Genomic DNA, 72,089 nt, shown 5'->3' with positions numbered 1-72,089 from the left:
GTGTATATTAAATATTCCACATAGGTATGTAAGTACATTAAAAAAATGTTTTGCTTAAAACTTCTGAAACAAAAAAAGTCAGTCTTCGCTAATAAAAATGCAAACAGCCACACTGTTAACGCTTGTACCATAATTCTGTAGTGAAATCATGTAAACGCCGGCAAGGTGAGGTGGTGTACTAGTCTGTACCTGCCACCCAAGGCACATGGAGAGCCCCACGAAGGGTGCAGGATAAAGAGATGCTTTCAGGGCTGGGCAAAGTGTGAGCTCCACCAGTGCCTAATTTGTGTAAACAAATAAATAAAATAAAAAGTTCCAGGGCCCTCGTCAGGAGTCCAGCGCAGCATGCCCCCTGTCCCCATTGCTAGCAATACAGCGGCACTAGCGCAGCACCACCTTATAACCAGCACAGCACCATTGAAGCACTAACTCAGCACCAGCACAGCATAACCACCTCATCAGTACAGTACCATTGCCTATGCATCCGCACAGATCCATCTCAGCAGGAGCACTGCATCACTCAGCACCCCCACAGCATCTCTCAGCACCAGTGAAGCACCACTTAAGCATTAACACAGCACCAACTCCACATCAGTGAACCACCAGTGCAGCACCACCTCAGCACCAGCGCATCAGTGCCGCACCAGCTTGACAACCCATGAACATCAGCTGAGCAGCCCCTCAGCACCAGCGTACAAAAAGCTCTCCGTTAGCACAGCACCACCTCGTGCATCACCAACTCACTACAAGTGCAGCACCACATACACATCAGTTCAGCACCAACTCAGCACCATCGAATTAGCACCACCCGAGCATCACCATAGCACCTTCTGAGCATCTACACAGCACTACTTCAGCATCATCACATCATCTTTAGCATCAGCACAGCATCACCTCTGCATTAATGCTCCACCACCAGTTCACTGCCAACTAAGCAGCAACTCAACACCAGCGCAGCACCACTTCAGCACCAGCGATGTACCACATCAGCATCACTCAGCACCCTCAGGACAAGTATAGCACCAAATAGGCATCAGCACAGCATCATCTCCACATCAGTGCACCACCAGCACAGCACCACCTCAGAAACAGAGCATCAGTGCACATATACCTACTCCACACCATGCCACATAATTCCAATCAGCATAATTTCACCCAGCGCCACACAATTCCATTCCACAAAAATCAACTTAACACTTTCCATTACACACCACATAATCGAACAAGAAACCACATGATAAAAAGCAACAACACAATTACCTAACTCATCACATACATACAATCTACACATCATACATCCACTTCACAGCACTAAAACTCAACAGCACACAACATAATTAAACTCCACTACATAACACTCCACAACACAAAATATCATACTTACCATAACACACAATCCCACTCCACATAAGTCCAATGCACTACATACCACATAATTACTATCTGCATCATTCCACTGCACACAATACCATATAATTCCTCTGCGTAACACATACCTCTATTCCACTCCATAACACAGAAGTAAAAATAAATGTACATCTACACTGTCAATAGCTCTAACACTTGCAAATGCGAAATCTATTGCATTTCCATTGCTAGTTTCAACCTGGCCAGATTCCTATCAGCTGGTGCCTTAAGTGAATCCATTCCGCATGGAGGCGGGAGTGGGACTGTTTATAATAAGAAACACACTGAATGGCTGAAGCTCTTGGGAACATTTATTTGTCAACACCAAGGACTGTCTGCTAAGGAAAGGTAATTAACCGACCGGACACGCACTAGAAATCTCTGGCTACTCCCCTGTGAAAGTGCGTGGATGTTATCTTTCGTCTTTCTTCAACCTTTTCACCCAGGCATTCAAGGCCCTTCACAACACCGGACCACATACCTGAACAGCCGCCTCTCCTTCCACGCACCCAAAAGACACCTCGGATCAGCCCAGCTCTCTCTGGCCACCGTCCGATCAGCTCAGCTCTCTCAGGCCACCATCCCACGTATCATCAAAGACCAGAACGGGAGGAAATTCCTTCTCCTACCTCGCCCCCAAATCCTGGAACACCCTCCCCCTCCACCTCTGGTAATCTCCCACACTACCCCAATAAGGAATGACCTCAAGACCTAGCTCTTTGGATGACTCCAGCCCTCCCTCCCCCTGCACCTTGAGACCCTCATGAGTGAGAAGTTGCGCTTTACCAACCCTGATTGATTGATCTCTGTGAATTCACTCTAGAAATATGAATTGTGACTTTTTTAGGAACACAACAAATTGTGTGTTAGGTTACCACGTATAAGAAAACACACACGACACATGATACTTGACTTAGATACTGCATTGTAAAAGCATGTAGAATGTTAGATGTAGGATTGTAATGAGATTTAAACGTAAACAAACTAACAAAAAGTTTAACAGTTGTATTGATGTGTTTTTCTTTTTGGATAATGAATGAAATAACCAAACGATAACATAGAAAACACTATGAAAAGAATAAAACTGTTATGTGTTATGAAAATGGATCTTAACACTGACTTTGAAGAGAAAATAGATGCTATGATAATGTGTGCTATGTAGAGGTTTATTCTAAATGTGCCTTTCAATCTTGATTGATGTATTAATCCATAATGTGTAAAGAGAATTGCAAATTAGTATGCAAAATGAGGTAGATGCCAGTTATAAATTTTCCTAATTGAAGAACTAATGCATGGTTTCCAATAACGTGAAATTCATATTTTACCATGTATTCATTATCCACAAGCTGTGTTTCATGAAGGCCTGAAAAGCTGATTTTCTTTCCTAATGTGAACTTGTGAACTGAATAGTGTGAAGCCTATGGAAATCTATACTACTATTATAAAGGAAGAACTTTGAGGCTTTGAGGCGGGTAAACTCAGGGCCAATCCACATACCCGATACATCTTTGTAATCCTCAGGGTGTGCAGATGGACATAGGCTATATAAATTAAAAATAAATACGTAATTTAAAAAATATAAGTAAAAAAAAAAGTAGTCCCTTCAAAGAAGCGCCGGCCGCGACGTGCGGCTTGACATCAGGAGCGGCGTACACGAGCGCAAGGAGCGGCGGAGATCAGCGGCGGCGGAGGAGCAGTGACAGCGGACATGAGCGGGGGACAGGCGGTGAGGATCGGCGGGCAGGCAGTGAGGAGCGGCGGCAGGGAGGAGCGGTGAGCGGCGGATGAGGTAGGGCGCCAAGTAAGCAGTGAGCAAAGCAAACGTGACGGAGGAGCGGTGACCGGCGCTAAAATGACAATCGTGAGAGGTGCGTTACAGAAGTGACAATCGTCAGCCAGAGGTAGTAGACGGGGCATTACAGGAGTAAAAAGTGACGTGTGCAGGTTACAAAAGCGTACAAAGTAACTCCAATATAGAGAAAAGCAAACGTCAGCGCCACAAGTGAGCAAAATACCAAAGCAAACGTGAGGAAGGAGCGGCGGCGGGGAGGAGCGGTGACATTACAGGAGTAAAAAGCGTACAAAGTAACTGCAATATAGAGAAAAGCAAACGTGAGCGCCACGGACGCTCCCCACGCTGCTCCCTGACCTGCCTTGCCTCTCAGCTGAGTATCGCTTCGCAGCTCTGCTGCTTGCTTTAGCCACTTGCTCACTGCTGCTTGATAGTGCCTGAATTATCTGCATAGCGCTATTGTTGGTATCTATGCGCATTTGTCATTACTGCATTGGAATCGCTTGATCTTTACAGCGCCGCTCTGCTGCTTGCCCCGGCCGCTGCTACCTGCCTGGCATCGCATTTCACTTGCCGCTTTGCTGCGCTGTGTGTCACAGAGGACGCGGTCGATTTCGGCAGGCTTAGTCCAGCTGATCGATCCCGTAAGGCCGCCGGCCATTTTGTTGTTGTATTGTTGTTTATCGCCCTGCCCTAGTCTCCACCCCGCTCCCGCCTTCCCAGCTGACCCGCCCTCCCACGAAGCCCTTCCTCTGCACTCTGACCCTATCGCGCTGTGACCGTTCTGCTCCCTGCGGACACGGACGCTCCCCACGCTGCTCCCTGACCTGCCTTGCCTCTCAGCTGAGTATCGCTTCGCAGCTCTGCTGCTTGCTTTAGCCACTTGCTCACTGCTGCTTGATAGTGCCTGAATTATCTGCATAGCGCTATTGTTGGTATCTATGCGCATTTGTCATTACTGCATTGGAATCGCTTGATCTTTACAGCGCCGCTCTGCTGCTTGCCCCGGCCGCTGCTACCTGCCTGGCATCGCATTTCACTTGCCGCTTTGCTGCGCTGTGTGTCACAGAGGACGCGGTCGATTTCGGCAGGCTTAGTCCAGCTGATCGATCCCGTAAGGCCGCCGGCCATTTTGTTGTTGTATTGTTGTTTATCGCCCTGCCCTAGTCTCCACCCCGCTCCCGCCTTCCCAGCTGACCCGCCCTCGCCCCTCGCCCCTCCCCCCTCACCACCTTTTATGACAGGAATATCCACGCGCAGCGTCCACGCGCAGCGACCGCGCCCAATCCGCGCCGAAGGTGCGCCAAAGGTAAGCCCGTCTACGCCCGTCCGCGCCTGGACCGCGCCCAGCGCCAGACCCCCTGGCCCCCGTCCCTCCCAGCCCTCCCGCATTACCTACGATGCCGCCACCCTCCTAGCCCTTAACCCCGGTCACGCCCCCAACTGCGTCCAAGCCGCTCCTGGACGCACCCATGGACCGTTCTCCTGCCTCTCCTGCAAATTTAGCGGCACCGACAACATCTCCGCTGCGACCACAACACAGATTACCGACCCCAACCACCTAGAATGCATCCTTCTCAACACCCGCTCGGTCCACAGGCACGCCATCGACCTTTGGAACCTACTAGACACCATCTCTCCGGACGTCGCTTTCCTAACGGAAACATGGATGAACGCTTCCTCCGCCCCTGACATCGCCATCGCTATCCCTGATGACTATAAGATCACACGCAAGGACCGCACCGACCATACAGGAGGAGGAATCGCCATCGTCCATAAGAAATCAATCCGCATCTCAACCAGCTCTGACGCCAACCTCGCTAACTCCGAACACCTTCACTTCCAGATCCACATCGACCCCAAATCCACACTCCGAGGCACTCTCCTCTACAGACCACCAGGACCCCGCGCAAAATTCAGTGAAGACATCACGGACTTTATCACCCCACACGCACTCCCCTCCAAAGACTACATCCTTCTGGGAGACCTCAACTTCCACCTTGAAAAGATCAACGACCGCAACACCGCCACCCTTTTGGACAACCTCGCCAACCTCGGACTTAAACAACTGGTCACTTCCCCCACCCACATCGCAGGTCACACTCTCGACCCCATCTTCACCTCCAGCAACCATGTCTCCTTCAGCCACACTACGGATCTCCTCTGGACTGACCACAGCTGCGTTCACTTCACCTACAACAAGCCGAAACCCACCATCCTCCTCCAACCAACTCTACAAAGAAACTGGAACAAAATCACCACAGAACAGATCTCCACATCGCTCCTTCAAACCTCCCCAGCCCTCTCTTCTAACGCCAACGAAGCCGCCTCCAACCTCACCCTTTGGTTATCCAACACCGCCGACAACTTAGCACCACTGAAAAAACGTCAACACAAACTTGGCATCAAGAAGGCCTCATGGTTCAACGACGACCTCAAGAAGTCCAAGAAACTGTGCCGCTCCCTTGAAAAGGCCTGGAAAAAAGACCCATCCACCAGCAACAAGGACGCCTTCAAAAGCGCCATCCGTACTCACCACCAACTGATCCGAAAAGCCAAGAAAACAGCATTCAAAGATCGACTTGACAACAACGCCCACAACAGCAAGGAACTTTTCAACATCGTCAAGGAATTCTCCAACCCCTCGGCCAACTCCAACGACATCACCCCCTCTCAAACCCTCTGCGATTCCCTAGCCTCTTTTTTCCACAACAAGATTGCTGACATCCACAACAGCTTTGACAACCAACCCGGAAGCCAACCCACCCCACCATCAGCTGACCTTCTTCCCCCCGTCAACACCCTTAACGCCTGGAACCCAATCTCCACTGAGGACACCATCCGCCTGATGAATTCCATCCACTCTGGATCCCCCACTGACCCATGCCCTCACCACATCTTCAACAAAGCAGACTCCGTCATAGCTCCGCACCTCCGAGACGTCATCAACTGCTCCCTCAACTCCGCTACCTTCCCAGAAGACTGGAAACACGCTGAACTCACCGCCCTTCTGAAAAAACCAACAGCAGACCCCACCGAACTCAAAAACTACCGCCCCATCTCGCTTCTTCCATTCCCGGCCAAAGTCATCGAGAAAGCTGTCAACAACCAGCTCGCCGCCTTCCTCGAAGCCAACAAATCTCTCGACCCCTCACAATCTGGCTTCCGAGCCAAACACAGCACTGAGACCGCCCTCATCGCAGCAACAGACGACATTCGAACTCTACTGGACAATGGAGACACAGTCGCCCTCATCCTCCTCGACCTCTCTGCAGCCTTCGACACAGTCTGCCACAGCACCCTTTTACAACGCCTCAGAAACATCGGAATCCAAGGAAAGGCACTGGAATGGATCACCTCGTTCCTCACCGGAAGAACCCAGAGAGTCCGCCTCCCACCATTCAAGTCCGAGGCCTCAGAAATCATCTGCGGCGTACCACAAGGATCCTCACTCAGTCCCACCCTCTTCAACGTATACATGAGCCCCCTCGCGGCCATCGCCCGCCAACACAACCTCAACATCATCTCTTACGCGGATGACACTCAACTGATCCTATCTCTCACCAAGGACCCCAGCACCGCCAAAACTAACCTACACGAGGGAATGAAAGAAGTCGCCGAATGGATGAAACAAAGCCGTCTGAAACTGAACTCAGACAAAACAGAAGTCCTCATCCTAGGTAAATCCCCCTCTGCATGGGACGACTCTTGGTGGCCGGAAGCCCTCGGGAAAGCACCCATCCCGACAGACCACGCACGGAACCTAGGCGTCATCCTGGATTCTTCACTCTCAATGAACAGACAAGTCAGCGCCGTATCCTCTTCCTGCTTTAACATTCTTCGCATGCTCAGAAAAACATTTCGCTGGATCCCCTCCGAAACAAGGAAAACAGTCACCCACGCTCTGGTCACGAGCCGACTGGACTACGGAAACACCCTCTACGCAGGTACTACCGCAAAACTCCAGAAGAAACTACAACGAATCCAAAACGCCTCAGCCAGGCTCATATTAGACATCCCACGCAACGAACACATCTCTGGTCACCTTAAAAACCTCCATTGGCTACCCGTCAATAAGAGGATTACTTTCCGACTGCTTACCCACGCACACAAATCACTCTACGACATCGGACCAGAGTGCCTCAACTCTCGACTGTCCTTTTACACCCCCTCCCGCCAACTTCGCTCTTCCAGCCAAGCCTTGGCCACTGTACCTCGCATCAACAAGACCACCATGGGAGGCAGATCCTTCTCTTACCTGGCTGCCAAAACATGGAACTCACTCCCCGCTTACCTTCGCCTCACCCAGAATCACCTAGCGTTCAGAAAGCAGCTTAAAACGTGGATATTTGACAAATAATCCTACTCCCCTTCCTAAGCGCCTTGAAACCCTCTGGGTATGTAGTGCGCTATATAAATGTTATGACTTGACTTGACTTGAGGGAGGAGGGGCGGCGGGGAGGAGCGGTGACCGGCACTAAAATGACAATCGTGAGAGGTGTGTTATAAAGCTAAAAAAACAATCGTGAGAGGTGCGTTATAAAGCTAAAATGACAATCGTGAGAGGTGCTTTACAAAAGTCACAATCGACAGCCAGAGGTAGCAGACGGGGCATTACAGGAGGAAAAAGTGACATGTGCAGGTTACAAAAGCGTACAAAGTAACTGCAATATATGGAGGAAGGCTCCGGGGGACCCACAGACAACGTCAGGGCGGGCGGGGGCCCTGAAGCATAATTGCTCCCGGACAACGTCGGGACGGACTGCTAGTCTTTTATAAAGTGTCTACTTGTGTTCTAACACTCAATGATTCCTTTCACGTTTGTAGCTCACTCGACTGGACAGAGTGGGCCAACAAATTGGTCTTGTCAAAGGGTGTAAGCCAGGAAGAGATGGAATATAATTGCCCAAGTTCCTATCTTGTCCACCTACTCAACCCACCTTGCGGTACAGAGACTGACGATTTGGACTTCCAAAAACAATGCAAACTGGGATGAAATACTGCATTTGCTGCTGCCTGGTATGCTTGCGTAGTGAAATCTTTCTGACTGGAAGGTTTCCGACAATAGCTGCGACATTGACGCTGCAGTATGGACAGAGGCAGATAATCCTGTCCATGAACTGTAACTGGTCTTTTGCCGATTACTGAACTTTCATCTATAGGGTTTGTATGAGATACATTTGCTTTCTAAAGACTACTTCTTATGATACTGGCTTCCACGGCTGAGGTAGATAACGCCTTTCAAATTAAATTTCACAGTTTGATAATGCCTATTAAATCCTCTCAAATTATAGATTAGATTGGTATGCACATTATTTAAAAAATCAAGAAAGATACAATCTGAGACAAATTAATCTGCTGATTGTTTCATTATTGTTGTGGCCAATTCATTTGTTCAAATTTTATTGACCTAAAGAGTAGGGTTGGTCCGAGAAATTCCACACAGTAATGAATGAATGTTAACAATGATCTTATTCTACCAAATGGGGTTAGGCAGAGGAGGAACTCTTACGAGAAGAGGAAGTGAAGGGAATACTCAAGAACCCAATATCACTAGAATGGGCACAACTGCTTATACGCTTTACACAAAAATCGGCTCCAGTAGCCACTCCGGGCCCGTCTCCCCCTTGCACCCAGCCCTCGCCGCAACACTCCAACCAACCACCAGCTATATAGATCTCCCGCACGCAGGATGGACCAGATTGTCGACTGGTCCATCGGGGACAGGGAACCTGCCGCCCTTGACGGGTCGCCCCCTCCTTCCTCCCCCCCCCTCCTTTTCTTTTTCGACACCCTCCCCTGACAAGGTCCCGTGGTCTAGGCCAACCCGCTACACACGTTTCAGCATGCCTTACCGCCGCTCGCAACACTAGCAAAACTTTCCCTTACAGTTTCAGCTAGCATTCAATATAGACCGGAAGTTCCAAAACCGGCGCATATTCCCCCCGTTTTTAGGTTTAGCCTGGCGTAGCACTGCGCAGCAGTGTGTGCGCAGGCTAAATCTTATGTTTTAACAGTACGGGGGCTTTGTACCGCCTGCTCTTCCATTGGCTACCTCCATAAATGGAGGCTAGCCATTGGAAGAGAGATCTGTACGTCATTCACGGAGCAGATTTGTGGGCGTTCCGGTGATTTTTTCGCTCTCCGCCCCTTTTAGAACGTCATTGCGGCGGTGGGCGCATCTTATTTTCTTTGGGGGGGACGGCATGTTTTGGTCTTTTCCACCGTGTCTCCAAGGAGTGTGCTTGCTGTCCGGCAAGCAGAGCTCGGCCGAGAGCGACGCTGCAGCTCATCTCCTGCCTGCAGTACCGCCGCTTTCCGCACTAATTCCTGCCCAACCTCGACCTCTTCCAGGGCCGGCCGCACTCGACAGTGCGGCCAAGCAGACCTGGCGGCGTTTTACGGGAACAAAGACCCTCCGGCTTATTAGCCAGCATGGTTTCAGTGTCTGCCTGTTGTGGGCGGGTTTCACGTCTCCTCGGGGATCCGGTGATGGAAGGTGACTCTGACGCCTCCTGTGTCTCACGCTGGGGGATCCCCCTCGGCAGCAGGCTGATGAGGTTATGACTGTAAAACAAAGAGTTCAACAACAAAAGTGAAAGGGCGGTGACAGTTTCCTTTCCTTGAAGCCAGTGAGGTCTCAATGTGAAACTGTCCCGAGAACGAGCCCCTCCCACTGACGTCATCTGAAGTTGGTGCTTGGAGTTGAAGTTGGCTCCGAGGAGGAGGAAGCGCGTGCCTGCTCAGGCGCTGCCTACCCGGAACTGAGCTATAGACTTTCTTTTCAATGCCTCCTGCATGCTGGGACCCTTCAGCTTCGCAGGCCAACCATCAAGGGCTTGACCATACTCGGCACCCTCCTCTGGAGAACTCTAACCATCAAAGACTCTTTTAGCCCTCTTAAATTTCTTCCATATCCCCCCGCCCCTACTTTTCCAATAGTTCCTATACCGACAGCCCGACATCACCTCCCGAATTACAGCAGGGCTACCCCGCCCGAATTCTTCATCTCAACGCCCCGGAGTTGCTCCTTGTAGCATCTTATTCGAGAGCTCTCGACCCTGCAACTGCCTTTCCAAGAACTTCTTCCGCGAAGCTGCCCTTCCAAGAACTGCTCCCACATAGCCACTGCTTTGTCAAACTGTCACATTTCCCGCAACCTGGACTATCCATCAGAGCCGCTCAGTGCCTATCTTGGGTACACCCTCCCAACCTTTGGGTAAGATGGCAATCTTGCCTTTCCAATAACTGGCCCCACAACTACTGTTTCAAACCAACTGTCCTCTCCCAATTCGACCATCGGAGGTCGAAGACACCATCGGATTTCCCCCATCCTTCTCACAGCTTGCAGACCCCTATTACATCTTACTTATTTTTTCTGGGGATAAGATGTCCATCATGCCCTTCACCCCCCCTATAGTGAAGAGGCTCCTTGGGTGGAAGAAGGATGGCGGAGGCGAGCAGGGAGTACCAGGTGGGCAGGAGGAGAAGTGCAGTGAGAAGACTGTAAAGAGCCTGGTGAAGAAACTGAAGAAATCCGGACAACTTGAAGAGCTGGAGAGGGCCATTACCAGCCAGAGTCCAAGCACCAAATGCATCACCATCCCCAGGTAAGGGGGAATTGTCAGTGGGACCCAGTGCATCACCATCTTCAGGTGCAGCAGGGCCTTAAAGGTGGCATCACCAACCTCTTAAAGATCCTGAATGGGGGCTGTGGGGTCTCAACAGAACAACCATTGGAGCTATGATATGATAGTCACCATACGTCATCAGCCAGATAGATCATCACATGCCCAGATTAGAGCGCTTAGTAGTACATCGATCAGGATGCACTAGGGCACTTAGGGACACCTGGGGATTCCCTGCTCGGATGAGAACTGGGGGCTCAGCCAAATGATGGAGACCGATGGGCCTTGGTCCTGGTGGTACACAAAGCCATGGTAGAGAGTACACGGGTGGGAGAGTGGATAGGGGCCTTATATAACTTACTATAACACACACTACTTAGAAGAGGGTCCAAGGGCTATTTTAACGACTCTGCACTGGATACATGCCCCTCACAAAGACTTCATTACCACAAGAAGTACCCAGGAGTCAGAAACACATTCTACTCACAGACAGCCGTTTACATGACAAGAAGAAAGATTGTGGACCAAGTATGGTTGAATTAAACATGTAATACCATATAGACAGATACACGTGCAACACATACCCAAGGCGAGAATTTTCCCATCAGTTGTCTATCTGTTCCACCACTATTACATCATTTGGGTTCTCCTTACCCAGGAGTTAGTGTGCACACAGTGCCACAAGTTGTGAAAAGGACTGTGCGAGTAAGAAGACTCCACAATTGTTATTTTGTTACGTGGTATCAATATAGTGTTACAACTGAAAAAGCAGTGCAAGTGAAATTAGTGAAGTGAATAAAATTAGGTGAGACTGAGTAGTAGAATAGATTTTAATGTTTTCTCTCAGCTCCCTAAAGTTTAAAAACAATAGTGAGAAGTGAAAGAAGCAGATTTAACATAATATCTGCTCAGCGAGTGGTCGACATGTTTCTGCATATGAGGACAAGATCCTCTGCATTCCTCAGGACCTAGATGTTGCTACTGCTGTGAAATATTGTGAGAAAGTAATAAAAAAGGGATCATATCACCTGTTTGTCAGGTGCAGATTCTCCACCACAACCCAATTTCTGTGGGGATAGCGCCTCACCTCACCTGGCTGCAGCTCAGGTATATGAGGAGCACCGCTCTCTCCATCGGTGTCTCCAGGCGTTCCTCTGCGCTAAACTGGGGAGGCCTCCCCAGTTTTATTACTTTCTCACAATATTTCACAGCAGTAGCAACATGTAGGTCCTGAGGAATGCAGAGGATCTTGTCCGTTGTAACACTATATTGACACCACGTAACAAAATAACAATTGTGGAGTCTTCTTACTCACACAGCCCTTTTCACAACTTTTGTGACTGTGTGCACACTAACTCCTGGGTAAGGAGAACCCAAATGATGTAATAGTGGTGGAACAGATAGACAACTGATGGGAAAATTCTCGCCTTGGGTATGTGTTGCACGTGTATCTGTCTATATGGTATTACGTGTTTAATTCAACCACACTTGGTCCACAATCTTTCTTCTTGTCATGTAAACGGCTGTCTGTGAGTAGAATATGTTTCTGACTCCTGGGTACGCCTTATATAACTTTCCTCTAGGTGTACATATTGCTCTTTCCCAAAGAAAGTTTGCACAATTGGTGCGAACGCTGCTTCGCATATATATTTTCCACATGAAGAAAACTATTGTTGATTATTTTAGTCTTTGTATAGGTTTGTCGTGTTTATGGTATATGAATTCGAAAAACACTTTTTGGTAAGATTTTGATATACGTTTTTAAATATTTCGGTTCCCGCAAACTAAAAACACATCGTTTGTCCATTGAAGCACTTTATTAATTCTCGCGCTTGTTACCTCGTCTTTATGCTGTGATCAGAAGTATAACACACTGACTTTCTGCACTGTATGGTTGTTTTTTAATCCGATTTGAGACCCGTTGTTTTCATTTGCAACACAACCTGCAGGCACAAAAGGCCACAATCATCCACAATGTAGCTGCGAGTAGAACCCTGTGCTTAATTGGACACATTCAAGGCACCACACATAAAATTCAGTCGATCTCTGCACTAGTAAGGCAATTTTCAGAAACAAGGCCATAATGCTGCAAGAGATGGCAAAATCAGGCACGCAATATCCTATTTTAAAATAAAAGTAAATGGAAAGGTAGACTTCAGATTCATTTATCAACCGTTCATCCTTTTACATACTTTCAGATTGACAATACATTTGATTGCTGCCAGCTCTTTCTAGCAGCTAATTGGAAGTATGTTGTCGTGAACAACCTGTAATGGTTTGCTTCACGTATATAAGGCAGGAGTAGCAACCACCTGCCAACTTCTTCTGTTTTACCATCTGTGTGGTATTTACATAGTGCCTGGATTAAGCTCATCCTGCATATAAAGCTAATGAGGGATATAAAAGATGTCAGTGTGTTACTGTCTGCTGAAAGACCTTGTTTCCCAATTCTGTGTAGGACATAAAAACACAGGGCTCGGATGTTATTTATTGCTTGTGCTTAAATCTATTAGATTCCAGCCTTTCCTGAAAAGGGACACCTCTGCTGAGATATCAGTGTGCATTCCATGTTATTTTAGTGGAATGTTTGGGAGTAAGTTTGGTTGTAGAGTTTGATTTTTAACCCCCATGTTAAGGTTTTTTTTTTAAATGTAGGAGCCTCTGAAAATATTAATGCAGGTTAAGATTGTAAGTCCCCAACCTATGTGGTTATCACTGCAGGATCAGCCACCCACTTAGCTTTAATACAGATCATTCTGTTTACACACACTAACAGTACCACAAACGGCGCTCTGCAGTCAGTGGACCCCATAACGACTGCCCAGATGTGTGGGAAATGTTTCAAATTGTATGTGGTGACATACGTAAATTCAGCTGAAGTAATAGTGGAAACTAATATTATTGTTCTTAGACCAAAGTCAGAAATGAGAAAAGTACCTCAAACTGCACTTAGTGTTTTTATTTTCAGCATTCCTTAAACAAGCTTGTTAAAATGTGAAGGCTTTCTGTCACGCTCACACACATCTCTCTAAGCTATAGTTTGAGTCTTGATGTCAAGGTCTCTGTCTCCCTCACACTTCCCGACCACAGTAAACTTCCATCAGGTCTCCTTTTCAGTTTTGTACACATGCTGCTGCATTTAATAATAGGGAATTGAGTCACTGGGAGGCTGATGGAGTTGGGCTTGGTACCTTTCCTCCTACCACATACTGTGTATGTGCCCAGGGGTATAGCTGCCATTAGTGCAAGCTGAGCAGTGATACTGGAACTCGGGTGACTGAGGACCTGTTAGACGGACCGGGAGGGTCGGCCGAGACTACAGGGAGAGGTCTCCGGGGAGAGCCGTCTCCAACGACTGTACAGACAAGTAACTTCCCCCCCACAGACGGACACCACACAAGGTTGAAGTTTAACGAGGCTTTATATGCAATTCTTAGGTTACGATGATATGATACAAGGAGGTCTGGACTCAGGGGTCCCCTCGGTTCTGGTCTCTGGTTTAGGAAAGGGGGTAGCGGGACAGTCTTGTTACCAATGAGTGGAAAAATAGCTCTCAATCCTCGAGCTCGGCGTTCTAGATGATCGGGCCGCGGCGGGGCCAGCAGGTCCCGAGATGGACGAAGGAAAAACGACGGTCCGCGGCGGAGCCTGCAGGTCCCGGTGAAGATGATGGTTACAACGGTCCGCGGCCACGCCAGCAGGTCCCGACGACGATGAAGGAGATGAAGGTTGCGAAGTCTGGTGGCAGCGCCAACAGGCAGGACGATGGTGCACAAGACAGGGCTACGGCAGCGCCAGTAGTCCGTCTAGGATGAGTTCCTCTTTACGTCTCTCGACTCCAAGATACAACTCCCTTCCTGCTCTGGAGCTGCCCCAGTTATAGGGCTGGTGTGCTTTGATGTCCGGACCCTCGCACTTGGAGGTCGGGAGGTCCGGGATGAGGGAGTCCAGACACCCAGCAGGGGGGTGGAGCCAGCGCTCGGGGAGGCGATGGGCGAGCGGCACTTGGTGGGGGAGAACCATCGACACCTCCTTCTCCCATTGACTTGCCAAGTAGCCCGCTCACCTCCTGGTTGGATGGTGGTGCCGGGATGTCTGAGGCCTGGCCAGGCCCAGGGTTGAGGTCGGCCGGGGGCCAGGTGGCCACGTGGTGGAGTGTCCAAGATGGCGCCCCGGGATGGGCGCGTGGGCTGGCAGTGGATCGGACCCACGAGGTTGACATGCTCGAGGGCAGGGGTCCCTGAGGGGACGGAGGACGTGCAAGGGCGGTGTGTAGTACCTGCGTGACCGGGCTCAGGCCTGGTCGGGCCGGGGGAGAGCGGCCTTTCATGTGGCCTGTCCAACATGCGTCCCCCCCAGCTGAAGGCGGGGAGAGTTACCCATCCTCTTGGGGACTCTCCTCGTCGAGGCGGAAGAACCGGGACAGGCCATCCGCGTTGGCGTGATCTGGCCCAGGCCGGTGTTCGACTGTGAAGTCCATACCTTGTAGGGAGATGGACCAGCGTAGTAACTTTGGGTTTTCCCCCCGCATCTGCATCAGCCACTGCAGGGGTCGGTGGTCGGTCTGTACCCGAAAGTGTGTGCCAAAAAGGTAGGGCCGGAGCTTTTTGAGGGCCCATACCACAGCGAAGGCCTCCCTCTCTATGGTGCTCCAGCGCTGTTCCCGTGGTAGGAGTCGCCGGCTAATGAAGGCCACCGGTTGATCAAGGCCGTCGGTGTTCACTTGAGACAGGACTGCCCCAATGCCATGGTCGGAGGCATCCGTCTGAACGACGAACTCCCGGCTGTAGTCGGGGGCCTGGAGCACAGGGGCGGAACACATGGCGGCTTTCAATTGTTCAAAGGCAGCTTGACACTCTGGGGTCCAGTTGACTTTCTTGGGCTGGTTTTTCGACGTGAGTTCTGTGAGGGGCCCCACTATAGTCCCATAGTCTTTCACGAACCTTCGGTAGTAGCCTGTGAGGCCCAGGAAGGCTCGCACCTCGGTCTGGGTGATGGGGGACTGCCAGGACTGGATGGCGGCAATTTTTAGCTGCAGAGGGGCCACCAGGCCGCTTCCCACCTGGTGCCCGAGGTAGGTTACAGACCCTTGCCCAATTTGGCATTTGCTGGCCTTGATCGTGAGGCCAGCCCGCTGTAGGGCTTGCAGCACTGCTCGGAGGTGGTGGAGGTGCTCGGACCAATGGTGGCTGTACACAGCGATGTCGTCTAGGTAGGCGGCGCTGAATCCTTCGAGCCCCGCCAGGACCTGATTGACGAGCCGTTGGAATGTCGCTGGGGCGTTCTTCATGCCGAAGGGCATGACTGTGAAATGGTAATGGCCATCGGGTGTGGAAAAGGCAGAACGTTCTTGCGCCCGGGGTGTGAGGCCGATCTGCCAGTAGCCCGCCGTCAGGTCGAAGATACTGAGGTAGCGGGCAGCTCCCATGCGGTCGATCAGTTCATCTGCCCGGGGGATGGGATGTGCGTCCGTTCGGGTGACCGCATTCAAGCCCCGGTAGTCGACGCAGAACCGGAGTTCTGGTGTGGTGCCGGGGGCAGCTGCTTTGGGGACCAGTACTACAGGGCTGGCCCAGGGGCTGTCTGAGGCCTCGATGACCCCGAGTGTGAGCATCTTGGCTACTTCTTCCTGGATGCAGGCCCGTACCCGGTCTGGCACGCGGTAGGCCCGGTGGCGGATAGGGGGGCTGTCCCCCGTGTCCACATCGTGCACACACCAGGAAGTGACACCCGGGGTGAGGGAGAACAGGTTGGCGAACTGTGATAGGAGGACTTGACATTCCTGGCGTTGCTCTCTGGTGAGGGCCTCCGAGAGTCGGACCCCATCCACGGAGCCGTCTTGCTCCCGAGTCCGTAGGAGGTCAGGGAGGGGCTCGGAGTCTTCTTCAGCCCCAGTGTCTGTGGCCATCAGGAGGCTGAGTTCTGTACGCACAAAGTGGGGCTTTAGTCTGTTAGCGTGGAGGACCCGGAGTGGGTTCCGGGAGGATTCCATGTCGATGAGATAGGTGGCAGGACCCTTGCGCTCTATTACTTTGAAGGGCCCCGTCCATTTGTCTTGTAGGGCGCATGGTTCGGTGGGGGACATCACCCATACCTGTTGGCCAGGTTCAAATTCAATGGATGAGGCATTCCGGTCATACCACTTTTTCATGTCCTCTTGACTGGCCTCTAGGTTGGCTTTTGCCAGTTCCCGGAACCGCCGGGTCTGGTTGCGGAGGGTTAAGAGATACCGGAAGACATCTGGAGGGTTCTTTAACGGAGGCAGCTCCCAGCCTTCTTTGACTAGGCTGAGCGGCCCCCGCACTGGGTGTCCATATAGCAGTTCAAATGGGCTGAAGCCCAGGGATTTCTGGGGGACCTCTCGATAAGCGAAGAGGAGGCACGGCAGCAGCACATCCCACTGGCGACGGAGGGGCTCTTCCAACCCCCCGATCATCCCCTTTAGCGTGCGGTTGAACCGCTCAACGAGTCCGTTCCCTTGAGGGTGATAGGGGGTCGTGAATCGGTAGGTGACCCCGCACTGTTGCCAGAGGGAATTCATGTATTTAGAAATAAAGTTCGTGCCTCTGTCGCTGACGACTTCTCGGGGGAAGCCCACACGGGAGAAGATCCCCATCAGAGCCCGGCCGACTACCGGGGCTGTCACAGTCCGCAGAGGGACAGCCTCAGGGTAGCGGGTGGCGTGGTCCACTAGCACCAAGATGAATCGATGGCCTTGTTTTGTGCGCGGGTCCAGGGGCCCCACAATGTCTATTCCGACCCTCTCAAACGGGGTAGTGACCACAGGAAAAGGTTGCAGGGGAGCCTTTAGTTTGCGGCCGCTCTTTCCACTGGCTTGGCACGTGGGGCAAGACCGGCAATGCTGGTGCACATCGTTCCTCATTTTGGGCCAGAAGAAGTGGGTCACCAGGCGACTGTAGGTTTTATCTTGTCCCAGGTGTCCTGCCAGGGGGACATCGTGGGCCAGGTTTAGCAGAAAGTCTCTAAAACGGAGGGGCACCACTAATACTCGGTTGGCCCCCAGCTCGGCGATTCTTTGCTCGCTGTACAGCAGATCATTGTCCCAGTAGACCCAATGAGTTCCGGAGGTATCCCCTGCGCTTTGGGCGAGCGCTTGCTGGCGGAGTCCCTCGAGGGAGGGACAGGTCTTCTGTTCTTGGCGAAATTGTTCTTGCGTGGGCCCCCCCTCTTGAGGCCACTGGTCGAGGTTAGCGAGGTCGGAAGGTTGAGCTGGTTCGGGGGGGATGTCACGGTCGGTGGTTTCGGCTGGGGCGACTGGGGGCGGTGGTGCCGGCCATTCGGGTTCTTCGGGGCGATGGTTGGCACGGGTGGCCATGGACCGGGTGGTGACGCACGCCCAGTCCGGGATGCCTAACATCCCCAGGTGTTCTCTTCGCTCCACGGCTGCCCACGGAGAGCTTTCAAGGTCATTTCCCAGGAGGCAGTCTACGGGGGCATCGTCTCGGACCGTTACTTTCAACATGCTGGAGACCCCTCCCCATTCGAAAGGGACGCAGGCCATCCGACACAGACTTTCCGAGTTATCGGCTGATCGTACAGGGCAGAGAATGTTCGGTAGATACTGTTCTGGGGTCACCAGGTGACAGCGGACTGCTGTTACACTGGCCCCGGTGTCACGAAGGGCTTCGGCCCGGCGTCCATTGATGCTCACCCATTGGCTGTACTTCTGGGTGTTAGCGGGTAGGGGGACCCGCGGGACCATGTCTTTCCCCCCTAAGCATGCTAGAGCCATGGCGGCTGGCTCCCACTCTTGATGCTCTTGTTCGTATTCTTCCTGCTCCTCGGAGATCTGTTCTTCCCCTAGGGCCGCAGCGGCCACTTGGCGGGGTCTTGGGCTCTGGTACTGCGGGCAATTTGGGTCGTTCGCATAGTGGCCGACCCGTTGGCATCGGTGACACGTGACATTGGCTCTGTACCCCGGTCGCGCCGGGGTGCTGCCCCGGTTGGCCGGGGGGGTGGTGCTGGTAGCGGGGGCGACCGGAGCGTTGTCTCTTCCTCGTCCTTGGCCCCCTCCTCCTCCTCTGGGTCGGTGCTGACCATTGTTGTTCCGGTTCTGTTCGTAGGAACCATTCCGGCCCACTCTGGTGATCTCCCACCGGTCAGCTTCGGCTGCGAGCTGCCGGGGATCCGTTAACTTGCTGTCGAGGAGGTGTTGGCGGAGTTCAATGAAGCAATTGTTCGACAGATGCTCCCATACCATCAGATTGAACAGTTGTTCATAGGTCGTGACATTGTTTCCTCTGATCCAGCCCTCGAAGGCTCGGCTAAAGTAGGTTACATAGTCCACCCAAGTTGTACCCGGGATGCGGGTGCAGTCTCGGAACCTCTGACGGTACATCTCGGGTGTGAGGCCATAGCGGGTGAGGAGTGCCGCTTTCATATGGTCATAGGAGGCCATCTGGTGGTCCGGGAGTTGTAGCAGGGTATCGCGGCCCTCATTGAGGAATCTCCCCCATAGACCGGCTCCCCAATCGCTTCTATCGATCCGGTGTGCAGTCATAGCGATTTCATAGGCCTTAAACCATTGTTGGATGTCGTCCTCTCGGAAATATTCTCGGACAACATCCTTGGGGATGTGTACCTTTTTCTCTGTGGTCCCTGAGGTGTGGGGTCGCTCGGGCACCCCTGCTTCTTTATTCTGCTTGCGTAGGTTGATCTCAGCTAGGTTCCGTTCGTGTTCGTACGCCAGTTTCTTTTCCTCGAGCTCCCTTTGTCTCTGTTTCTCCTCTCTTTCTTCTCGGAGACGCAGGTGCTCTAAGTTGATTTTTTGTTCGGCCAACTTAAGTTCAACGTCCATTTTGAGCCGGGCCATTTCTAGCTCGTGTAGTCGGGTTCTTTCTCTTTCCTGGATCTCGTCTTGCGAGAGACCCGTTCTTTGCCCTTCAGGGGCCGTGGTGGTTTTTTCTGCGGTGCTTTGATCGGGGGTTCCGGCAGCCCCGGTCTCTGCCCAAGATTCTAGGGCATGCTTAAAATCATCTTTGGTGCTTAGTCCGGTGGTAGCGATACCCAGTTCGATGCAGAATTGTTTTAGTTCACGATGGTTGTACTCCTCTAATTTTTCCATTTGGAACTTCTCTGTTGATCCGCTTTCTTTAGTTGTCATTGTGATTTCGTCGTGGGGTGAGCTACTCTCTGTACGTTATGCGGTGATTCGGATCGCGCCGCTGGCCACCAATGTTAGACGGACCGGGAGGGTCGGCCGAGACTACAGGGAGAGGTCTCCGGGGAGAGCCGTCTCCAACGACTGTACAGACAAGTAACTTCCCCCCCACAGACGGACACCACACAAGGTTGAAGTTTAACGAGGCTTTATATGCAATTCTTAGGTTACGATGATATGATACAAGGAGGTCTGGACTCAGGGGTCCCCTCGGTTCTGGTCTCTGGTTTAGGAAAGGGGGTAGCGGGACAGTCTTGTTACCAATGAGTGGAAAAATAGCTCTCAATCCTCGAGCTCGGCGTTCTAGATGATCGGGCCGCGGCGGGGCCAGCAGGTCCCGAGATGGACGAAGGAAAAACGACGGTCCGCGGCGGAGCCTGCAGGTCCCGGTGAAGATGACGGTTACAACGGTCCGCGGCCACGCCAGCAGGTCCCGACGACGATGAAGGAGATGAAGGTTGCGAAGTCTGGTGGCAGCGCCAACAGGCAGGACGATGGTGCACAAGACAGGGCTACGGCAGCGCCAGTAGTCCGTCTAGGATGAGTTCCTCTTTACGTCTCTCGACTCCAAGATACAACTCCCTTCCTGCTCTGGAGCTGCCCCAGTTATAGGGCTGGTGGGCTTTGATGTCCGGACCCTCGCACTTGGAGGTCGGGAGGTCCGGGATGAGGGAGTCCAGACACCCAGCAGGGGGGTGGAGCCAGCGCTCGGGGAGGCGATGGGCGAGCGGCACTTGGTGGGGGAGAACCATCGACACCTCCTTCTCCCATTGACTTGCCAAGTAGCCCGCTCACCTCCTGGTTGGATGGTGGTGCCGGGATGTCTGAGGCCTGGCCAGGCCCAGGGTTGAGGTCGGCCGGGGGCCAGGTGGCCACGTGGTGGAGTGTCCAAGATGGCGCCCCGGGATGGGCGCGTGGGCTGGCAGTGGATCGGACCCACGAGGTTGACATGCTCGAGGGCAGGGGTCCCTGAGGGGACGGAGGACGTGCAAGGGCGGTGTGTAGTACCTGCGTGACCGGGCTCAGGCCTGGTCGGGCCGGGGGAGAGCGGCCTTTCATGTGGCCTGTCCAACAGGACCCCCATTAAGCAGTACAACCAAAGGGGAGGTGTCCCATTTTTTTCTTGTTTGCTTTAGGGTCCATTTCACGCTGTCTTTGCTGCCCATTGCGCAGACATGCAAATTCAGCTACTATTAAAGTTAATTGAGTACCTCAGTCCGAGATAATAGCTGCCACCGTGGCTGCTCCTCCTTCGTCTGTCATTTCTCATATTTTGATTGTTTTCCGGAAACTTTAGTATTAAATCTTTTTATTGAACAAAAGACTCTCATGTAATGCAGTAAGCATACAGCAAACATTATATATGCGACAAGTACTTGATATGAAACAGGATCGTCAGGATAAAGCATATCAAAAAGCATACATGGCAAAATGAGTCCCAGAGTTATAACGAAAGGCGGCTGAATGAAATGCTGAAGTGGGAATGCCAAAAGAGAGAGCAAATCCCCCCAACCCCCCCCCCGTGCCCCGCCCCCCTCCCAACTTGTCACCCACCACCCTGGAAACTTTAAAAGATGTTAAAAAATTAGCAAAAGAGCCAAAATCTGTGGTGAAGTAACAAATCTGTGGTAAAGTAACAAACATGCTATTTCTACACAACAGTCTGTGCTGTGGATATGGGCCATTGTCCACACACACACATTATTTGGAAAAGCCCCACCCCCTCCCCTAACCCCAGGGAGGCTCTACCATAGCGAGGTAGCAGGTCTGCAGAGGGCGCAAAGGGGCGATGATCGGGGGCTCAAAACATGCCCTCCTACGGACGGCTGTGTGTGTGTTGCTCTGTCTGTGTGTGTTGCTCTGTCTGTGTGTGTTGCTCTCTCTGTGGGTGTTGCTCTGTGAGTGTTGCTCTGTCTGTGTGTGTTGCTCTGTCTGTGTGTGTTGCTCTGTGTGTGTGGCTCTGTCTGTGTGTGTGGCTCTGTCTATGTGTCTGGCTCTGTCTGTGTGTGTGGCTATGTCTGTGTGTGGCTCTGTGTGTGTGTTTATGCTCTGTGTGTGTGTGCAAATGCAATAGGTCTTGCATTTGTGAGAGATTAAGCTATTGGCATTGTAAATGACAATGCCATTTATTTATCTGCTTTCAAAACCAACACATAAATACTAAATTTATCATTTACAATGCCAATAGCTCAAACTTTTACAAAGGCGAAACCGTTGCATTGTAAATGCTTGTTTACTGTGTATTTTGAAACAGTCACGAGGTCACAAGTTTATACCAACTCACACAAGAAACACCTTAACAGATGCCTCCACCAGCACATGATACCATGACCCTGGCACAACACAATCTATAACCTTACATCCCATTCCCCAGTTCACACGCCAGTGGACCTTTGGGTATCAAACGGCTGGCCGAGGCCGAGACTGCAAGACACAGAAGAATACCGTTTGTGCTTTAAATGGATGACTATGTAACCCCTGCTTATGTGAAAGGTTTGGTACTTATGTAATGTATCACCCCCACCGGGGATTTGATTTGTAAAACCTCAATAAAAATATTTAACAAAAAAACAAAACAACGATCTTATTCTAGATCCTCATATGATAATTGTATGATAATTGTTCAACCCCTAAGTATTCTGGTCCCTTTCAGCACAGAACAAGATCCATTGGAGGACCTAATGAGTTTAATGTCGTAGCTGAGGTTATTCTAGGATAAATATCTTGATCATTTCAAATAATAATTTATGAGGCCTAACCCGTTTGCGTTACAACACCTGCTTGGGTTCTTGTGAAAAATAAACGTGCAATGGTTGCACGTTTATTTTTAGCAGTTAAAGACCGCAAACTTTGCACAGGAAAAAAGGAGCGCTTCATAACTAATACACCCTACATTAGTAATGTAGTCTTTAACAGTTATGAAAAGCTCTTTTTTGCCTTTCAGTGTGCAAGGCTTGTGCTATCTAAGCTGCTAAAAAATATAATTGTAATCTTTGCACATTTATTTTTCAGCAGTGTAAGTAGGACAAAACTTTGCCTAGTTACAAAAGAGTGCTTCACTACAAATACAGATTACATAAACAGCTTTATTTGATAGCATCTCGCACACCTGCAGAAAAACTAATTTAACCAGGCAGAGGGCTGGTCCGTGAGCCTCGGAAATCTCAGGACCAGTACCTTTTGTATTTCACTGGGGCATGGGCGTAGGAACTGTGGGGGACGTGGGGGACATATCCACCCAGATTTTGGAGTGGGGGGGGGGGGACACGAGGGACAAGGGTGGGGGGGACGAGGGGACAAAAGAATTTCCCCACTCTCTCCTGTCTGTGGCAGGGCCATTAGCGCGTGAAAGCTCTACCTAATGGCCCTGCACTTGACCTGCCTGGAGTCGCAGAGGCTGCCCGCCCTCTGCCCTTTGTTATGCTGCAGGAAGGCTCGGCGTCCTGGGAAGGGCAGAGAAAGGGAAACAAACTGTCTCTTTTCCTTCATATTCATTTCTGTCTCTGTCTCGCTCCTGCTTAAGTTCTGATTTCAAGAGCTCTTATGTACTCTCTTTTGCATCACCTTTTCTTTATTTGTTTCTCTGTGAAATGGATCGAAAATAGGCGGACACTTTGGCTGGATATTTCCTCATTTACTGACCGTTTTATAATCCAAAGAAAACCCTCGGGAAGGAGAGAAAAAAAATGAAATACCTAAAGTAAGCAATACAGAGTGGTCAGCAGACAGGCCAGATTGTTATTTACATCCACACATATTAGAACCTCTTTACAGAGTTTGCCAGTGAAAGTGCTTTCTTTTTTTCTTCTTTCTTTGAACAACATTGTTTTTCCAGGGTGGGGAAGTGCACCATTCATAAAGGGACTGCAATACCTGGTTGATGGGTGAAGTGGAAATGTTTAATACAATCGTTTTCAACTGTTTTAATTATTTTAGCTTAAAAATGTGTACTGCGGCTCTGTGTTCGGGGATGTTATTTTTTTTAAACCAAACTGCTTACATTTTGAAAGGATATAAGCAATGGACATTGAAACGGGTCCCTTCCTGGTCCTGTAGCCATGTCCTGAATTTTTCAGGAAAAATCACTTAAATTTCTGAATGAGTTTAAAACTGTTAAGGTAACCATGTTGTTCCTGAATACATTTCACATGATTTGCTTATTCTTGCATTCCTTATGAGTGCTTGCTTTTTTCAGGGTGTTCTTCATTTATTTGTTATATGTTATGTTATAAAAATATTTCTAGAGCGCACTAACACCGGTTGGTTGCTTGGCGCTGTTTAAATTTATTTTCAGGCAGCATTTTACTGTTGTCTAGTGCATAATTTGAATTTAGTTGCAGCACAATTGAGTTGTAGCTGAAGGCAGTGCAAGTTTCTCTCAGTGGGGCACAATGGTGTTCAGTGTGGGAGAGGATGTTGCACTCTGGCCAGAGCTGCTGAATTTGGAGCTGGCGCACCATTTTCAGCCTTCATGACCAGTCCACCAGACCGCACTCCTGACCTTAGAAGGACCAATAGACCTTAGAAGCCCTGGTGTCTTAGCACCCGCAGGTGGATCCTAACGGTGGAAAGTGGGAGTTAACCTTGAAGGCCTGTCCGCCACAATCCATACTGCAGTTCACCTCCAGTCTTGCGAGCCGGCATACGAAGAAGCACACCCTACATCATGGGTACGCACAAACTTTCTCTCGGGGGCCGAATTTACAGTGTGGTTTGTGGCCGAGGGCCACACCGGTGGAGGCAGGGTCAGTAGGGGAGGGGCTAGAGGGAAAAAAACTGGGACCATGAAGTTGAACTCAGGCCCCTGCAGCGGACTCCTTCATCCACTGAGCCAACAGACCGGCATACACACACATCTCTCTTTCTCTCCCTCTCCCTCCCTTCCTCTCTCTCCCTCCCTCTCTTTGTCTCCTTCCCTCTCTCTGTCCCCCTCCCTCTCTGTCCCCCTCCATCTCTCTCTGTCGCTCCCTCCTTCCCTCTCTCTCTGTCTCACTCTGTCTCCCTCTGTCTCTCTGACTCACCCCTCTTTCTCTTTCCGTCTCCCTCCCTCTTTCCTTCCCTCTCTTCATCTCCCTCCTTCTCTTTCCTTCCCTCTCTCCGTCTCCCTCCATCTGTTTCCCTCTATCTGTGTCCCACTGTCCGTCTCCCTCCCTCTGTCTCCATCCCTCCCTCTGTCTGTCTGTCTCCCTCTGTCTGTCTGTCTGCCTCCCTCTGTCTGTCTGCCTCCCTCTGTCTGCCTGCCTCCCTCTATCTGCCTGCCTCCCTCTGTCTGCCTGCTACCCTCTGTCTGCCTGCCACCCTCTGTCTGCCTGTCACCCTCTGTCTGCCTGTCACCCTCTGCCTATCACCCTCTGTCTATCACCCTCTGTCACCCTGTGCCTCCCTCCCTGTGTCTCCCTTCCTCTGTCTCTCTCTCTCTGTGTCCCTCCCTCCCTCTGTCTCCCTCCCTCCCTCTGTACCCCTCCCTCTGTCTCCCTTCCTCCCTCTGTCTCCCTCCCTCTGTCTCCCTCCCTCCCTCTGTCTCCTCCCTCCCTCTGTCTCCTCCCTCTGTCTCCTCCCTCCCTCTGTCTCCTCCCTCCCTCTGTCTCCTCTGTCTCCTCTCTCCCTCCCTCTCCCTCTGTCTGTCTCCCTCCCTCTGTCTGTCTGTCTGTCTCCCTCCCTCTGTCTGTCTCCCTCCCTCTGTCTGTCTGTCTCCCTCCCTCTGTCTGTCTGTCTCTCTCCCTCTGTCGGTCTCCCTCCCTCTGTCTGTCACCCTGTCTGTCACCCTCTGTCTGTCACTCTCTGTCTCCCACTCTCTATCGCCCTACATCTCCCTCCCTCTATCTCCCTCTCTCTATCTTCCTCCCTCCCTCTATCATCCTCCTTCCCTCTATCTTCCTCCCTCCCTCTATCTGCCTCCCTCTATCTGCCCCCCTCCCTCTATCTCCCTCCCTCCCTCGATCTCACTCCCTCCCTCTATCTCCCTCCCTCCCTCTAGCTCCCTCCCTTTAGCTTCCTCCCTTCCTCTGTCTCCCTCCCTCTGTCTGCCTCTCTCTCTGTCTCCCTCCCCCCTTTCTGCCTCCCTCTCTTTCCCTCCCCCTCCCTGTCACCCTCTGTCTCCCTTTCCCTCGTTTTCCATCCCTCTGTCTCCCTCGTTCTCCCTCCGTCTCCCTCTCCATCTCCCTGTCACTGTCACTCTGCAGGTATCTGTCTGTTCCTGTCCCTGCCTCTTTCTGTCTCTGTCTGTCCCTGTCTCTGTCTCCCTCCCTCTGTCTACCTCTCCGTCTCTCTGTATCTGCCTGTCTCGGTCTGTCTCTGTTTGTCTGTCCCTGTCTCTGTCTCTACCTCTATCTCTCTTTGTCTCTATCTCTATCTCTGTCTGTCTCTGCCTCTATCTGTCTGTCTGTCCCCGTCTAAATCTGTCCCTGCCTCTATCTTTGTCTCTATTTGTCTCTCTCTCTGTCTCTCTCTCTCTGTCTGTCTCTATCGCGGTCTGTCTCTATCGCGGTCTGTCTCTACCTCTATCTATCTCTGCCTCTATCTGTCTCTGTCTGTCCCTGTCTCTGACCCTATCTAGCTCTGCCTGCCCCTGTCTCTGCCTCTCTCTGTCTCTGCCTCTATCTGTCTCTGCCTCTATCTGTCTCTATTTGTCTCTGTCTCTATCTGTCTCTGCCTCTATCTGTCTCTACCTCTATCTGTCTCTGCCTCTATATGTCTCTGCCTCTATATGTCTCTGCCTCTATATGTCTCTGCCTCTATATATCTTTATCTGTCTCTATCTCTATCTGTCTCACCTCACCGGGCTCTCACTCCCTGCTGCCCTCCCACCTCCTTCACCCGGGCTCTCACTCCCTGCTGCCCTCACCCGGCTCTCACTCCCTGCTGCCCTCCCACCTCAACCGGGCTCTCAGTCCCTGCTGCCCTCCCCCCTCACCCGGGCTCTCACTCCCTGCTGCCCTCCCACCTCACCCGGCTGTCACTCCCTGCTGCCCTCCCACCTCACCGGGCTCTCACTTCCTGCTGCCCTCCCACCTCACCCGGACTCTCACTCCCTGCTGCACTCCATCACCTCACCCGGCTTTCACTCCCTGCTGCACTCCGTCACCTCACCCGGCTCTCACTCCTTGCTGCCCTCCCACCTCACCCAGACTCTCACTCCCTGCTCTGCCCCCGTCATCTCACCTGGACTTTCACTCCCTGTTGCCCTCCCACCTCACCGGGTTCTCACTCCCTGCTCTGCCTTCCGTCACCTCAACTGGACTCTTACTCCCTGCTGCCCTCCCACCTCATCGGGCTCTCCCTCCCTGCTGCCCTCCCACCTCACCCGGACTCTCACTCCCTGCTGCCCTCCCACCTCACCGGGCTCTCACTCCCTGCTGCCCTCCCACCTCACCGGGCTCTCACTCCCTGCTCTGCCCTCCCACCTCACCCGGACTCTCACTCCCTGCTGCCCTCCCACCTGGCTCTCACTCCCTGCTCTGCCCTCCCACCTCACCGGGCTCTCAGTCCCTGCTGTCCCCTCCCCTCCCCTCCCCTCTCCCCCCCTCCCCCCCCCTCCCCTCTCCCCCCCCTCCCCCCCCCTCCCCTCCCCTCCCCTCCCCTCCCCCCCCCTCCCCTCCCCTCCCCTCCCCTCCCCTCCCCCCCCCCCCCTCCCCTCCCCTCCCCTCCCCTCCCCTCCCCTCCCCTCCCCTCCCCTCCCCTCCCCTGTGTGTGTCAGCCTCCGGGGCACACACACAGCCGCACCCCCGTACTTCACAGGTCTTTAAAAGACCATTTGTTTGTTAATGAGGCTTTGTTCACCTCTTAGCGCCCCTGCAGCTCCACTCTCACTGTGGCTGGAATCGCCCGGCCCCAGAGAGCAGGCGCTCCGATTCCCACTGCTGAAAGCGGCTGTGTTTGCTGAAGTTTAGAAAAAGATCACAGGTGCGATCAATCATGTCTCAAGGTCCGCGGGCCGCCAAGGCAGGCTTGCCGGGCCGCGGGCCGTACTTTGAGTACCCCTGCCCTAGATTGACAGTGCCTGTCACTGAGGTCACAAGAACCTTGAGGCCAGTCCACAGCATCCATTGGTTCCTCCATTAGCCTTTTTCAGCAGTAGTGGTGCTACTTACCAGGGGTAGGCAATGTAGGATTTGCATGCACACCAAACTTAGGGGGTGATTATAATGGAGGTGGAACCGCCACATCACCCCGTCAGTGGCGGTCCCACCGCCATTGGTGACTGCATCTACGCCAACCATATTAAAATGGCGGGTGGTTCCCTGGTGGTCGGAAAGACCAACCGCCACGCACCCAACTGGCTCCTTGAGCCCGCCAGTGCAGTGAAGGGGCTCGTGGTTTCTACAATGCTGGTGATACCTACCAGGCACCACAGTAAGGATTACGATACCACTTACCCACCAGCCTATCCATGGCAGTTCACCCACCATGACATTTTGGTGGAAAGGGTCATTGGAGGCCCATAGTGGGCCCCTTTCCCCCAGCCCCCAGACTTGGGACCTGGGGGCCTCTAAGAAGCCCCTCTACATATCACTGCACCATGTGGCAGGCACCGCATTGTGCCTGCCACGTAGTGCAGTGATATATGTAACATGTCAGTTTTTACATTGCGGCAGATGATGCAGCCAGCAGCGCCTGCTACAATGTAAAAGATAGGCACGGCGAACACCATAGAGGCGGTCGCATTGTAATGCCTATCGTGGGGCCGCCACCTTGAAGGCCAGCGGTCCCATTCCCCGATTCGATGGCGGACGGACTGAAGTCCGCCTGCCTTCTTAATCAGCCCCTAAGTTTGCAAACTTCATGGTCTCTGCTTCATGCACAAACACTTTTAACATGTGCAGCATTCTTTCGGGCCACTGGAGTTATGCAGCAATGGAGGCCAAAGTTATGTTGCAGTGTTGACTAAATGATGCAACAATAAAAAGGCTGCAGTGTGATGCGGTGCATTTTATGATGCTTTATTATTTTAACATATATATACATATTAACAGCCTCTGAAAAGCTTTTGCCTCATTAGTACCTGTGTAACATACAAATGCAGAAGAGGGAAAGGTGACCTGTCAACCTTTGCAAAAGGCCCTGCACTTCACAGAACATAAGTCACATTTCTTTTAGTAATTTTTGATCCAGTTGGGGTACAAAATTGTTTTGGGTCAAATTGTTAGATTATGCAGCAGATGATGTATTATGTGGCAAATATGATACAGCCATAGTTAAGTTGAAGCATTTTTCCACTTAACTTAATTTTGCCCCAGCATTGTAGTTGATCAATTTATAAGTTCCCCAAACCCAAAATTCGAGTTTGGGCACAATTTGCGTTTTAAAAGCAGTCCTACAACACAGGGCTACTTTTGAACTGACCTCAGGCTTCAGCAGTGCACACATGCAAACACAGAAAGGGCTGCTTGCCTCTAAACTGCCATGCCCTATTATATTCTAGGGACTTAATGGTAGTTCTAATCTCTTGCCCTATTATGAACTAGGGCCTTATAGGAGAGGTCATGCCAATCATAGGGGTACCCTAATCCATAGTGCACCCTAGTGTATGTAGGTGTTTCACAGTATCTTTAAGTGTCTCTTTCACAATAGCACTGGCCCTGTGCCTGTTCAGGCAGAGACCAGGGTCAGTCAGAGTCAGGTACCACCAGTACCAGTCAGCAAAACGTTGGTGAGGGCACAGGATGGCTTTGCAACACTAAAGAAGCACAAACTCAGAATTTAAAACATAACACCATGGTTGGGGGTTCTATTTTATAATCAGAATTGATTTCTATCCTAATGAACCCATTTTCCAACTTTAGGATAAGGAAAGACTGGGGAAAAATCATAATGTTCTAATCTATACCTTGAAGTTTTCATGCAGCTCTTTGATGATGGTTAATAGCTCACTGTTAGGATTTTAACTTATAAACTGCAAATACCAAAATAATAACTCAAACAAAAGCAGTAACTCGCTGACCAATTTACATGATACGCATTTTGTGACCTGCGTGCTACACATTCTTTGCAGCAGGCATATTAACCCACTGTGTCTACCTTACCAAGAGTCAAAACTTCCACTAGACAAACCTCCGATCTCTCTCAATAGAGATCATTAATCACCAAAGTTATCTTCACATTTTTATTGTTGCATGAAAATTGCTGGAGACCAAGAATGCAGCAGCAGGTACTTTTCAAATCATAATGCACTTGCAAACATGACGCCCCCAAACTGTCAGCGACCTATGTTTGCTTGGTGCAGCAAGATTCATATACATGGTTCTTTAACACTTGGTCTGATTGCTATATGAATATAAATAACAATAAAGCATACATGAAAACTGTGACAATATGCCTGCTTTTCTCAATATTTCACTTCGAATGTATGCGATTGTATTTGTTTTAATGGGCAGTGGTTTGTATAGGGTCACTGGAAACTCCACAAGGTTGTCCCTGTCCCCCCCAGAATTTTAGTGTCTCCTACGTCCCTGCACTGGGGGTCGGGTCATCCTGCAGGTCAGGTGCCGGTATTGGAAGAGCATATGGACCACCTTGTGCAGGCACTACAGGAAGGAAATGCCCATCCTTTAAACAGCAACGCACCATGCAGTCTAAACTCCAGAAAGAGGGTCAGCTTGTGATGTGAGAGCCCGTCCCAGGCAGTGTATCCATGACAACCACAATCACCTCTTCAACTCTGGGCTCTGCTCATGCTCTGGCTGCCGGTGCAACATATTACAGAGCTATTCAGTGTGGGGTGCTAAAGCTGAACGGGCACACAGTGGCGGCTGGTACAGATCAGGGTTGCGGGGGGCGGGGGGTAAATAAAAATGACATTTCACTTACCTCCTCGGTGTATCCGGCTCGCAGCGTCCTCCACGTTGTTTCTCTCTTCGTCCCTCAGGCCGGAACAAGAAGCACCCAAGCCTCCCTGAGCCAATCACAATGCTGCAGTGCAGCATTGTGATTGGTCTGAGCAGCCTGTTTCGCTGCTCAGATAGGGACAGGTGGGTCTTGGCATGTTCTCCACCCAGGCTGTAATGCAGCCTGGATGCAGAACATGCTAAGTGCCCATGAAAATTTGGCTGGCCAGAGATGGGCGGCCAAAGGGAATGAAACCCACTCGTCCCCTGCTTTGTCATCAGAACAGCCACAAAAGGAAAAAATAAAATGATAATAACATTGAGTTATTAGCATTTTATTTTTCCTTACACTGCTGAAAAGTAGTGGGGAGATGCTCCTCCACCTTAGCGGAGGAGCCGCCACTGCAGGCACAAGTGCTGCAATGCTGAACCCCAGTGTTTCTCGAACTGGGGTCCGTGGACCCCCAGGGGTCCATGACACATTCCCAGGGGGTCCTCAGGTCGCAGTTTTAAAAGCACTGCAAAGTTCCTTGTAGAATTAGCAGTTTTTGAGCAACAATAAAAGTGTCAAGATAACACCAGTGATTAATGTACCTGCTGGAGAGAGATGAGAGTTTTGTCCAGTGGCAAGATTGACTCATCTAATGTAGCACAGAGGGTTAATATGCCTGCTGCAAAGAACGCATACCATGAATTTGAAAAAACAGTATTTTATGTGCATAGGTCAGTGGGTTACTGCTTTTGTCACATATGTTCCTGTGTTACTCTGCAGCTCATAAGAGACAATCCTAATCTAGCACAGTGACCTATAAACTGTCATCAAAGAGCTGCTTACACACAGCTTGGTACAAGTTAGTAACTTATGTTTTTTCCCAGTCTTTCACTATCCTGATGCTGCTAAAGGGGTTTATTTGGATGGAAATAGATTTGTATTGTTAAAGTCAATGCTAACTACTGTGTTATGTTCTGAATACTGAGTTTGTGCTTTTCCAGACTAAGCACTCTTTAAAAATGCCTACCAGTATGAATGACATGTGAATCCTACACCTTGTAGTCCCCTTTGCCTTATGTAACATTTTCTCTACACTGATTTACACATATGATTCATTGTTTCTATATTTGTGTGATGTAAAGTGCTACAATGGTATGAGAGATGCTTTAAAACAAATGAAATACATGTGACGGATGTGCTATGGAGAAATGAAAGGCACTGTTGAAGGGTGATAATAAGGGACTCTTTGAAGAACCCCAACAAAGTTTGTTGTATCCTGGTGCATTTACTATTCTTTAAAAGATAATAGAATTCAGTATATAATGATAAATGTGTTGTAGAATGCACCATTGTATCCAAAAAAAATGTGAGGTGAGAGCCTCCCAAAGCCCCCTTTGTAGAGGTCAGGCTCACTCACTGCACTTGGAGTGCACTGTATGGGGCCTGGTCTGAAAACATTTGCCAGGGCTGCTTTGGGTTTCCACTGTGGCCCTGGCAGGAGCAGGAGCCTTTTACTGCGAAATAAAACTAACCATTTAAAAGTTAATAACGGAGATGCAGCACCAACCTTCCCATTAAATGTTTCAGTTTTTTGCAAACTCTTTAATATAAAATACTAAAATCCTTAGTAATTCGAGTGTTTGTTTTGTGTGCATGTGTGTTTATTTTTTTAATTATCTTTTAATGTTTGAAATTTAAATCCTACAAGTTGCTGGGGGTCCCCAGCTTCCAGTGGTGAGTCAATGGGGGTCCTCAGGAGTCAAAAGTTTGGGAACCACTGAGTTTACCCAATAAAGGGCACTAATGCGTGACTTTTAATGCCAGTGCGGTGATGCGGAAATAGACATTAAAATATGTTATTTAACCCGCGATGCATGGTACTCGCCAGACTTGGGAGACTGCCTACAGTGGGGTATTCTGATCAATATACTACTAGAATACTTATTTACAATTGCTTGAATATTATCCTCTGTGACCCCAACACACATAATAGTTGAGTTTGCAGATATTTACGTCATTTTAAGCTCTTCCTACGTCAGAGCCTTTGCTGTGCATGAGAATGTGTTTCACACACTTACACTGACTAGCCTATGTTTTTTTTTACTCTTATCACTTCACACGGGTCTGTCTGAAAGACCTGGTCCCACACCTTCACTTCCAACCTATATCTTCAGAGAAAACATGCAAAGGAAGATGTCTAGTCACTCACATGCAGGGCTACACCCGTGATGCTGAAGAGCAACAAATACAACTACAGGGTGATGCGCATTGGAAAAGTTATTTGTATATACAATGTGTTTATATGCTCTTTAGCAGCCGCGGCCTGTGGAGGGAGTTGCGGTGGGGCAGAGAGGCGGGGCGGGCGGGGGAGGGCAGGTTGGGGGGGCTAAAAACCGGCATATGGATTATTGGAGGTAAGTAAACAATTTTATTAATAAAATGAATTTCGTAGCGTGCCCGGCATTGCAAAATGTGATGCAGCGCGCGCTACGAAATTTGTAATTTGTTTACTTACCTCCAATTATCCATATGCCGGTTTTTAGCACCCCCTACCCTGACCCTCCCTTGCCCCGCCTCTCTGCCCCACCTCAACTCCCTCCAAGGGCCGCGGCTGCTCTTGAGACACGATCTATGCATCATAATAATATCTATTATATCCAAAGATTAGGACCCACTATTTGTTTTGAAACTTGCATAACATTATGGAGACACAGAAATACGATTAGCTCTAAATCTATGACAGACAGCCTAATTTCAATGTCTCCAGTGCCACCAACCCCCCACCCCCCACTCCCCTAGTATATGCAAGGGAGAAACAACGCGGGACTGTGGAAATGAGAGGGGAATGAGAAAGCGGCGCGCCTGACCCTAAAATGGCGGCCGCATAAGACATTCACACTCATACTATCCCCTCGGTACAGCCTACTATTACCAGCAGAGAATCACCATAGCATCACTTTGGAAGATGACTGAGAGGAGGAAACCCAGACCCTGATCGGATAAGGGAAAGGGAAACGGTCTATCCAACTAGGCAACCGCCAAATTGCCAGTAAAGATCACCAATCCAGGGGCATAGACACTGAAAGAGGACTGGCGACACAAGATAGGGAAGGGAGCCATCCTAGACCCCTAACTGACGAATAAAAGAGAAAAGGGACTAACTACTTACAAGAGGGGAAAGAGAGAAAGTCCTCTCCCCCTCAGAAGATCATCAGAAACAGATACGCCTGACATCTTGCAATGGCTAGCTCTACACCAAACTACTCATAACACAATAAGGGATAGTTAATTAATTACTGTGGTATGGTACCATAATTACAAAGGTATAATTAGAGTAAACCACCCTACAGAGAAACTATACCTACCACTGCGAAACATTAGTACTGGAGTTATTTCAAATTCCTTATTTACCATTATACATTAGTAGGGGAACAACTCAGAACAAAACAGACAAAAGCCATCAGAAGACTTACAACTGGAAGCGAAAATGGATGAAAGATATCGAGCGACGACTGGGTCTAATGCACAGAGCATTAAATATCCTTCTACTTTATCCAAAAATTCTGCCAAAAAATTCAAACATAACACCCTGAGAATAAACCCGGACATACTGTTCGCTGACCCATATTTCGATAGAGTTAAAGGCACCATAATGAATGACCTGATATTCTACACAAACAAAACAGCTAAATGGCGCAATGCCCTCACAAAAATGCTGTTCATAAAAGCTATAAAAAACATACCCCATGGCACAAAAATAACGACCTCACTAACAAAAAGATGTAATGCAGAATTATGCATTACTATGTATAAAAATGGAATAGTGCTGATACAAGCAGCTAACAGAGAACTCGAGAAATTTGACAAAATTTTCCAAATAGTAAAAGAATCTCTAGAGGGACCAAGATACCAACAACACACGACCTCACCAGATGTCACCCCCTACAGCAACAATACTATCACTAGAGGCGCCAATCGAACTGGCGGCCATAACTATCAAACCTCTAACTCCGGAGATATAATTGAAATCGTGATGGCAATACCGGAGAAGGAGACAGAAAGGACAGCGAGGTCTACTAACCTTGCAAACAAAGAGCAGGACCAGGTCCAAAGGGAAGAGCTGATGCCGCCCTCATTCGATGCAACTTCACTTGAAGAGGGTACCTCAGCTCCAAGCGAGTCACCCTATGACGATAACCGTGAAATGAACAAGGTAGAGGATATCTACCTTCCTCTACCTCTCTCGAATACAATACTAGAGTCTCATAGATCCTCATCCACAAATACACTCCTAGCATCACACAACATAGTAATCACGCGTGACATCTCTAATAGAATCGGAAGTGACAACCAAACTAAGGATACAAAGGAAAGAACTGTGGCAATGAGAACAGATCAATTACGGAGAAGAGCAAAATGCAAAACCCGGATAGTCAGATCAAACTTACCTAAGAAATCACCCCGAAACCAGAAAGAAATTAAGGAGCTCCAGAAACTAGTAGGCATCCTGGCACAAGACTCGATGAAAGTCTCACAAGCAATTGAAAAAATTTGGGAGATGACGGTAAGCACGCACTCTAAGGTCTCGCATATCCAGAATCTAGTACTCTCCACAAAAAGAAAGAATCACGAGATGGCCATGCCTTTAGAAAACAGGCTCAATAGACCAGACAGGACTAATCCCTTGTCAAATGAAGAAACCCTAGCCTTTCTCCGAACTTATGAACAACCGGCCCGGGGGAGAGAGGAGAGTATCAAAACAGTACCTATTGACTCTAATAGAACATCCAGAAAGAATGACAGGAAAGCAATCCACCACAACTTACAACATATCCAGTTAACAGCAACCGAATCCGAAAATGGGAGCCTCATTAACTCACAGAAACCCTTGAATTGCCTTCTACTTAATTGTCGTTCGGCAACCAAACATGCATCAGACATAGCAGCCCTCATCATCAACAAGGAAATTGACATGGCAATCCTCACGGAAACATGGCTAAGTGAATCATCATCTCCTACCATTGATCTCTTAGTACCACCCCAATATAACATTGTGAGATTAGATAGACTAAGAAAAGTAGGAGGAGGTATAGCCTGCATTCACCGATCAGAGATCGAGGTCAATCAAATCCAGGCCGACCCCCTAGAATCTTGTGAATACCTTGGTCTTAATATAAGATCACCAAGTAATCAAAGATGCAACCTGCATGCGTTTTACCTACCACCAGGAGATAACGCAAAGTTCACAGAGCAACTAATAGAAATCATAACGGCCAACTCTAACTCTGATGCCAACAACATATTCCTAGGCGACTTTAACTTACACTGGGACGACGGCAATGACAAACTGGTTAACTTGCTTAAAGATTTCCTCGTCGAGCTAAACCTCACACAAGCATGCACCCAACCTACTCACTCGCAAGGAGCGACCTTAGACTGGATTATTTCAAGAAACAAAGAGACATCAATCCTCTCTATAGACCTGTGTGATTGGTCTGATCATCACGTCATAACATTCGCGATTCCCACAGTGAAAAAGGGTAGGACCGTGCAACCCCTCAAGTTCAAAAAATCGACCCGAGATACAAAAGAGGCTAATATTGAGCTATTGGTTGAAAGCTGCGAGAGAGACCTAAAGCCACCTAACAACATGCAGAATGTAAATGAGTTGACGGATCACTACATAACCTCAATCGGAAATATCGTCAATGACACCATGCCACTAAAACTGAAAAGAGTCACGGAGAAGCCAAAAAATCCTTGGTTTAATGAGTCACTGAATGAAGACAGGCGCAAACTGAGAATGGCCGAAAGAAAATGGAGACAACACCCTTCCTCCCCCGAGCTGAAAGCCCTCAGAAAAATCAGAAACCAATATAACAAAAAGATAATCAATTCCAAAAAAGAATTTATAAGAGCAGAACTGGACAATGCCATAAACAGACCACGAAAACTCTTCGAGATCTTAAAGCAACAATCAAATAAACTAACCAAAACGGTTCAAGAGAAGTCAAAAAATCCCTTAAGCTGCGAGGAATTCTCCACATTTTTCACGGAGAAAATAAAAATGCTAGAAGTTGAGCTCACAAGCGCCGCGGCTAACTTTCCGACCCAACCTTTGCCTGAGAACGAGGCCAACATGACAACAGAGTGTATTAAGACAAAAAATAAGGCAAACTGGGACACATTTGAATTATATTTTGACACGGTATCCCATGTCATCCTTCTTAAACGTCTGGAGACCTTTGGAGTAACTGGCCATGCCTTGGAGTGGTTCAGATCCTTCCTCGAGAACAGGTCCTTTCGAGTTTCTGCCCCCCCCCTTTTTATCTAAACCCCACCCTATTGAACAGGGAGTCCCGCAGGGCTCTGCGTTAAGCCCTTCTCTTTTTAATCTCTATGTTCAGCCTCTGGCGGCAGTGGCCAAAGAATGGGGCTTGACATTGGTATCGTACGCTGACGATACACAACTGGCCATCGCCCTCTCAGACGGACCTTCCAACTCTTCCTCTAATTTTAAAAACGGACCCTCTACGGTCGCCCAATGGATGACCACGAACTGTTTACAACTTAATGGCGGAAAAACAGAGGTGCTTCTCCTTGACAAAAACACCAGCCTTTGGAATGAGCACTGGTGGCCATCCTCCCTTGGTACCATCCCTCCCCCCAAAACCCTAGTGAAAAACTTGGGTGTCTGGATGGACGACTCACTCAACTTTCGAGCCCACACCAAGAAAGTTGCCGGCACCTGCATTGGCTTACTGAGAAGCCTTAGCCACATACTAGGCTTCTTCGACGCAAAGACCCGCCAACTCATCATCCAAGCCACCATCCTCTCGCGTCTAGACTATGCCAATGTACTCCTTCTTGGCGCCAACAAATGCGAGTTAGCACGACTCCAACGCGTGCAGAACTCGGCCGCTAGAACTTTGGTCGGCCTTCCCCGCAGATGTTCAGCCAGAGCAACCATCAGAAAACTGCACTGGCTCCCGGTTGACTCCAGAATCAAGTTCAAGACCCTCATCATGACCTTCAAAATTCTCAAACTTAACACCCCCCCTCTGCTTCAACCCCTTCTTACTCCCTATGCGCCGTCACGGAACCTAAGATCTTCCAACCAAAACCTTCTTTGCGTCCCACGCATAAAACTCTGCCGCATGGGCGGACGCTCCTTTAGGTTCCTGGGAGCCAAGATGTGGAATGAACTACCACATCATATTCGCTCGATAGACAACCTATCTGCTTTCCGTAAAGCAGTGAAAACTTTTCTATTCCCTTGCCTGTAAACCTTCCTCTGTCCATGGACTTTCCACGCTCAGGATCTGATCTGGGTTCCAGCGCCGGGACACCTCATTGCCGGGGCAGCTGTAGCGCTTTACCAAAACATTAAGATAAGATAAGATAAGATATATGACCAGGAAAAGATCGCCAAAACGCTAGCGGAAATCAGACCGAACAACCACTACCAAGACCCTCTACCGGCAAAGTGTATAAGAGAAATCAGCCACATTGTGGTTCCAATCTGGACCAAAATAATAAATGCTTCACTTGCACAAGGGATCCTCCCTGGCTGCCTAAAAACAGGTCAAGTAGTGCCCATAATCAAAAAACCGACAGCGGATGCAACAGACCCGAATAACTATCGACCAGTGACCAACATCCCTTTACTGGCCAAACTAATTAAGAAATGCATGCAGGGCCAACTGAGTCAACACATCTCCAAGTTCTCATTACTAGACGACTGCCAATCAGGATTCAGAACAGGGCATAGCACGGAAACAGCGATCCTGCATATTGTCGATGACGCGCTACAAGCCTTAGACCAAAATCAAGCATGCCTACTGATTCTCCTAGACCTGTCATCGGTATTTGACACGGTAAATCACGAAGCACTATTGACCAGGCTACAGGACAGGATGGGATTGTCCAGAAACGTAATGAAATGGTTCAATTCTTTCCTACGGAACAGAACTCAACGATTCCTGGTCAACCAAGCAATCTCACCCCCTTGCCCTAACGCAATTGGGGTCCCGCAAGGTTCAACGTTAACCCCAGATCGATTTAACTTGTATGTAGAACCTCTTACGGATATTCTTCGAAAATCACAGATATCCTATCACATGTATGCAGACGACACGCAAATATACATAAAGATCGCCTCCCTTGATGACATTGATCTAATGAATGAGACACTAAAGATGGCTTTGCAATGGTTAACGACTAATCATCTGAAACTAAATGCCCATAAAACAGAATTCCTGCTAATTTCACCTCCAAGGAGCCATTCCGAAGTAAAGGAATGGATCAAATTGGTGACTACGCTAAATTGCACCCCAACCCTAGTCAACTCAGCTAAATCACTAGGAATCACGTTAGATGAGAACCTTGACATGAAAGCCCACATTAATTCAATGGCTAAGAGTGCCCGTTTCCACTTGAACTACTTAAGAAAACTGAAACCATTCATCTCAGAGGCGGATCTAAAACTGGCTATCCAATCCTTAGTTATCTCTAGGATCGAATATGGTTGCACCACTTTAGCTAGCCTACCTAAAACATCCACAGCACCACTAAAAGCTTGTCTCAACGCAGCGGCAAGACTCATCACTGGATCTAGGAAATTTGATCACATATCTCCCCACCTGAAAGCACTAAACTGGCTACCTTTACGAGGCCAGAATTCATATGAAGATGGCATGTATTACCCACAAAGCGGTTCACTATAACACGCCAATATACCTAGCCAAGAAAATTAAGCTATCAGGAGGTAACAGACCAACTAGAAGCGCCAAGGAGCTGCTGTTGCGGCCAGCCTTTTTCCGAAAGAAAAAGACCTATGACCGAGCGTTCTCTGGAGCTGCCCCCAGAGTCTGGAACTCACTTCCTCCAAGCATTAGGAAGATTCAAAATATTGTAACATTCAACGGGAATTGAAGAGCCACATGATGAGTAAATACCCTGCATAGGGAAGCCTACTGATGGCTGGTATGAACATTTACGTCAGCAGAAGGGTGGTCCTCGTCATGAATATTATGAAGATTAATAACTGACAAATGACTGACTCCATGTACAAGCCTCGGCTGTACCCCTATCGCTACCTCATGTCTGTGTGATCTTATAACTGTATCTCACAGCCAAAACTATATAACCTCTACCTCACCTTTGTTTGTCTATATGGACCATGACATAAGCTAAGCCTCATTCATCTCTTAATGCTAATTGCACATGCGCTAGGAATATATATATTGAGTCACGCCCTCACAGCCATATTTCCTTCTACCTCATATCTGTTTGTTTTTATAATTGCTATTATATTGTCAATCTATAATTTACCCTCTATGTTAAGCGCTCTGATACCCACGGGTCTTGTTCGCGCTATACAAAACACTTTAATAAAAATAAAAATAAAATAAATAGAAACACAGGAGAGCGCAAAAGGTTGGAAAAGTAGAATTACAGGGGAGCTCAAAAGGTTAGAAGAATGTCAAAGGACTTCATGACCAACATGGCACCCTTTAAAACAGTCTTGCAAAAGAGAGCCTTTGTCACTTCAACCGAGTTAACATCAAAGTACAGCTTCTACCACAATACAAATCAGAACGGTTTACAGTTGCAGTTTGTGTGCTCTGCTAACACCTCTCCTGACGTGCCCACTGCTATCTGTACATAGCACCCTTCAGTGTCCACACTGACTGTAGCTCGACCACTGGATTAGCAACTGGTTAAGCAATAAAAGGGTGTAGAGTATCCGTTATTAACACTTGGAGGAATTTATATTCTGATTGTGGTTTCCTATCTTGTTTAATCGGCGTTCTAGAATCTGATCCTAAAAAGCGTTGATTGCCTATTTGTATTCATTTTTATACTGTATATAGAAATATTTTAAGTATTTTATGGTAAAATCAAAATTTTGTACATGTACTTTTATGGTTTTTCGAATACATGAAAACCGCATAAAGGATTTTTGATTTGATTTGAACACTTGGAGATAGGATTGTGCAGTTCTGCAGAGCATAAAGGGCAAAGGTATTTAAGCAGTCCAGACTGCTAACGCAAATTTAATTATTTACATAATGATTTATTGAAAATACGATGTGCAGAATTTATGTTTAAAAATAAAGTATGTTTAATGCAAAATTTGTAGTAGGCAACCATAATAAAACCTTTAGGCCTGTAACTTAGTTGTGAGGTCTGGATTTTCAATTTGTCATACTTAAAGATATCACGTTTTAACGTGAAGTCCAGTTATTTTTGAAATGCTTATTTTTTACTTTAACCAACAGTTGTGGAAGTTGTTTTTCTTCTTGTGCTGCAGATGTTGCAATTTTGGAAGCTACTGTTTATTAGTTAATGGATAGGTGTTTGATGTATTAGCTGACTGATAGTGAGCTTCACACCGCAACACATGTAGATGACGGAGTGGATGATTTATGGGAATACGATGTACTCTGGTTGGAAAATACTAGAAGAAGAAAGAATATTAATGTTGCAACACAGAAAATGTGTTTTTTAAAATTAGTGCATGTTCCTAGACTAGCTAGGCAGAGATTCTTCCATTCTTTCGATACTCTATCTTTTCTTTTTTCGGACTCTCCAAGAGGAAAGTCTGTACTGAGTTTCCTGGACATCTCTTCATGAGAAGTCTTAGTCATTCCTTGATCTGCTCTTATGTGAGCTGAAAATACTTTCCAGCTAATTCGGCTAAAGCTTTATTGTTATGCTCCATTCTCTCATTAGAACTCTTCATGGATATCTGAACCCACATCATCAATTCTTCTTTCATTTATCCTAACTAAGATTAGAACAAGAAAGTTTCATTATGGAACATCCTTGTTGCATTTATTGTATTAATAAAAATGCATTATTGATTATGTTAACCTTTAATCATGGAACACAATTCTTTAATGAAAGAATGAATAACATTTTTTTAAATAAAACCCTTTAACTCAACTTAACTCACTTTATTGACTGAACTAAAGTAATATTTGATAAATGATTTATGTTGAGATTGAACTTTTACATCTCAGTTGACAACAAAGATACATCTACCTGTGTACGCGGGGTTCTTGGTGAAGAGTTAGTGACAAGCTGAGCCCTGTGCTCCAGCAGTTGGTAGCAGAGTACAATTCATGTCATGAGACAAGAACTGTAATAATAAATTAGCCTTAATTTAGAGATGCCCATGTCCTTAAACCCAAAGCCCTTACTTGAAGATTGACAGAGTTGCGGTTTCAAAGTCGGTTGCCGTCATGAAGGTGTGAGTATCAACAGGGTGACGTGCCACTATTGACTTTCTTGAGATTTGTCTTTTTGTTGTTTTGACAATAAATGGTGTGCCAGCACTAAATTTTGAGCAGTTGAAGTGGTGATCAGATTTAAGGTAGTCTAAGATCCCGGGATAGATAGATAAATAAGCAGTTGAAGTTGTGTTGATATTTTTCTGTTCAGGTTTGTGGTGCATATTTGTGAGGTACCATTGAAATGCACAGTTGAGATAGGGACTATCATGTTGTTGTGATTGTACAGGTATAGATTGGTGATAGTGGAGCCTATTGTATAAAGAGGAAGCTACATTAGTTAGAGTGATTTCCCGCTTGTTGAGCTTTTATTAGTGCATGTGCGTGAGTGTAGGGAAGTTGGAGAATGGTGAAATCTTATTTGTGGTTGATTTTTGTTTGATTGAAGTACTTTGATTTTTCTTTAGTGGAGCACACAACATTATTTGTTTATTATACTTGCTTAGAGTTGTTGAATTTATATACAAGAAAATTGTAAAGGAAAGTGAACTGCTTCAAGGAGTGAGAAAATATGTCATAGTGTGCTGCGCTTAGATTGGTTTGTTGGTGTACTGTTGCGCTGCTATTGGTTGATGACGACATAGAGTGCCATAGTGTGTTAGGTCAGTTCTTGTGAAAGTGCCATTTTGAGGTTGGCTGTTGAATCTTGAAATATTAAAGCTGTAACAAGGATTGGAGAAACAGATTGACATATACAGAATTAAAAACAGAATCAAAACATTTAATTTGAATTTATCACTGTACGCTTACTATTGAACAATTGAAAAAATGAAATATTTTGAAACCCTAAGAGATTGATAAGGGGTGATGTAAGAGCTTCAATTAGAGAGGGTAAAGATGCACCACCTGAGGGTACGCAAGCTCATTCTATGATGACAAGTGTAGGACTACATACATGTTTATGGATTCGTCAATGGTGCAAGATCACTGAAAGCGAGAGTCTATTGAAATTTCTTCAGTATGGTACATTCAATTTAAAAGTTATTGTACATTTAAGGGAGAAAATATATGAGATGAAATCACCTCCTAGACCTACACAATATGAAGCATTAAATGTGTGGGAAAAAGCAGCTTATGCTAAAGAGACTGAGAAAATATCAGAGTAGGATGAAAATGGTTGTGCGAAATTATGCAGATGCACAATCGGACAATGGACAGCAAGGATGGAGAAAATATACAATAAATGGAGCTAGAATGTATCCACTTATAACCATAGAAAAGGTAAAAAGAATCAGAAACAAAAAAATTAGAAAGAAGCTGCAAAGAAAACAAACACTGATAGTGATTCAGGAGATGATATTTTGGATGCTTTATTGGGTGCGCCTTCACCACCATATGTTGCCTCTACAACAATAACTGATAGTGATACAACTATTAGTGCGACAGTGGCTACAGCCCCTGTTGAACCAATTATAAATCAGATTGAGAGACTATTTCCAACACTTCAAATAGCACCTGCACTTGTTGAAGTTGCTCATACTGTAATAACTCCATGTGTTCCCGCTTCGCTTGAAGATGTTCCTCTACCAGTACCACAATTTGTGACTGCACAGAGAAGCCCAGTTGCGACTGCCCCAATAAATATTGTCACAAATATTGAACCTCAAGTAGCTGCAGGATGAGTGGCTCCAATAGGGTTCATCCCAACTTCACAGAATTCACACATTGTTGCTTGGACGCTGCCTCAAAATGCCCAATCACTGGAAGAACAAAGGAGGATTATCTTTACGATGCCCATTGCACAGGGAGAGACAGGACAGTTTGAGGATGGGATTTTCCTCCGTGGTTTGAAGAGACCTCAGAGACTCATAGTGTGGAGAGAAAAGAAAGACTACCTGCTGGCAATAAAAGGAACGACCTTTAGATGTGCCAAAATTAAAGGTAGAATTTGAAAAAATTATTAGGGGTTGTTTGGACATTTACATTTTGACAGTGCTTAATTTGCAAAATATGAAGTCTGGGTGCTCAAATGTCTGTTGGGGGCCACATCTACTTTCTCCCGGTTTCACCCACTTCCTCCACTGGCTCACCCTCTTCCTCTATTGGCTCCACTGACATTCCCAACTGGCACTACTGAAAGTCAGATGTAATACCCGATCTGAATTTCAGCAAGGGAGCCTTCTTCCAAATAAGGTTTTAATGGAAGGTTCCACTGTGCTGCACATTTTTTGAAAAAGAGTAAATCAAAAGTGCATTTAAAGGACAATTTAAATTAGCTAAAATGACTAATGCTTTGAAAAGGGACACAAGAAATATACCATTGCTCTATGTGCGGATTTGGGGAAAGGACAATACTGGGGTATGCCCTTTTTAACAGGGTCTAATTCTGTGTCATGAGTTCAAAAATACAACTTTTACAAGTCGCTGAAGTCAGAGGATTGTGAAAAATCCAAACATCACACCTAAGAACAAGAAGAACCCATCCATGGCCACAATTCATGTCCACAATGCACGGATCACAATGGAAGGACCACCAGATACAATTTATTTAGCAAGTACTTTATATAAAACATCTTGGTCTGTGATGTTTGTTTAGGTGGCTGAATAAAGCAGAGACACGCAAACACAGACACACAAGGACTGCGTATGCATGCACATGCGCACACACTGGCATATTACATTTGTGGATAGAAGAGGACGCACACAGAGTGGAAAAACATACCAATACAAAGTTGTTGCACATACTCGGTGGCAAAGACCGAGACATAAATGAAAATGAACCAGAGCAACTGAGCCTTACATTGAATCAAAATATGTGTCCTTCACCAACAAACAACCAAAAACCTAAATCATTCTATACTGAGTATTACCCATCCCCAAACCTCGCTGCCCCAAACACACACACTCAATGCTAAAGGCAGAGAGAATAAATTAAATATTAACATGTGTAGAATGTGCCAACACACATGTGTGGAATACAATAGCAAAAGATTGTGCTTTGCTGACAAGAGAGTGCAGTGTCTCCCACCTTTTGCTAGATAGTGCTAGTAGTGGCTCAGCACTTGTTTCCTGAATTCTCTCTAATGCCATCTCTCTACATGATCATGATGGGTAAGCGGGTGGATGTAAGTTGTAAGAGTGTTGATTGTGTCAAAATGGAAAAATGGAAAGGACCCTGGCAACGCAAAGGTCCCAAGCTGCTGAAGATGAGACAGTGCCCAGACATCTATTCCATCCTCACACATTAGTCCACCAGTTCCCTTTCACTACAACAAAACAACATCTTTGTGAGTGTGTGGGTTGGCTAAAGATAGCCTTTTGTAACAATAGTGATGCTGGCACTCCATCATTTCCATGTCGAAATATTATCTGACTTTAATAGATTCCTTTCATTCCTCTGACAAGGGGGAAACAAGTTAGAAGCAATCAGTTGCTGTTAAAGAAATAATTGCCTTCTGCACTGGTGCTCTGTCTTCCTGCCAGCCTATGTAGATGCTTACATTGGGCAGTAACTGAGCCAGTGATGCAGGCGGCTGACACTGTAGTACTTAAATGTGGACACTTTCTAATGAGCGCTGTTAGATTTGCAGCACATTTTCTTACCTATGCTGTGCAATGCAACCATGTAACTTGAATTGCAAGAAGGTTCATCTAACCATAAATTTGTCTTTGTTGAATTGACATGTCTCATATAAACATGAGGCACAGCTGGCAATGTGTGTTTGCGAGAAAGAGAGCAAAAGAGAGAGCGAGAGAGACACAGTCTTGTTTTCAGTTGTCCTTCTGTTGCTCTCCTGCGTCCTTACATCGGTTTCATAGGAGGACATGGCCCATATGCTGCCTGGATTAGATAGTCATGCTTATTTGTTATCCTCTCATGTTGAGGGTGGCCCAAATTTTGCCACATCAAAGATGTTCCACACTTGCTCCAGTATGAGTGCTAGTATGTGCCCTCACCTGTTTCTCTACAATCACAGCAGTACTCACTGATCTCTTGTGCAAGCTTCAGCACTAATGGTTGCATATAAAGAAGGGACAAGTACTAATAGCTGATTACCTGTTTGTGCATACAATGGCATGTGCTTTGAATGCATACATGATGATTTCTGCCCATGAGGCACAAACCACCGTTTTTCTTTTATACTCTGAGTTTAAAGGCATCATGTATGGCTGTAATCAGGTGATGCTCTCTACAAACTACATAAAACCAGTGCTAAATTTGAGGCTGAGGTTTCCGATGTTCAGCATTGGCACTTAATTCTCAACACCTTCAGTATTGACAGTCCACCACATGGCGGAGCTGTCTGTCTAATTTTGAGATGAGCACAGCAAGTGTTTATTACATCAATGTACATTAAAAATTAATAATACCTACCACCCACGCCATCCTTATTGCTTGGATGGCCAGCAATAGTCTCAATGGTCACGCTTGTAGGAGTAGGATGGTAAGTATTTGTGTTGCTACTATCATTGGCAGAGCTGACAAGGGAATGAGTGGTGCGTGCTGCAGTGTTCTCCTAAGATGGGCATTAGCACATATATTTGTTTCAAATTAGGCACTGCATGAAACATATATTCCTGAAATATAAAAGAGGATCCCAAATTGGCATTCTTATGGCATAGCATATCATTGACCTGAAATCTTTAATCAGGGGGCTTTAGTGCACAAACAAATTTGTTTGAACAAGTGTTCTTTCCTGTAGCTTCAGGTGACCTGTGGTTAGTTTGACTGGAACTATCTGAGCATCCAACCAGCTAGATTAATCCTGTATATCTTAGATTGGTTTTATTTCATCATATTAGACTGAGAAAAAAAGACAAGGGTGATAACACAATGGTGGTATAGTCTATGATGCCATGCCCACATTGTTTCTGTGCTCTAGATACAAGCTATTAAGGGAACAAATATTAACTATCACATATTGCAAGCTCAGGTTCAACACTTTGGCTGATTTAATGATTGTGAATGATACCCTAATGCAGAAATCAGCAAACGTTTTAGGATTTTATATTATATTACACAACATTGGTTTTTGATAGAGCATTCATGCCCAGTGCCTTAGGGTTTTGTTAGGATGTGCATGCCAGTTTTGTATTGCTTGCCCATTACAATGAAACTGTTGTCTGATGGTTGGGGCTTTCCCAATGGCAGGCATGACCAAATTTTGTAACCTTCCACTTACCTGCATGTTGTTGTGTTCCTGTACTTAGTATGTATATAGTTTGTTTTTGTTAAATAGTTGTGGGTTTCTTCTCATGCAAGCCCTCTAAGTGATATTAGTTTCTGTGTGCATCCTACTGCCTTGTTGTCCAAGTGAGTCTGATGTCTAACTCTTGAGGTGAAAATTGTTGTCAGATGTGGTGGGTCCTCAACTGGGGAGAGAGCAGGTCCCCTCCCCCTCCAAATACGAGTTGTAGACTGAGTAACCAGAGAATAGGACTGAATGTAATATACATAATTTACATTATTTCTCCCTTTTCCTATATATATATATACTTATGTTAAAAATATGTGTAATGTAAAATCTTATCTCACATTATGTTTCTTTGTCATCAGATTTTAACCAGACCTCCTGCAGCACCTCACTTTTGGAGCACTGCTGCAGACAGACAAGTATTTTGAACAAAGTCGCACTGTATCTTGCAGTTAGATTCATGATACATCAACTAAATAACATAAAATCTCCTTGAGAATATCTATTCTGAATATATATAAATAGACACAATCCCATCCCCTTTCATTCAATCCCACACGGATCACTAGAGTGTGACAAATGTGAAGTATACAGAAATAAAAATGAAATTCATATTTGTTTAATATACTCTTATAAATTAGGTATTCATTGGCTGAGGGGAGCACTGTATATGAACAATATGTGTAATATGAGATGCGTTTTTTACTGGAATCACTTGTTATGCAGGATTAACTCCCTGGGGTTGGAATTTGAACCTGGAAGTCAGTTACTGACTACATTCATCCCATGCTGCAACTCCCAGGAACCACAGCACCACAGATATAAAGTATATAAAGGTCACCAAACCCTGCTAACTCTGCACAGAGCGAGGGTCTCCGGGGCCTCGGGACTTCCAGCAAACACAGACACACGTGAAAAGAGCCCCAACAGCTTGAAAACATCACTGAAGTTGAACCTGCACAAGCAAAGGTGGCGATGTTTGAATGGTAATGGAACCCAAGTTAAAGATAAATTAACTCAGTATACAGCCAAACATCACCTGCAAACTAGATGAAAGAGGACATGCAGCAAACAGATGGAGTGGCCCAACAGGTCTGTACCCCACATCAGGAACCACGACTGCATGCACAAACAACCTGAGCCACGAGGCTTGATGACATAGAATAGAAATCTCCGGATTCTGAAAGAGATAAAATGCACGGAAAAACAGCATTTAATTTTATTTGAAAACAGCATTTCCTCTCAAGGGGGCGGCCCCACGCTTCCTTTTAGAGATTGAACCTTCCGCCGGTAATGATGACCCCACTTTAGAGCTGTGTGCAGATCGCGTTTTAACACTTAATGTCGGCAATCCCAAATGCTCGTGTTGGTTGGAGGCATTTCTAGTGACAAGTGTGACATCTCTACTTGCAGGGGAGGTAGGCAAACCTCCAACTGCTTGCAGTAATTGGTTCCCCTCGCACTCCCCATTGCCATCTGACCTAATAGGATCAATGTCTTTTTGGGGATTTGGCGACGTGCCTGGGCCAATCTTCCCATGGTCGACCGTTTATCGAAGGCAGGGTCCATTGATAGTCTCCTTTCTGTCAGCTCTAGTTCGTGGGCCAAAACAGAGGATGCTCTTGTGAGGAAATGGTCCAGAGTGCCCACTATTGACCATCAGTGACGGATTTCCTACCCCCTCACAGCCTTGGAATTTGTCATTGCAGAAGAAAAAATAACAACACTCGCACCGTTGGATAGTTGAAATGGCTAGTGCTTATACAATCTGCAATAAATGACAAGATGCTGGTCATGCACTAACCTTTGGATATGGATGTTAGAGGGGGGCCCCGTCCCGTCCTCGACCGTACTCGAACGGGCTCAAACGGGCCCGCGGAGCGGGGGCCGCGAGCAGTTAAGTAGCGGCAAGGCAGGAAGAGAAGCACAGCTGAGGCGGATGACGGGGCTGCTGGTCCTCGCAGTCCTACGATATTATCCCCAGTAGATACAGGGTCGGCAAATGTCCACAAACTGCTGTGAGCATTTCATTTTGTTTGAGTCAAGTAAAAGTAAGTCAAACATTATTAGACAGAAAGGGGTTAAGGGCAAGGCCTTGCTACCATTCCGCTCTCCTAACCTGACTAGTGCTCCGGCACACTGTGCCCCGCCCAGCCCTGGTGGTATGATTGCTCGGGCCTCAGACTCAGTGCATACCAAGTGTGTTTTACTGCGCCACTGTGACCGTCACCACGTTTAAAAGAAAGCAGCGTTGGTTTGTTACTTACTGGTTTGCTTGTGGCACTGCCTTTATTGCAAGGCCTGCTGCTGCTTCAAATGATAGCGCCCGCCTCGACGTCGTGCTGAACTGGTGTTGACTGTTAGGTTTCACCTCAATGCCCAAAACACTGCAGGAACGAAGTATGGCCCAGTCCACTACCCCTGCCCATTTGCCACTCACTGGACTACTAACACAATGAGCAAACAGGTGAGCATCGGGAGAGGGTGTGAAAAAACAAGGGAAGGAAAACAAGGAGACTGCTGCACTAGGCGTTGGAACCACCACGAAACCTGTACTGCCACCATATGACTGCACCTATAGATCGAAAATACAAGATTACTCCTGTGTACTGAAAAGTGAAAAAAAACCTCCCTTTATTATGACCATGTTGCACCCAAACACAAATGACAAAAATGGACTTCCTTACCGTGATTCAAGGTCGGTGACACCCAAGGCTGAGTACTTGCAGTTCCGGGATATGTTTGGCAGCTGATTCCAGCAAGGCAGCGAGGAAAGAGGAAAAACAGGGCTCCCAACCCGTCTCCGGTAATCAGGGGGAAAAACTCACTTAGCTGACATAAAACCCCCCCTGCTGACTACAATGGCTATAGGGAGACGATAAAACAAACAAGAAGACACCCAGGGCCAAGATGCAGCGACTGCTAACGCCGAACAGATACAGGAACCCGGGAAGGACCAAAAACGCTCTCACAACGATGTGGATAGTTCCCAAAAGATGCGGAAGTAGATGCTACAGCTTCTACCCGCCGCAGCGTGTTAATCCAGGAAGCAGAACCACAGAGCGTAACCAAGCCCCGTCAATTGTCCTCAATATAGTACAAGTCTTGGAACGGGGTACTGGAGCCCCAGTAATCCCCAAAAGTCTTGAAGACAGCGGAAAATGGAGGGAGGAATTCACAGTGGTCCTCGCAAGAGGAAGGGCATGAAGTAAAAACAAATGGCCAGGGAACAGGAACAGATTCAGTGCATGTGTGCTGGGGCATTGTTCTGACCGGGTTTTCTGCCCCTTTTTGAGTGAAGGTGACTTTAGCCTGCTAATATTCTAATAGGAGGATTAGAACCTCAGACCTGGCCGATTTACCAGGTGTTTGACGTAATTCCCTACCCTTTCCTGCATCTTAGGGTCTATAAAATTATGTTAATGAATAGATTCCTTAGTATTAGTATTAATCCATCCTTTTGTAAGGTTGCTAGCATATTTCTGATGGAGTTATGCTTATTTCGGGCCCTATAGGCCTCGAACGGGAGAGACTCCATCTTTCTTTCTGCCTCGGCTGCTTGAGATGCTTTTAGGTCAAATGTAATGTTTTAGTTATAAGGTGTTGTTCGCTTGGAGAGAACCGGCTCAGGCTGGCCCTTATCGAAGGATTGTATTTTTCTTCATGTCGAAGACATAACATCAGGCCGGCCGGCTGAGAACGTGTCCTTGGCACGGGGTGGTACAAGAATTTGGTGGGCGGCAGGTTACTGGCCGTAAATTTCCATGCATGAACACGGTTCTATATTTGCGAAAGCACGGAGAGTTCAGGGTTCAGTCCGTGAGTCAGTTAGCAGACGGCAGCTAGTCGTTAATATTATTTCAGTTAATCAACTCAAGGCAGACAGTCGCCATTTTGAAGTCCGAGAAAGACCGAGGGCTGATACTCTCTCAGAAATATTGAAGTTATTTTAGTTGGAGCAGCTGGCGAGCTTTGATACTAAGATCAGAGCATGCAGAATGAAGCAGTTAGCGGAGCGAACGAATACTAGAGCAGCAGAACCTGCTTTATAAGATCGAAGTTAGAAGGTGAAGATAGTCCGTGATTGAGAGGAGAGAGGAGTAGTGCAGAACAGCGAGAGTGAAGCAAACAAAGTAGAGAATAAGAAGGAGGTTCCAGTGACTTGGAGGGGAGCAGAGGAGACAGAGCATAGCGGTGCAGACGTGTATCCGTGACTGCAGGGGTGATCCTAAGATGAGCCAAGGCACAGACGAAAAGGGAACCCAGATGACAACTGAGCCCAGACTTCATACTCATAAGGTGACGTCGACCCTTTCTTATTAGCGTGCACACACATTCTAATTCTTTCTTTTGCTTTTCAGGCTATGTGTTATATTGCAGTATTATATTGTTGTTATTGTTTAAATAAAGGGACCCCAGTTCTTAGTGAACAGCTGTGCAAGTGTTATTATTCATAATAAAGTTAACCTTTCTTCTAGTCAGATGCTGTTATGTGAACGGATGCATCTCCCGTCCAGGTAAATGATAACTGAGCAAGGGAGTAGAGGAGCACTTACATTGGAAGATAACCTTTGCATATTGTGATTTGGCCATTCTTGTGTGAAAGGATTGACCTGTCTATCTATCACATAACCTATAATATTATATTCCCAGTAGATATTAGATATATATAAAGAAACTTCCCAATAGAGAGAGAAAGAGCTGAGGACAGTGATCGTCATAGGACAGTGATCGTCGTTGTGTAGCAGCGATAATGAGAGCATTGATTGTGATCAATGTGTATACCCACAAGATTGTGGCTTGAGAGAGCACTGATTGTGGTCAGTGTGTAATGAGATCGCCGCTAGGGAAAGTGGCGTTAGTGAGAACATTGACCGTGGTCAATGTGTATACCCACAGGATTGTGGCTTGTGTATGTGTGAAATAGTGAGAGCAATGGGGGGACACAGTGTTTATACCCACAAGATTGTGGCTTGTGCGAGCACTGATTGTGATCAGTGTGTAATGGTAAGTAATCGGAACTGCCTCAGGGTAGTCTAGTCTGGGCCTATGTTGCCGCGAGACTATAAGGTATGAGTGCGGTGTGGAATAATCAGTGAGTATTTCTAGTAATCCCTATAGATTTAGTGGTGTTTTTGATGATATAATCTTGTATATTGTTGAAATTCCCCATCCTCAGGTAGGTACCCAGGTGCCATTTGTAGGGAGGTCCTGAGGAGGGAGGTGATTACGTTTCGGCTGGGTTTGGTGGTGTTTTGTAAGCTGATTCTACCTGGTCCGAAAATCCGGTCGTTACATCTGGCGTCACGAACCGTTTACGAAAGCCTGTTAGCACGGTATTGTTTCTATCTTGTTGGTTTGCGCTTGCCGCGTACGGAGTACATTTTTGTATATTATTTGTTTATAGTTGTATATATCTTTTTCTTTTTGGCACGATGTTTTTGAGGAGGTCTAAACCTACTTTTAAGTTGCCTGTTGAAATTCCCGGCTGGGAATCAACGCCTTATGAGGCATTGGCCTGTGAGTGGGGTGATTCCACTGGTTTGAGTGAGAATTGGAGTTCTTGTTTGGAACTGGCGGATCCGACTAATGCGATTGCTTGTTTGCAGAAAACGCCAGTTGTGAAGGGTGATGAGCTTCCTATTTTAGGACGCAGAGGTTGGATTGTTTTATCTGCGTACAGGATTGTACATGAGAAATTTTTGAAATTACAGAAACAATATGTAGAAATGGAAGAGAAGTTTGTTGAAGTGCAAAATGCTCATACTCTTTTGAGATGTCAAAATAAATTGCTTGCCGATAAACTAGAGACTTATCAGACTATTGCAGAAAGAGCTGCTGTTCGTATTTTTAAATACAAATGTAAGAATCTTCGTGGTCGTGTTTGTAAACGGAAAGTGTGTCTGGTCGCGGCGAAAGCCGGACTGGATTGGAATCCTGATGAGTGGGACGGTAATATCTGGGACTCAAATGAATCTGGCTCCTCGGCTGAGGAGTCTGATGGACGCGAGTATTCTCGCACTGGACGTGACTGTAAATCTTATACTTTTGACAAACTTGATGATTCAGGCGACCATGGTCGGTGTTCTAAATCTGACGACATTTCTCGATCTGAATGTCCCTCTAAATCTGTTGATCGGGCTCCTTGTGCTGCTTGTACTGAAATTTCTGCGCATCGGTTTTTCGACGTAAGTTGCAGCAGGCTCCTGGTAATCCGAATGGTGTTCCTTTGGATAGTTTAGAAGACTTTACTCAACAGGAAGTTAGTGATATTTTGCAACGATTTCGACAACGGCCCGGTGAGGCCTTGCTTACATAGATGGTGCGTCTCTATGAACTGGGTGCTGCTGGCATCATGCTAGATGGGGGTGATGCTTTGAAGTTTTGTTCTTTGAGTTCTGATTCTACTGTTCAGGATCATTTCCGAAATTATAATGCTGCTGGTCAAATTAGTTTGCTTCAGTTAGCGACTGATGGTTGTAATCACAAATACCTTACTGAATCTGATTGGCCTCTGAATGACAAGCCATGGTACACGTTGCGTGATGCGGCACAAAGACTGAAAGAGGAGGTGATGAAAACCGCTATTTTTCTGAGTACATCTGACAGATTGTTGGATGGTTTATTGACATCTTCTGTGCGGAATTGCATTATCCGTTCTTCCCCTGTTGCGTATAAACAAGTTATGATGACTTTGTTGATCAATCAGACTGGCAATGCGTTGTCCTTAGTGCTTGAATTTGTACGTCAACTTGGTGAATTGGGCGAATGGCTTAAACCTGAAAGACAATCCAGACCTGAGGGTTGTACTGCTGGAAATTATAAGTTTTCTAGACATGATATGTTTCTTGCTTTGCTGGCTGATGGTATGAAGAGAGAAGACATTGATGGTGAACCTAATAATCGCTTGTGGGACTTATTTCGCAAGCGTGGTTTGGATCGGAAGGAGGGTGCACGACGTGTGCGAAAGAATGAATGTGATCGTGAATATTCTGATGACAGTTGGGATGATCGACGTTGTGATGATTCGGATCGGCGTGATAGACGACGGAATGAGCGAGATGTGTCCCATCGGCGTGAAAGAGAGAGGAGGAGAGAGGGGGAAAGAGAAAGGGGGAGAGATGACTATGTTGAAAGCAGATACAGAGATGAAAGGGATCAGTCCCCTGAGATGAGGAGAAGAGAGGATCGACACAGATTTTCTGAACGAAATTCACAATACTATGCAGATGACAAAAATCCATTTCGTAATGGGGATGGATATGAACAGGACATTATATCGTCCAAGAAATTTGAGAGCATTTACCCTGATTTGTCTTGGTTGTCAGAACGCAATAAAAATGATTAGGAAATAGGTCAAGCTCCAGTACGCAGTTCGGCTCACAAAGACAATAGACCCTATGTAGATATTGAAATTTTTTGGAGACATCGTAATATACAAAGGGCCCGAGCATTGGTAGATACAGGAGCGGAGGCCACTCTAATTCATGGAAAATCAAAGAAATTTAAAGGACAATTTTTCACAATTACTGGTTTAGGTGGAAAGGAAACCCCCACAGTACAAACAAATGTTGAAATGAAATAGGTAGAATTCCTCGAAAAGAATATTCTGTTTTAGTTGTGCCACTTACGGAATATATCTTTGGAATTGATATTTTGAAAGGTATGACATTGCATTTAGATGACGGTTGCTATCAATTTGGAAGCAGAGGTTATATTTCATCTAGGCCTGTACGAGTTGGTCGTTTGAGAATGCCTCCTATAAAGATTCCCCAGGCTACAAAAGTTGTTTCCCAAAAACAGTACCGTATTCCAGGTGGTCACAAGGAGATTAGTTCTACGATTCAGGACCTAGTGAATGCAGGAGTTATAACTCCGGTTACTTCTGCTTGGAATAATCCCGTTTGGCCTGTGCGCAAGAGTGATAATTCTTGGCGTATGACTGTTGATTATCGTGAATTAAATAAACATACACCCCCCTTTGACTGTTGCAGTACCAGACATGATTACTTTAATTGAAAGAATTCAGTAGAATCCAGGAATATGGTATGAGTCTATTGATATTGCTAATGCTTTCTTTTCAATTCCAATTGCCCCTGAGTGTCAGGAACAATTTAGTTTTACGTGGAATGGACGTCAAATGACGTTTAGAAGTCTTCCCCAATGCTATATACATAGTCATACGATCTGTCACCCGCTGGTGGCGGAACATTTATCTGAAATACCCATAAACCCACAAATACAAATTTGTCATTATATAGACGACATTCTGATTCAAGGTGAGACACAGGATCAAGTTCAGACTCAGCTAGATCAGGTTATTAATCATTTACGTGAAAAAGGTTGGGAAATCAATCCCGACAAGTTGCAAGGTCCGTCATAAAGTGTTACAATTAGAAAAGGTAGACCTGTGATTTTAGTGGTGGACTCTGTGGGGTCAGGAGTCCTAGCTAGAACATACCAATATCAGCACAGAACCTATTAACATATGGGTCCTTCAAGTAATAACCACTCTTGAAGACATAGGTAAACTAAATCTCAAGTATTATCCCGGGTTAAACAATATATTCTATTTAAAATTATAGACACTATAAACAAACAGGTAAACACACCAGTAGAATGAAAGTGTTAACAAAATGTATTAAAATACCTCCCACTAGGGGTTACATTCTAGATAAAAACAATAAAAATAATCACATAAAAAAAGGGGTCAAAGTATAAAGGGTCGACGCTGCGTTTCGGTGTGAGTTTCAAATATTTACACCTTCTTCAGGACACTTTGACAGTTTCTTAAGTCATCTGATGATATTCTCTTTTTGACATTGAGAGAGATTTCAAAAATCAATCGGAATCGTCTGTGCCTTCACTTTTGCTCAATGTATACCTGATGATATTCTCTTTTTGACATTGAGAGAGATTTCAAAAATCAATCGGAATCATCTGTGCCTTCACTTTTGCTCAATGGCCTGGTCTCAGTTATGATGCACGGTGAAGAACAACGGAGGAGCCACCGGATTTCTCAGAATAAATATAGGGGACTACCTCAGGTGCTTTTTGCCTTTAGGATCAAAACAGCTGTCATCCGGGATTACGGATCCCGGATGACGCGGAACACGGAGGAGCAGGGAGGCCGACTCACAAGAAACTGGTTTTATTACAAACCACCAACCAAAGAACACAGCAGTGAATGTGAATACAGCTGTTTTGATCCTAAAGGCAAAAAGGACCTGAGGTAGTCCCCTATATTTATTCTGAGAAATCCGGTGGCTCCTCCGTTGTTCTTCACCGTGCATCATAACTGAGACCAGGCCATTGAGCAAAAGTGAAGGCACAGACGATTCCGATTGATTTTTGAAATCTCTCTCAATGTCAAAAAGAGAATATCATCAGGTATACATTGAGCAAAAGTGAAGGCACAGATGATTCTGATTGATTTTTGAAATCTCTCTCAATGTCAAAAAGAGAATATCATCAGATGACTTAAGAAACTGTCAAAGTGTCCTGAAGAAGGTGTAAATATTTGAAACTCACACCGAAACGCAGCGTCGACCCTTGGACTTTGACCCCTTTTTTTATGTGATTATTTTTATTGTTTTTATCTAGAATGTAACCCCTAGTGGGAGGTATTTTAATAAATTTTGTTAACACTTTCATTCTACTGGTGTGTTTACCTGTTTGTTTATAGTGTCTATAATTTTAAATAGGATATATTGTTTAACCCGGGATAATGCTTGAGATTTAGTTTACCTATGTGTTCAAGAGTGGTTATTACTTGAAGGACCCATATGTTAATAGGTTCTGTGCTGATATTGGTATGTTCTAGCTAGGACTCCTGACCCCACAGAGTCCACCACTAAAATCACAGGTCTACCTTTTCTAATTGTAGCATTCTCCCCCTACCTGTGTTTATGTAAACCAGGGGAACCTTCCGCTCAATTTTTGTTGTTTATCCGTCATAAAGTGTGACATTTTTAGGCATTAATTGGCATAAAGGTAACAGAGAAGTGATTCCACAAGTGAAGCAGAAAATTCTTGACTTTGCGGTTCCTCAGAACCGAAGAGAAGCCCAGAGATTTATTGGTTTATTTGGTTTTTGGCGTCAACACATCCCACATTTGAGTCAGATATTAGCCCTTTTACACAGAGTCACTTGTAAAAAGAATGCGTTTGAATGGAATAAACCGTAGCAAGATGTGTTTGATTTGGCGAAAGAAGCAATTCAGTATGCTTTAGATCTGTGGCCCGTGCGTGATGGTGATGTGGATCTGAATGTGTCTGTGCAAGGTCCTTATGCAAATTGGAGTTTGTGGCAAAAACAAGGCAAAAATAAAGTACCGTTAGGCTTCTGGACTAAAAAGTTACCTGATGCTGGTGAGCGTTATACACCTTTTGAGAAACAGTTACTTGCATGTTATTGGGCTCTGGTGGATATCGAGCAATTGACTTTGGGACATGATGCGATGTTAAGACCTGAAATTCCTATTATGCAATGGGTTTTGAGTTCGCAGAAAACTCATCGAATTGGACATGCTCGAGAGGCGAGTGTGATTAAGTGGAAATGGTATATAGAGGACAGGGCACGTGTGGGACTGAAAGGTGTTTCGACGTTACATGAGCAAGTGGCGCAGGCGCCATCGAATGAGACTGGGAGTTATTGCCCCGTACCTATAGTGCAGGAATCCCCTGTTAAGTGGGGTAAGCCATTTGATGATCTGTCCGCGGAGGACAGAAACCATGTGTGGTTTACGGATGGTTCAGCGAGGTACATAGGGGAGAAGAGGCATTGGAAGGCAGTGTCCTAAAATCCTGTCACACAGAAATTGCTGAGTACAACTGGTGAAGGAAAAAGTAGTCAATTTGCTGAATTGTATGCTGTTTACCAAGTTTTAAAGCAGGAACTACCTGGTACGTGTCACATTTTTACTGATTCCTGGTCCACTGCTAATGGACTGGCTGTTTGGTTACCAACATGGCATGCTCGTAATTGGGAATTGCATTCTAAGGAACTTTGGGGTAAAGAGTTATGGAAAGAAATTTGGGAACTGCTACTGTTACAATCTTTCATGTGGATGCTCATACACCAATAGACTCCCTTGACAAATTCTTTCACAACATTGCAGATGAGAAATCTAAATTTGCTGAGGCAGTGGTGGACATGCAGGACTCTGATTTGGCGGGATTAGCGAAATGGGCCCACCAGAAAGCAGGACATTTTGGAGAGAGAGCCACTAGCAGGTGGGCTGCTGATTGAGGAATTTATATTCCTCTAAATTTGATTAAAGATACTATACTGCATTGTCCTATCTGTCAACATTCTAGACAACGAAAAGTACCCCAAATTGTTAGAGGACATTTACATCGAGGAAAATTGCCGGCTGAAATTTGGCAGATTGATTATATTGGTCCACTCCCTATGAGTAAAAATTGCCAATATATTTGTACCATCGTTGACACATACAGTGGTCTTTTGGTGGCCTTTCCCTGTAAACGAGCTATCCAGGTAAACACCATTAAAACATTAGAATTGATTATGCTATATTATGGTGTCCCATTTCAGATTCAATCTGACAATGCATCGCTCTTTAAGGGAAGATTGGTGCAGGAATGTTGTGTGGAGAACAACATTGAATGGGTGTTTCATATACCGTACTACCCACAGGCAGCAGGCCTTATAAAGAGAATGAATGGTTTGCTAAAAGATCAATTGCGTAAATTAACTGATAATAAATATAAGAATTGGAGAGAATATTTGTTTCAGGCACTGTTGATGTTGAATAATCGTCCCTTTTTAAATGCTGAATCTCCATTAATGCGTTTATTTCCTCCAGATGTTGATGCTAAACCAAACACAATTCAAAATACTGTAATGTATTGGGAGATTTCCCCTGGAGCCCTGGCTCCATGCAGAGCAACCCCAGGTTCTGCAGGCTTGGACCTGCATTCCATGAATGACATTTTTGTAAAAAGCAGAGATCGTGTTATCATTGAGACTTGCATTGGTGTCTGTATACCAACTGGAAATGTTGGCCTGATAGCTCCTAGATGGGGCCTGGCCTTAAAAGGCATTCAAGTGCTTGGAGGAATCATTGACAGTGGTTATCAGGGAGAGATTAAGGTTCTCCTGCTAAATAGCAGTGAGGTTGATTTACCAATTCAAAAGACTGACCGAATTGCTCAGTTGTTAATCATGCCTGTTTTCAGTGGTGAGATTCAGAAAGGCACTGCCCCAACTTTGTTAACTATTTGAGGACAAAAAGGTTTTGGCTCCACTGATAATCCAGGAGCGAGAGTGTGGGTGCAATCGCCTAAAAATCCCCCTGAACAAGCTGAAATTATTGCAACCGGTCATGATAATACAGTACTTGTTATGAGACCAGGGAAAGATAGCTGGGAAGCTGTCCCAGATGACAAATGTTACTTATGAGAATGAATAATGCCTGTATTTGATTTTCTTTAAGATCATTCTCTGGACTGCTGTTGCAGGATATGCCGGCGTTGGACTCCTTTTGGCTTGCTACGTCGGGAGAGGAAGGAACCCCCAGACTTTGGTTGATTCGATAATCAGAGCACAGCATTCCTTTGCTGCGTGGGATTCATCATCTAACTTTTGGACTACCCTGGCACGAAGGGTGACAAAATCCCCACATTTCTGTAACACCGATGCTTTCGGTGACTGACATATTAGCAACCTGTTTGGTTGCCGTCCCGGCTTCTCTGGAGACACTTGCCCATATTTTCAATATATCAAATGCCCGTCCTAATATTATTATTGGTGATTTTGCGACCCATGAGTATTGTCCTTTATGTACTGTGTTATTAGATCCAGTTCCACCGATTCATTCTCAAATAACTATTATTATTATTTCAAAGTTTTATATAGCGCGAACAAGATCTTCGCAGATATCAGAGCGCTTTACATAGAAGGGTACATGAGGGAACAAAGTCAAATAGGTAAATCAGTAGATCATACAGTACAAATAATACAAATAGGTGACTGCAAAGCCAATCATGTGAGTGATAAGACAACTCATACAAATAAGTAAAGGGGTCAAGCAAGTAATACAGATCAGTGCAGGGTGTTAATAGGGTTCGAGATAGTAGTTCAAGTGTATTTAGCCATGAGGATAGCTTTTACTTCTTTTTTAATGAGTGTAGTGGAGGAGATAAGCCTGGTTTCGGGAGGGAGTGAGTTCCAAATCCTAGGCGCCATTCCTGAGAAGGAGCGCTTGTATGTTTTTTCCTTCCGGAATCTTCGAGGTTTCAGCAGAAGATTGTTTGTGCCTCTCGTGTTTCTGATTCCCCCAGAGATTGTCAATTTACATATAATATCACGCAGGGTGATTTATGTTTCTTCCTTACCTGTGATCCAAGCGCCATAACTGAATGTGTTCGTTTAAAATTAAGAGGTGCTACTTCATTCACAGATCATGAAAAAACTTTATGTTCTCGGAGGTCATCGAAGTCCTGTGTTTCTGTCAAGAATAATATGACCTGTAAAAGTCTTGTAGTTACCCCTAGCCATTATCGTACAATGCTATTATCTTCTGGATGGCTTTTCTCTTGTGGCAATATATCTTGGCCTTACATTCCTGCAAATATTACCGGAGGACCATGTGCTATCACTAGATTGAGCTTGTTAATGTTTTCTTCACATCCTAATGCAAATTCCCGTATTGTTCGTAATGCAGTTATGTTAAAAGACGATTGTTATTCTACACTACATTTATATTCTAAGTCTGAATATCTTAGTTTGGCTTTCTCTATTCTGGAAGTCCCTGCCTTAGCCGTCTACAATGCCAAATCTATTGGAAAAATGGCCTGTTGGATGGTTAAATCCATTAATCACACTTCTACAATTCTATCTGACATGTTACTGGTCGCCCAGGGTGAACGCAGAGCTATTTTGCAAAACAGGGCCGTAATAGATTATCTTTTACTTAAACATGGACAGGACTGTTCTGACTTTGAGGGTCTTTGTTGTTTCAATTTATCAGATCCTACTAGATCTATTCAGGCACACATTGACAAACTTCACGGCTTGACCAAAGAAGTTAGAAAACACATTGACCAGGGCTGGTTTGACTGGCTCTTTAATTTGTTACCAGATTTACATTCTTTACGTCAGATATTAGGGGGTATCCTGCTTAATATTTGTATCTTAGTTGCTATTTGCTGTTTTATTCAGTGTATTCCTTCTTTACTTCAAATTTGTAGACGTAATACTAGAAATAGATCAGTTAGTTTTGTTTCATATTATTCCTCAACAGATATTAGTTCCATTTAGCGAATGATTAGTAGTCTAAAGTCAAGGGTGAAGTGTTCTGACTGGGTTTTCTGCCTCTTTTTGAATGAAGGTGACTTTAGCCTGCTATCATTCTAATAGGAGGATTAGAACCTCAGACCTGGCCGATTTACCAGGTGTTTGACGTAATTCCCTACCCTTTTCTGCATCTTAGGGTCTATAAACTTATGTTAATGAATAGATTCCTTAGTATTAGTATTAATCCGTCCTTTTGTAAGGTTGCTAGCATATTTCTGATGGAGTTATGCTTATTTCGGGCCCTGTAGGCCTCGAACGGGAGAGACTCCATCTTTCTTTCTGCCTCGGCTGCTTGAGATGCTTTTAGGTCAAATGTAATGTTTTAGTTATAAGGTGTTGTTCGCTTGGAGAGAACCGGCTCAGGCTGGCCCTTATCGAAGGATTGTATTTTTCTTTGTGTCGAAGACATAACATCAGGCCGGCCGGCTGAGAACGTGTCCTTGGCACGGGGTGGTACAAGAATTTGGTGGGCGGCAGGTTACTGGCCGTAAATTTCCATGCATGAACACGGTTCTATATTAGCGAAAGCACGGAGAGTTCAGGGTTCAGTCCATGAGTCAGTTAGTAGACGGCAGCTAGTCGTTAGCATTATTGCAGTTAATCAACTCAAGGCAGACAGTCGCCATTTTGAAGTCCGAGAAAGACCGAGGGCTGATACTCTCTCAGAAAGATTGAAGTTTTTTTAGTTGGAGCAGCTGGTGAGCTTTGATACTAAGATCAGAGCATGCAGAATGAAGTAGTTAGCGGAGCGAACAAATACTAGAGCGGCAGAACCTGCTTTATAAGATCGAAGTTAGAAGGTGAAGATAGTCCGTGATTGAGAGGAGAGAGGAGTAGTGCAGAACAGCGAGAGTGAAGCAAACGAAGTAGAGAATAAGAAGGAGGTTCCAGTGACTTGGAGGGTAGCAGAGGGGACAGAGCATAGCGGTGCAGACGTGTATCCGTGACTGCAGGGGTGATCCTAAGATGAGCCAAGGCACAGACGAGAAGGGAACCCAGATGACAACTGAGCCCAGACTTCATACTCATAAGGTGACGTCGACCCTTTCTTATTAGCGTGCACACACATTCTAATTCTTTCTTTTGCTTTTCAGGCTATGTGTTATATTGCAGTATTATATTGTTGTTATTGTTTAAATAAAGGGACCCCAGTTTTATTATTCATAATAAAGTTAACCTTTCTTCTAGTCAGATGCTGTTATGTGAACAGATGCATCTCCCGTCCAGGTAAATGGTAACTGAGCAAGGGAGTAGAGGAGCACTTACATTGGAAGATAACCTTTGCATATTGTGTTTTGGCCATTCTTGTGTGAAAGGATTGACCTGTCTATCTATCACATAACCTATAATATTATATTCCCAGTAGATATTAGATATATGTAAAGAAACTTCCCAACAGAGCGAGAAAGAGCTGAAGGTATTCATAGGACAGTGATCGTCGTTGTGTAGCGGCGTTAATGAGAGCATTGATTGTGATCAATGTGTATACCCACAAGATTGTGGCTTGAGAGAGCACTGATTGTGGTCAGTGTGTAATGAGATCGCCGCTAGGGAAAGTGGCGTTAGTGAGAGCATTGACCGCGGTCAATGTGTATACCCACAGGATTGTGGCTTGTGTATGCGTGAAATAGTGAGAGCACTGGGGGGATGCAGTGTTTATACCCACAAGATTGTGGCTTGTGCGAGCACTGATTGTGATCAGTGTGTAATGGTAAGTAATCGGAACTGCCTCAGGGTAGTCTAGTCTGGGCATATGTTGCCGCGAGACTATAAGGTATGAGTGCGGTGTGGAATAATCAGTCAGTATTTCTAGTAATCCCTATAGATTTAGTGGTGTTTTTGATGATATAATCTTGTATATTGTTGAAATTCCCCATCCTCAGGTAGGTACCCAGGTGCCTTTTGTAAGTAGGTCCTAAGGAGGGAGGTGATTACGTTTCGGCTGGGTTTGGTGGTGTTTTGTAAGCTGATTCTACCTGGTCCGAAAATCCGGTCGTTACAGGCATGGAATTTAATTTGAAAAAAAGGTTCGGCAGGCTGCCGCAGCCCCTCCCCCCCTAAACCGAATACAGCCCATTGAACCGAGAGCAAAGTTGCATGGATATGGATTTATTATTGGCTCTCTAAGCTCAGCTACAATCTTCTTCACCAGGGGACTCGGGCGACTGTAAACAGAGTTTGAATAACACTGCAGTGAGTCAGTCACATTACTTTGACATATATGATATGACGTGCAGTGAGTGCAGTCGCATCGTTGAGGAGATTTGTCAGTGGCAGTGTAGACCCGGCCCTAAGCACCAAAACCATTGGCACAAATTAAGCACTGCATTTGGATCATTATCAGGAATATTAACTGATATTTTTGAGTAAAGAAATCCCAAGACAAGCAGCTGCAACACATGACAGATTAATTGAGTTGGCAGGAAATTATGATGTGGATCTTTCAAAGAGTGTTTAATTGCAAAGATGTTTTAAGGCACAATTAGATGGTGACGCTATTGTGACAATGAGATCTTCAGGGATGAGGTTACATATTACAGGATTGGTAAAGTGCATCCACAAATAAAGGGATTTTGACATTAGTGTCAAATGGGCAAAGAAGTAGGGAAAGAAAAGTAAACAGTCATATGCAGTAGGGGCACATAGCAAGCCACCACCAGCACCCCCAGACAGACAGAGGTTATGTTCATCTGCCATGGAGTAGAGGTGATCTTGCAACATTTATGAATAATTTTCTGAGTGTAGATTAGCTGTACGGTGGCCACTTTCTGGACCTGCGAGAGTTGTACGTACTTGTGTACCCTCGCCAGTGGTAATGAAAAAATATGATGAAGGGATTAACTTTCTGAAAGGAAAAGTTACAGCAAGAGACATTGATTGGCTAAAAATCAATAGAATTCCACAGAGGCAAATGAATGAGTGCATGCTTCTTACCAACAATTGTTACAGGTGTTTAAACAATACCTTGAGAAAAGTGATATTAGGAGTTTCATGTCACAGTTTGTTCTTGGATTGTGATGTGAGATCATTATGCACATACTGCAAAACAGGATTTGTTGGCAGCCTAAACCATTAGATGAGATACTAAGGTATGCAAAATACTGTAGTGATGATCGAGAAATGAAGCAGAAAAGACTGGAGGAGAACTGTATGCTTGTGCAGATAAAGTTGGCACAGAAAGGATTCCAGAATCAGTCATTTGGAGGGAACGTTAGTGGAATGCAAGATGTTGGGTTTCCAGCTGAAGGTCAAGTTGCCCATGGAGCAGTTTGTGTTTCACAGGTTAGAGGCTGAGGTGCTTTAATTTATTCAAATTCTTGGATAGACATTGCAACGTTGGAAAAGTAAACTCCTCATCATTATTGCAACAAAACTGGGCATTGGCAGAGGGAGTGTAGACAGAATCCTAATAAAGTGAGTGGCTATGGGCAAATGCAGGAGGCAAATCAAGCACAGATGCAGAATATTCTTTCCAGATACCTGCTCAAAGAATGCAAATGCCAATTCAGTCGCAAGTTCCTATGATGTAAGTTCCACATGTTCCAATGGCCCCACAGAACATGAGAAATCCTAGATTTATTATTAAACAGGTACCAAGAGCAAATCCAAACCCATTTCAAAACCAGAACCATTTATGTTAGAGAACGAGAATTTTGACTCTGCCAATTCCCAATGAAGGTGCCTGACAGGGGAAGGAAGATTGCGTACTTGGCGCAGTCTTAGAGGTAGACCAAAGTGGACCATTTGTAGAAGGAGAAGTTAATGGCCACCAAGTGCCATTTGTTATGGACAGCTGAGCTACCAGATCCACTATAGGAACAGCAGCATTCCCAGACCTCCTTCTCTTTAGAAAGAAGATCCAAGTTGTAGGAGTTACAAATAAAGAAATAATGAATCCTGTTTCAGAGAGAGTGGTTGTACAAATAGGTTCATTTGAATGAAAGAATCAGTTTGTAATATGTGATTCTAGTCCTGTAAATCTATTAGGAAGAGATCTTTTATTGCAAGTTAAATTGCACTATTTCATGAAAACTGGATGGTGTTTGATTCCAAATGCATGAGCAAGATGTTGAATTGAAAATGCCCAGACAAGGAACAGCTGTAGGATTTTACCCAGTACAAACAATTGTAGATTTACCTCGCGATTTAAAGCATACAGTAAGTCCAGAAGTATGGGATTTTACAGGAAAGGCTATAAGACTGATTAAAGGTATAGAACCTGTCCAAATTACAGTAAAAGCCAGACTCGGAGGCAGATCTTTCTCTGCCTGCACGGCGACACTCTGGAACGCCCTACCGGTCAACATCCAACTGGCTCCAACGGAAGCCAGTTTTAAGAGGCAGCTAAAGACCTGGCTCTTTTCCCAGAATAACTAAACACTCTCTCCCCTTTCTCTGTCCATTCCTACCTGGAAAAATGATCACTCAGCGCCGGGACACCTCCTTGTGAGGTAGCTGTTCGCGCTATATAAATATCGGTATTATTATTATTATTATTAAAACCAAATACAATTTTCCAGAGAATACCACCTTATAATTTGACGCCAGAGGCAGTTGTAAAAATAACACCAGTGATTGGGAGCATGCTAAAAAAGGGACTTCTAAAAGAAATTGTTGGAAGCCCTTGCAATTCGCCTATTATGAGTTTACAGAAACCAGATAGGAAATATGGGATTGTTCAGGATCTTCGAAAGATTAATAACATAGTCGTTCCATGCTTTCCCGTCGTACCAAATCCATCAACAATACTTTTTGATGGTTTATGGTTGTGGATCTATGTCAGGCCTTCTCTGTTCCATTGAATGAGGACAGCCAGCACTTGATCTCATTTGTGTTTAGAGATAGAGTTTTGTCGAGTGATGTCGAGTTCCACAAAGGTATACAGAGTCACTCAATTTAATCAGATCTTGAAAAATATTCTTGAAACTCTGCAGAAGCTTTGCAACTCATTTATCGTGTAGTACATTGATGACCTACAAACTATTGATTAAATCTTATCATGCAGCTATCCTTGAGGCTAAAAAGAACTATTTCGCCAACAGAATTGAATCTGCGTCAAACTCTTGTAAAGACATTTTTACCATCGTCAAAGAGTTTGTGTCGCCCAAATCCTGTTCTGCCCAGCATAAGTTTTCCGAACCTTGGGTAAAGGAGCTAGCCATCTTCTTTAATACAAAAATTAAATTGATCCAGGAATCTTTTCCTCCAGCTGCTCCATATGTATCTCTGACTGACTCCAATCTGATGTCTTTTCCATCTGACACTTGCCCCACATTATCGGAATTTCCATCTTTTTCAGAATCTACCTCTCTGGATCTTTTACTCAGGATTAAATCAGGTTCTCCACTTGACCCCTGGCAATGCTAAGATTCTAAATTCCCTGATCTACCCGGTCTTGAACCTATCCTTGTCTAGCGGCAATGTTCCCCCTGCCTGGAAGAAGGCAATGGTTGTTCCCCTCCTAAAAAAACCAGGCCTCGATCCAGAGATTCATGCTAACTATAGACCCATATCTCTCCTGCCCAGTTTAGCTAAGATCGTCGAGAAGCACGTCCATTCTGTGCTTTCTTCCTTTTTGGAAGATCATGGGTTACTCCACTCTACCCAATCTGGTTTCCGCTCCAATCTGAGCACTGAGACCGCTCTATTGGAGGTTAATGAAGCCATAAAGGAAGTTCTCGACGCAGGTGGAAGAGTAATGCTGGTGATGTTGGATCTGTCGGCGGCCTTCGACACCGTCCCACATGAGGCCCTCTTGAGAAGACTTCATGAGATCGGTCTACGTGGGACGGTGCTTAGCTGGTTGAGATCTTACCTAGCTGGTCGTCGACAAGTGGTCTAGGCCCCTCCTTACTCTGCAGAGGTGCCGCCTATGGATGTCGGAGTCCCACACGGGTCGGTGCTTAGCCCGACCCTTTTTAACATCTTCATGACTCCATTGGCGGTACTTGCGGAGTCCATGGGTGCCCAGATCATATCATACGCTGACGACACCCAGCTTCTCTTCACCTGCAAGAAGGGCATGGAGTTTGACGGGGAGAGCATCCGTGGTTGCCTTGGGGCTGTCTTCGACTGGCTTCAGCGAAGCAGCCTCAAGTGCAACCCTGATAAATCTGAGGTGCTCTTCTTCGGCTGTCAGGCAGATCCGCCTTGGCAAGAACGGTGGCCGGTGAGCATGTCTCTACCTTCTTCTTCCTCTGTGGTCGCGAAAAACTTGGGGATTAAAATCGACAACACCCTTTCGCTGAAAGTACAGATCACAGGTCTCACCAGCACCTGTTTTGGTCTGCTAAAAATGCTGCGAAAATTCCTTCCTCTGCTTCCTCTAGTTCACAGGAAGCTGACAGTACAGGCTTTGATTTGTTCGAGGATTGACTACTCGAATGTTCTCTACCTGGGTTTACCGGAGTATCTCCTGCATAAACTTCAGGTAGTTCAAAACTCCGCGGCTAGGGCTATTTTTGGCCTACCTCGGAAAGCTAGGGCATCTGAGCTGCTTTCTTCCCTTCATTGGCTTCCTGTCAAGAAGCGGATTACTTTCAAGGCTCTCACATTGACACACAAGGCACTCCATTCGGTCGGGGCCTCGTACATTCAAAAACGGCTTGTTTTTTACAAACCCACCAGATCTCTACGATCGGAAAGTCTTGGCCTGGCAACGGTTCCCCCCATTAGGAGGGCCAGGATAGGAGGACGCTCCTTTAAACATCTTTCCCCTAAACTTTGGAACTCCCTTCCTGTTGATCTCCGTCTTACCTCCAATCTTTTTGCCTTCAGAAAAGCTTTGAAAACCTGGCTTTATAATCAGTAAGCTGTTATGTTCTGTTTCTTCTTTTCAGTTGCAGGTTAGAAAGCGCCGGGACACTCCTTGGAGTAGCCGTGTGCTATATAAGCAACCCCCATTAACATAACATACTTGTGGCAACTAATACACTAGAAGTGTGTAGATCGGATACATTTGCTTTCCTGTATCATTTGGCTGAAAATGAACATAAAGTGAATCCAAACAAACTGCAGTATTGTCAAATAGCAGTCCAGTTTTTGGGACACATAATTGAGAAGGAAACGAGAAAGGTGTCATGAGATAGTGAAAATGATTTTGACTGTGAATCCAACAGACACTCAGAGAGAAGTCAGAATGCTTCTGGGAATGGTTAGCTACTGTAGACAGTGGATATTAACCTTTTCCCTTGTGGTCAAGCCTTTAAAGAGACTAACTTGCTTGAAAGCTTTCCTAGAGCTGAGAGAAAGTCTCTGTCAGGCCCGGCACTCGAAGTGTCTGATTACAAGATGTTCACATTATTTTGCGGTGAGAGGAGGAACTCTCTCAGTGCTTACACAAATGCATAGAGATTCACAAAGATCTGTGGCAGATGTTCTGACTACTCTTGACTCTGTTGCCGCAGGATTGCCCGGTTGCCTTAAAGCGGCCACCAAAGTTGGTGTCAGTACTGAAATATGTGAGCATAGTGATGGGACATCCTCTTACTGTGGTAGTTCCTCATTTGGTGGAGATTTTGCTCACCCAAACTAAAACACAGTTATTCGACAAACTTCAGACTCACAAAAAATGAACAACAGATACTTGCATCTGAGAACTGTGATACTTAGAAGATGTCACATACTGAATCCAGCGATACTGAATCCAGCGACCCTATTGTCCACTTCTGAAAATGAGATTGACATGGATGAAGTTAAACATGATTGTGTAGATGTTACAGACGTATGCTCCAAGTCAAGACCAGATATGAACGATTTACGTCTTGATGAACCTGATTATGTAATTTTTGTGGACAGCTCATGTTTAAGAAACAATGAAGGACTTTTGAGAGTGGCCTATGCAGTTTGCACAATTTAAGAAGTGGTAGAAGCTTCATGGCTCCGAGGTGTTACCTCTGCACAAGTGGCAGTACTAATTGCCCTTAAGAGAGCGTGCTGCCCAGTGGCGACTTCTCCGCTATGGCAGAGGAGTGTCGCCCCACTGCTTTTGAGCAGTGCAAAGTAAAGGAAATGAATATGGCACATTACAACACAATGTAATACATCGTATGCCATTACAACGCGGTTGTTACAACAACCGCGTTGTTAGTCAGACCCCCCAGGATATAGCGGCATAGATTTGCAAATTTAGCGGCACAAAAGTGGAAATTTAGCGGCACAAAAGTGGGAATTTAGCGGCATTATTGCGGCACTTAATTTTATTTGGAATCATTCCTTTTCAGCCTTAAATCAATATAAACTGATTCAGCAGGGTATTCCATTGTGAAACTGGCATGTTTAAAGTGTCTGCGGCTCCAAGGAAGCACCGCTCCAATCTGCACCACATTAGATGGGGCCCTATTTCTCCCTGGGGTGTTCTAGCACCCGTGTATGCACACCTGCCGGGGCACCGCTGTCACATCATTCCTCTCCAGCAGAACCCAGAAAGTCCGCCTCCCTCCCTTCCAGTCTGCGTCCACCGAGATCATCTGCAGCGTACCCCAAGGCTCCTCGCTCAGCCCGACTATCTTCAATGTCTACATGAGCCCCCTCGCCGCCATCGTCCACGCACACAACCTCAACATCATCTCCTACGCCGACGACACCCAGCTGATCCTCTCCCTCACCAAATACCCAACCACCGCCAAGACCATCCTCCAGGAAGAAATGAGGGACGTCGCAAACTGGATGAAGCTCAGCCGCCTGAAACTGAACTCGGACAAGACGGAAGTCCTCATCCTGGGACCATCCCCATCTGCCTGGCACGACTCCTGGTGGCCCAACGCGCTGGGCACCGCACCGACACCCACGGGCCATGCACGCAACCTGGGATTCATCTTGGACTCCACGATCACATTGTCCAAACAAGTCAACACCATTTCATCATCATGCTTCAACACCCTGCGGATGCTCAGAAAGATTCTCAGATGGATCTCCACCGAAACAAGAAGAACCGTCACCCAAGCCCTCGTCGCTAGCCGGTTGGACTACGGGAACGCCCTCTACGCAGGAACCACAGCAAAACTTCAGAGAAGACTCCAGCACATACAGAACGCCTCCGCTCGCCTCATCCTCGACATCCCTGGCTACAGCCACATATCCGCCCACCTGAGAGACCTGCACTGGCTTTCAGTCAGCAAGAGAATCACGTTCAGGCTCCTCACCCACGCACACAAGGCTCTCCACGGCATAGGCCCCGACTACCTCAACAGACGCCTCACGTTCTACACTCCATCCCGCCAGCTCCGCTCCGCCAGCCTCGCCCTCGCCACCTTCCCTCAGATTCGCGGAACCACCACCGGAGGAAGATCAATCTCCTACCTTTCCGCCAAGACCTGGAACTTCCTCCCTGTTCAACTTCGACTGACCCAGGACCACCTCACCTTCAGGAGACAACTCAAGACCTGGCTGTTCGAGCAGTAGCAGCATCTACCTCCCTCCCCCAGCACCTTGAGACCCTCACAGGTGAGTAGCGTGCTTTACAAATGCTATGATTGATTGATTGATTGCTCATGTCAGTTTTTCTGAGTTTTCTGAAGAGCAGGTGATGTGACTGAAATTGACTCCCTGTTGATGCGGATCGCAGACCACTCTCTGATCCACAGACATGGACAGAAGCCCAAATTCACAAAAACACTTCTAGCAGTCAATCAGCAGCCGTCTCCTAATCCTGCTTTCTGACAAGGCAAGCGTTTGCTGAGCCACCACAATAAAAGCAGTGTGAAGAATAAGCAGTGTGAAGAATAAAACCAACAAAAAGCAGAACGACATGGAGCGTGTTCACCAGGCACTCATCACCCAGCAATAAGTTTTCCTCAACATTCCATGCGTACTCTTTCTCGCCCTGGAAAATGGAAAATGAAAAGAGATGGGATTATGGTGCATAGGCAGAGGAGTCTTTAAGACCCACAGACAGCCACATTATAGCGCCAGGCTGCTAATGCAGCAAGACTCTGGCTTTTATGATGAATTTTTTCCTCTGTGTTCATCAATTATTCTTTTTGCATCTGTGTTAAAGATGGCCACTGCCACGATAAATTACGCGGCTGGAACATCTTGTGTTTGCATGTTCAGATTCAGAAAGAACACTTTAGCAGCTTCGGGTGTATGAATGGACAGGCATACGAAACAGTGAGGTGGCGGGTGCCCGTCTTTTGATTACTGACAGTATAGTTTCAGTTCTCGTCCATGCTCCCCTCACCTTCCACTGTGACTGCTGTTGCAGGAGAAGCCTACTTATCCAGGACACGTCTAACCCATTTCTTGAGCAACCTTCCCCCTAGACATTAATGCAAGGAAATGCCCAGGCGGCTGGAAATTGCTGGCAGCCTGAGCCGACCGACACTCTCCCTTAGTCTCTGGGGTCATGAGAGTAAAACTCCTGTTCACGTGGGACTGACCGGAGCAAGGTACCAATAGCCGAAGGTAAGGAGTGCCGAATTTGCAGATCAAAGCCACATATGCTAAAGGCTTGGATCTTGGCCAGGAGGAAGCAGGTACTGGACGGCTGGACAGCGGCACGTAGTGACGTGTGC

Source organism: Lissotriton vulgaris, chromosome 3_1 (genome assembly GCF_964263255.1).
Source record: "Lissotriton vulgaris chromosome 3_1, aLisVul1.2, whole genome shotgun sequence".
Lineage (NCBI taxonomy): Eukaryota > Metazoa > Chordata > Amphibia > Caudata > Salamandridae > Lissotriton > Lissotriton vulgaris.
This window is presented reverse-complemented; position numbering follows the sequence as displayed.